Source organism: Pangasianodon hypophthalmus, chromosome 9 (genome assembly GCF_027358585.1).
Source record: "Pangasianodon hypophthalmus isolate fPanHyp1 chromosome 9, fPanHyp1.pri, whole genome shotgun sequence".
In the NCBI taxonomy this organism is placed as follows: Eukaryota; Metazoa; Chordata; class Actinopteri; order Siluriformes; family Pangasiidae; genus Pangasianodon; species Pangasianodon hypophthalmus.
In genome coordinates, this window is record NC_069718.1 from 29,741,588 (window position 1) to 29,803,840 (window position 62,253).

The window sequence follows — 62,253 nt, forward strand, 5'->3', positions numbered from 1 at the left end:
AATGTCCCAGAGGTGTTCTATTGGATTTAGGTCAGGCAAGCATGGGGGCCATTCAATGCTATCAATTCCTTGCTCACAGGAACTGCCTGCATACTCTCACCACATGAGGCCGGGCATTGTCGTGCACCTGGAGGAACCCAGGACCCACTGCACCAGCATAGGGTCTGACAATGGGTCCAAGGATTTCGTCCCGATACGTAATGGCAGTCAGGGTGCCATTGTCTAGCCTGTAGAGGTCTGTGCGTCCCTCCATGGATATGCCTCCCCAGACCATCACTGACCCACCTAAAATGATGTTACAGGCAACATAACGTTCTCCACGGCTTCTCCAGACCCTTTCGCGTGCTCAGGGTGAATCTGCTCTCATCTGTGAAAAGCACAGGGTGCCAGTGGTTGACCTGCCAATTCTGGTGTTCAATGGCAAATGCCAATCGAGCTCCACAGTGCCGGGCAGTGAGCACAGGGCCCACTAGAGGACGTGGGGCCCTCAGGCCACCTTCATCAAGTCTGTTTCTGATTGTTTGGTCAGAGACATTCACACCAGTGGCCTGCTGGAGGTCATTTTGTAGGGCTCTGGCAGTGCTCATCCTGTTCCTCCTTGCACAGTGCAGATACCGGTCCTGCTGATGGGTTAAGGACCTTCTACGGCCCTGTCCAGCTCTCCTAGAGTAACTGCCTGTCTCTGGAATCTCCTCCATGCTCTTGAGACTGTGCTGGGAGACACAGCAAACCTTCTGGCAATGGTACGTATTGATGTGCCATCCTGGAGGAGTTGGACTGCCTGTGCAACCTCTGTAGGGTCCAGGTATCGCCTCATGCTACTGGTAGTGACACTGACCCTAGCCAAATGCAACACTAGTGAAAAACAGTCAGAAAAGATGAGTAGAGAAAAAATGTCAGTGGCCTCCATCTGTAAAACCATTCCTGTTTTGGGGGTCATCTCATTGTTGCCCATCTAGTGCACCTGTTGTTAATTTCATTAACACCAAAGCAGCTGAAACTGATTAACGACCCCCTCTGCTACTTAACTGACCTGATCAATATCCCAGGAGTTTAATTGACTTGATGCATTAAAAAATGTTCCTTTACTTTTTTTGAGCAGTATATATATATAGTCAGGTCAAGAAGTATTTGGACAATGACAGAGTTTTTGTGATTTTGCCTTTATACATCCACCACAATGGATTTGAAATAAAACAATCAAGATGTGATCGAAGTGTAGACCGTCAGCTTTATTTTAAGAGGTTACGCAAAAATATGGCATTTACCATTTTGGAATTACAGCAATTTTCCAAAAAAAAGTACCTCCATTTTCAGGGGCTCAAAGGTATTTGGACAAAGTGACATAATTGTAAATATATAAATATAATTTTAATACTTGGATGAAAATCCTTTGCAGTCATTGACTGCCTGAAGTCTGGAGCCCATGTTCTCAAAACTTAAATTCTGAGTTTCCTCCCTGGAGATGCTTTGCCAGGCCTTCACTACAGCCACCTTCAGTTGCTGCTTGTTTGTGGGTCTTTCTGCCTTCAGTCTTGTCTTCAGTAAGTGAAAAGCAGCTCCATTGGGTTGAGATCAGGTGACTGACTTTGCCATTGAAGAATATTCCATTTCTTTGCCTTCAAAAAGTCTTGAGTTGCTTTCACAGTATGTTTAGGGTAATTATCCACCTGCACTGTGAAGCGGCATCGTATCAGTTTTGTAGCACTTGGCTGAATGTGAGCAGAGAGTATAGCCTGTTCCACTGGCAGCCCATGCCCATACATGCCCATGCCATAACACTACCTCCACCATGTTTGACACATGATATACTTTATATGCATGAGCTCACAGACGCCCATGATCAGTTAGTATCACTGTGATTGATAGGGGAGAGAAAGTATGCCACCCCTCCCTCCCTGAGATCATGGACTGTCTTGCTCACTTAGACTCCTGGACATTGATGGCTGTGGCACCATCAGGATTTGAACTCAAGATCCCTGGAAAAGAGAATGAACACTTTTCTGTTGTAACACTCAGGAGCCTATTTTCTTGTCACAGCACACTGCTAGTAGCTCCTAGCACCGTCCTTAGTGACATAAATCAGCTGCTGAAAAGTGCCTTTTGCGACACTGGTGATACAGACGATACTGGAAAATATCTATCAATAGACATTATTCAAATTTCTCGTTTTTATATATCAGCATATCACACAGGCCTGTCTGCACTGAAGGACAAGTGAGAGAGAGAATAAGGACGCTTTCACACCTACCTTGTTTGGTTTGAACAGATCAAACTTTCTCTTTAGTTTGGATTTGTTAGGATTTTGGTGAACTCTCCACCTGTACTCGGGTCCACACCAAACACCTGATCCAGTGTGTGTGTAAAATCCGAGGTCTCGAGCTGACAGATCTGTAACTGTACGAGCACAGAGAACAACACACACCGACTGTTTACCATCTCTGTGAAATTCAACATATAACTCACTGTAAAGTACGACTAGTATTGGCATGTTATTAACTGGTAGTGTACAGTTGTATAATTCTTTATTTTCTGTAATAAAATGCACTATATCTGCAGTGTTGGTTGTAGAAACTTGAACACAGATCAGAGTGTATTGTTTGTAGGCTGCTCACTCTCACATGTGTGTGTTATGTACATGAACTAATGATCTTATAATAAATTGTAGCTGAGAGATTGTGGAGTGCAGAAAGACGTCCCTGCTCCTGTAAATGTGCTGATGTGGTGTCCTGTCCTCTGATTTCTGTGTGTGAGAGAAACACACTGACATTTCTGTTACATGTTAAACTTTAGCTGTATTATGGCTGTGTTTGTGTGTTTGAGATCAGTGTTCTGATATTTCATCATTTCTCTTCCAGGCTGCGTGGGTGTAAACTGACAGAGGAAAGCTGTAGAGTTCTGTCCTCAGTTCTCAGCTCAAACTCCTCCAGTCTGAGAGAACTGGACCTGAGTATCAATAAACTGCAGGATTCAGGAGTGAAGCTGCTCTCTGCTGGACTGGAGAATCCACACTGTACACTGGAGATACTGAGGTATACACACACACACACATTTCTACTACTACTACTACAAATAATAATAATAATAATAATTTCTTACATAATGATTCATAATGAAAAATATATAATGAAATGATAGTAATAACACAACATAAAAATAAAAATTAAATATTAAAACCTAAAAAGTCATTAAAAAATAAAATATTGAGTAGATCATTAAGAGATAAAAAAGCAGTTTTAAGCATAGAGAATTAATTAAAAGGCAATGTAAATAAATTACCTAAAAATAAAATATTAAACCTAAAAAGTCATTAAGAAATAAATATATGTAATCAAACAAAAAGTGAAATATTAAAAAGACCATTAAGAGATCAAAAGGCAGTTTTAAGAATACAATCAAGAGGACTAATTAAAAGGCAAGGTAAATAAACATGTTTAAGCTGCTTTTTAAATATATTTAGTGCAGGTGTCTGATGGATATACACTGGGAGTGAGTTCCACATCCTGGGAGCAGCGACACTAAAAGCAGTTTCACCGAGCTTCTTCTTATTAAAATTCACCTTAAGGAAGCCAGCATTTGTTGATGTTAAAAATGATTTGGGGTGAAATCCATCAGGCATTCTGCTAAATACACAGGTGCAATGCCATTAAGAGTTTTAAAACTAATAAAAGCACTTTAAACTCGATTCTGGATGTCACAGGTAACCAGTGCAGTTCCTGCACAATAGGAGTAATATGGTCTCTCTTTAGTTTGTGTTAGAAGCTGAGTAGCTGCATTTTGTACTAACTGTAATGGACAAAGAGTTTTTTTGGGAAGTCCATAAAAGAGAGTATTACAGTAAACCTAATCTACTTGGGGTGTTACGTGATTTGTATCTGTGTGTGACGTTATTAGTTTAAGGTCCAGCAAAAATATTCCAGAAAATGTTTGTGATGGAAAGTAAATGTGTGCACAATGTACACTGATCTACACACTGAACACACTGTAATGAAGCAGTAAAGGACAGTGTGTAAATGTGTAAATGTTCTCCAGCAGAACTTTCCCCAGAGCTGCTGAACACACTGTATGAAAAACTCTCTGCTAGAAATAAAGAGACATGTTTGTTCAGAGTGGCCTCTCTGTTATTATCTTGTTTCAGAACGTTAAATACATCGTCTCTTATGAGCTGAGACACATGGATCTGTCCAAGAGCAGTCCAAGTTTATACACAGGCTGTTCATTTTATATTTTTATCCTGACATTAGAACCTTGTGTTCAGGTAGACAGTTTATTTCCCAACTGATGGAAAAACCTCATTTCACAATCAGATAAATAAATCTAATATTTCATCATTTCTTTTCCAGGCTGTGTGGGTGTAATCTGACAGAGGAAAGCTGTAGAGTTCTGTCCTCAGTTCTCAGCTCAAACTGCTCCAGTCTGAGAGAACTGGACCTGAGTTACAATAAACTGCAGGATTCAGGAGTGAAGCTGCTCTTTGCTGGACTGGAGAATCCACACTGTACCCTGGAGATACTGAGGTATACACACACACACAGAGTACAGAGTTTTAATAAATGCAGAACCATCCAGTTTACATCTGTGGTAACTGTAATTGTAGTGATCTGATATATTTTCATTGTTGTGTCTGTGAGATGGACAGTAAATGTACTGCATATAAAGATTGGCTAGCACTGACAAACATACAGTGAGTTAAACAGATAGATAAATGTTCTTTATTGATCCCCATGGGGATATTTAGGAAAAATAAAATGAAACACCACACAGTCACCTGAGCTCAGGATCAAACCCAGGACTTTGGAACTGTGAGGCAGCAGCTCTACCACTGTGCCAGTTGTTTCCTCTTATCAGTTGCTGATTAAAAAAAAACAGATGCACTTATCCATGCTGTACAGCACATATGCCTAATCATGCCTTTCAGCATCGTGAGAAAAATAAGTTGTGATCTGGAGAAAACAGAAATGGTTCTGTACATTGTAGCTAGGTCTACACTGTCTGCATTTAAATCTCCTCTTTGCCAGAGCATATGTTTGTAAAGACTGATTTTAAATCAGCCCAAAATCCCACCAGCAGACCTGTTTTTCACATCTCAACTTTGTTTCAAATCACGCACAGTATGGTGTAAATCTGGCAACCCTACTAGTGCTGTGTTTCCCCATGACTCACACTCTGAGAGGACGGGGCAGTTAGCATATGAACAAAACATTTCAGTTCTATGATTAAATTTACAGTGAAAATGAACGATATCTGCAGTGTTGGTTGTAGAAGCTTGAACACAGATCAGAGTGTATTGTTTGTAGGCTGCTCGCTCTCACATGTGTGTTATGTACATGACCTAATGGTCTTATAATAAATTGTAGCTGAGAGATTGTGGAGAGCAGAAAGACGTCCCTGCTCCTGCAAATGTGCTGATGTGGTGTTCTGTCCTCTGATTTGTGTGTGTGAGAGAAACACACTGACATTTCTGTTACATGTTAAACTTTAGCTGTATTATAGCTGTGTTTGTGTGTTTGAGATCAGTGCTGTGATATTTCGTCATTTCTCTCCCAGCCTGCGTGGGTGTAATCTGACAGAGGAAAGCTGTAGAGTTCTGTCCTCAGTTCTCAGCTCAAACTCCTCCAGTCTGAGAGAACTGGACCTGAGTGACAATAAACTGCAGGATTCAGGAGTGAAGCTGCTCTCTGCTGGACTGGAGAATCTCCACTGTACACTGGAGACACTGAGGTACACACACACACACACACACACATACATACATACATACATACACATATACCTACCTGAGTTTTAATAAATGCAGCAACATCCAGTGTTCATCTGTGGTAACTGTAATTGTAGTGACCTGATATATTTTCATTGTTGTGTGTGTGAGATGGAGAGTAAATGTACTGTATATAAAGATTTTGTGTAGTTCATGTTTTCAATGCTAAAACTGAGTGTGTTAAGTGTGAGAAGGTTTTCTTTCTTGCAGGATGTGGCGCTGCAGTATTAAATATGAAGGTTGTGCTGCTCTGGCTTCAGCTCTGAGGTCAAACTCCTCATCACACCTGAGAGAACTGGATCTGAAATATAATAATCGAGGAGAATCAGGAGTGAAGCTGCTCTCTGATCTACTGAAGGATCCACACTGTAAACTGGAGACACTACAGTGAGTTACTGACTTACTGCCTCTTTACTGTACTGTTACTGTATGATACTGAAAAATATTCACTGTGTAATATATAATATTTTCTGTGTGTGTGTTGGTGTTTATACTGATGATGTTTGTTTACACTGATGCTCTTCTCTGTCTTTCAGCATTAAGAATCATAAACTCACCAGGACTGGCGTATGACAGGAGTCTCAGCTCAAACCTCTTTTCCAGGATAAAGCAGTTTTGGTGAAGCGTTAGAACCCGTCCCACATTTCCAGCAGTTTGGGAGCTGAATCATTCATATCCAGACGTAGGAGTTCCATAACAATAACCGTGACTGATCACATCCTTTTATCCACTCAGCTACAAGTTACTTCAGGCTTTAATAACATATTTTACAATCCAAAGTCAAATCCTTCAGCGTCTACACACAACACAGAGATATCATCACATCATCACACTGATTACACAAATACACATCCATGTGTTGTAGCTGTTTATAGCTCATTTTTAGCTCATTATTTTTACCTAACAGTTGTTTGATTCTTTCAGTTTGTTGTAACATGACTGTGAAACAGTTGCTTCTCAACAGATGATTGATTCACAGTTGTAATATTGATTTAATCCTTTTTTTTTTAAAAATAAAAATAAATAAATAAATGTTCCTTGTTTGCTAATTTGTTTTAATGGTGGATTCACTTAAAGATATTTAGATTTTTTTAACTAAGAAACTGTAACTGAAAACCTTTAACTACATGCACTGTATGTATTCCTGTCATTTAATACAGTTTCGTAGATATATGTTGTATGTCATTTACACTATGTATTGTACAAAATAAACAGTGACTGTGACTGAAACACAACAGTTCAGGTGTTTGAGGATTGTACTGTAACTACACTTAGCATGGACCACTACCAGGACTAACCCGTGTTCCACCACACTGAGAAACTTCAATGTAGTGTCACGACTCGTGAACTCTGAGCTGGACTTTGACTGTTCATGAGGAATCGTTCCGTAACCATGGTGACAGTGAGAGTCTCAGTTGTTCAGAGTGAACACACCCCCCCATATGTCTCACAGTGGTTTGATCCACTGCCTATGTTAATTGTGACTATAGAGCAGTGTGTGATGCTGTGAGTGTGCTGGTGATGGCTGATGTCCAGTAAATAATGTGGTAATGTTAGCTTCAAACAAAGCATGTGTCAGTCAGACATGCATTTACTTTTACCCATCAATAAAACACGTTTCTGATCATAACCAGACTGCATTCTGTTCATTCTAGTGATTTATTTCCCAGCCAAATGAACCTAGCTAGCTAGTTTTGTATGTGTGTGTGTGTGTGTGTGTGTGTGTGTGTGTGTGTGTGTGCACGCACACAACACTATTAGTAACAAAGTGAACATGAATATAGAGCCCCATAAGAGCTTTTTCCCCTGTTACCTGACCTGTGATCAGTCCCTGACTACCAGCATTAAGGCAATTGGCCTGGGTCAGTTCATGAATATAATTATATTGTCCAAACTCCAAAGGCCTAATGTAATCAGATACTTAAGAAATGTTCATGCTGGGAGCAAAGTGGCCCATTTTTATATGAAAAGGAAATATTTTTAGCAGAAAAAATGCTTTTAGTACTTTATTTAAAACTTTAAAAATTTCAGTACAATTTTTTTATCCAACAATAGTCACATGACAATTTTTAGAATATTGTTTATATAGAGAAACACAACTGAAGTACATCTTTAACAATTTATCAAAAAAGATAACAACAAAATGTTTTTTTTTATATTCTGTTAAAATTTAGCAATATATGAATGTGTAAATAAAATATGTTGTAATAAACCTACAACAGAATTACACAGTTAAGCCAGAAAAATGCTGAAGAACCTAAAATGGAGGCCAGAAATAACAGAATATTAAAGTGTAAAGACTAGCAGACTCAAAAGACTAGCGGTCGAATATGTTCTAGCTATTTCTATAAAACATTTATAATTCCATATGAGATCTTCTGGTTATCAGAGTCTACTAAAAACATTTTCCTGTTAGCTAAACAAGACTGGGAGCTAACTAGCTAAATCAGCTTGCTAGTATCTGGCTGGGTTTAAGTAGACTAGCTTAGGTTTTGTTACACTTGAACTGAAAAGACAGGAATTAGCTGTCTGAACTAATTACCAGCTAAATTATATCAGGTTCGTGTTAAAAAAAAAAACTGTTTAAAACAGTTTTACAAAGTGTGTATTAGTGAAGGAGCAGATTTACTAGCAGCTCTCTATATAATGAAGTTCTACAAACAGGTGCTTTAAATAAATCCACGATGCTAAAGTTCTTCTACAAGAAATGAGAAGTTGAGATAAAGGTCAGTGGTGATTAGAGAGCTGAGTTTGAAGAACACAGAGGAGGGAAAGTGCAGCTGCAGCTCTTTACGTGATTGCAATCAGTCCTCTTCTACACAACATTCAACCCCATTCAAGAGAACAAGGAGGACGAACCTCCACACACAAAGAAATAAACACATCTGCTTATGCGGACCACAGAACTGTTTTTATAAAGAACCAAAAGGAACTGGATGGAATAAGTGAACATTTTAAACATGATGAAAAAATGTCTGGGGCCAAATGAGAGCTGAATGAAACAGAGGCAGTGTGGATGGACTGCAGCGCTGCTCCGCCTTTACACACAGAAAGTAAAGATGAAATCAAAATATTACACTAAATATAACACACTACAAGTGTCCTGAACACAACTGGCAAATAAAGAAACAAGAAATTACATCTGAAACTGAAACATAGAAAACCAGAACACAAATAATAAAGAGCTTTATATTGTCCAAGCTTTTATTTTCAGCCGCGGTTTGAAAATACACGGTGAAGCAGCACTATAAGCTGCGGCTTTAAACAGCAGTGGCTCTGGGAACGTGCACTTCCTAAACCTGGCCACACGATGGCAGTCAAGATCCATCCACAACATCACACAGCGCTGCACTCAACACCCTTTAGATTGTTATTATTATTATTATTATTATTATTATCTCCACGGAGGACGTGGACACAGGTATGGAGCACAGTGAAGAGATTGTTTACAGACAAGTTTCAGAGAATGAAATAAGAGATTCAGAAAGTATGAAGTACCCACCACAGAACCTGCCTTTTTTATCAGCTTACTGAGTTTGTTCTTCTCCTTCTCCAACAATCCCCCTCCCAGCAGGTAACAGCATACAAGATCACAGATGATACCACAGAATCATAAAAGGTCTTCAACAGTACCTGACATACACCAAAGGATCTCAGTTGCCTTAATAAATGAATGCGACTCTGACCCTTCTTATAAACCTGTATCATATTATCAGACCAATCAAACCAGGTATATTATATGACGTGACCATCTCAAAAACCATTCCTTGAGGAACACCAGTGCTACACGTAACTACTGGAGTCACGCAGTTATGCATCCTTACATACTGTGGTCTATTTGAGAGGTAGTCCATTAACCAACTGACCACACTCTGGTGTAATCCAGCATTTTCTAACTTATTCTTGAGTAATGCAGGCTGGATAGTGTTGAATGCACTAGAAAAATCAAAAAATGTGATTCTAACTATGTTACCTGAAGTATCTAAATGACTTAGAGATTTGTATAAAAGATAGATAATTGCATCATCAACCCCAACACCAGTTTTGTAAGCGAACTGCAGTTTAGCCTCAGCAGCACACAATAGCTGCTTAATATAATTTAAGACCAACCTCTCAAAAACCTTCATCAACTGAGCCATTAAAGCTATTGGTCTATAATGTGAGAACTCAGTGGGATTAATCTTCTTAGGGACTGGTACTACACATGATGTCTTCCATAAAACAGGTACCCTTTCCAAGCACAAGCTTAAATTAAAAATGTAATGAAACCCAACAGATTTGATCAGCACAGGCTTTAAGAACTCCAGCACTAATACCGTCAGGGCCTGCACATTTCTTCTTTTTAATTCTCCTTAACCCACTTCTTACTTGTTCCACTGATACAGCAAACTTAGGAACAGACTCACAAGTGGGAAAATAAGATGATCTTCAAACTGAGGAGGAAGTGGTGAACAACCATAGGCATTTCTCACATGTGCATATAACAAGTCCAAAGTTTTATAGTCTCTCGTGTCACAGTCCACATACTGAGTAAACGTGGGGAGAGTATTAGTGATGTGTCCTGGGCAGCACCAGCGTTCATTAACAGTGCCAGTCCACCTCCTTTCCTCTTCCCAGTCTCCACAGCGCACCTGTCCGGCGTTCTCTCATTCCACCAAGTCTCAGTAAAACACATCAAACTGCAGTCCTCAAACACTGATAAAAAGAATTTAAAAAGTACAACAAATACAACAATGTAAAAACATTCAGAGCTGCTGCGACAGGCTGCCACATGCACGGCGCCATCTTTGATATATATCCCAACCTGGTTGTATATATGTACTTACTTACCTGTGGCCATGTCAAGTATGTGTTCTTGTTATAAAAACATGTTTATCTTGATTTTCTCGATGGGAAAAGTCAGGTGTTAGATGGTGAACTTGTGCATTTTCCTGTAGATGGCAGTAAAGACTCTGAAATCTAATTCAGTGCTTTTCAAACCTCATCTCAAACGATATTACCAAAGTCCTTATAGCAACCGTTACATCTGTGGAAAAAAAGTGGAAAAAACAAAGAAGAAAAGAAAAAGAAAAAGTAAAAGTAAAAGGGGAAGGGACATGCCAAGCTGGGACTATTCGCAGGGCATGGGTGCTTGGTAAGGCGTGGCACTTGCCCATTTCAGGAGAGACCACTTTGCGCTGCCTTAATCAAACACCGAGAGATAAAAGAAAACAGAAGCTATTTATGGAGCAGATAATCACTACACTTCTCGATCATGGTATATTTAAAAAAAAAAACCTAAATAAATAAATAAATCCTCCTCTAAACAATTGTACATGCTAAAAAAGTGTAGTAATGAATATTTCACTATAATATCTAATTATTATTTCATATTTATTACAATATCTTAAAAATCACAATTAGAAATCATGTTTTTAAATGTTTTGTTATTGTTTTTGTTTGTTGCCGAGGTGCATTATGGGAGAATTCCAAAGTTCCATTGCATCCTGTACGTGTCTCTTAGTTCAATACTTTGTTCTTTACGTGTTTTTCACAAGCTGAAGAGCAGAAAATTAGGATGAAATAAAAATTTTAATAAAAATAGAAACCACAAAAGAAGCAAAGCCAGCGTGTTAAGGTTATAAATGCCAATCCCAGTGTAGACTCTGGAGATGTGCCGTTCATGAAGGAGGAGTCGATTCTTCCAAACGACTCTTTTAGGTGAAGTGGCATATAGGAGCGTTTTGGAGTCTTTTCTTTTTCTTTTCTTTTCAGGCATGTAGACAATGCTGTTAGTCGTGCAGTGGAAGTGAGTGGAAATGGTTTGGTGTAAAGCTTTTTCCAGCATCTGAGCTGTTGGTGAACGGTGAGTTTACTTGTGTAAAAACTTTCCACAAGGCAGAGGCCGCTAATGAAAATAAAGGTGTGTGTTGTAAAGGACAGTGTTTTAGTAAAAGGTTAGTGTTTGCAGACTTTAACAGTGGGAGCACACATTCAGCACAGTGGAAGATCTCAGGCAGTGAGATCTTTAAAAAAAAAAATAAAAGCTGTAATAATGTAATGTAAAGTAATCCTCTAATGCATTTATCTACATCAGTAGGCTACTATATAAAACTAGCACTTTAGCTTCCTGGTCCCTCTTGAGTTTTAGATAATAACTCAGTCTAAAATCCACTATGCCCAAAGCAGGAATAAAAGATGGAGGGAATGGGACAAAAACTAACATCCCCTTTTCATTTCAGATTTATAAATACCAGTTGTTGTTGTTTTTTAATATTTTATTTCAGCATGCTAGTTTAAAACCATGTTACATATCAGTCTATGTAAAGTGAATATTGTTGTTAGAGGAGCTGAGGTAAGCTCAGGCTGGAACAATCAGTTCTATAATGTACAGGGTTTTAAAAGGAGTCATTTAGCCCCAAACAGAACATAAAGTGGTAATGCGGCCTCCTCCCCAGCCCTGCAACAATACACAGAGGCACACAGGCTTTCTCATTCTCTCTTTCACCCACACTGATAGACCAACACAATCTCATGTACTGAAGTGGGCGGATCATGACAGTGAAATAACCAATGAGCGCGATGCCTTTTTATTAAATCCTTACATACATGTACATAATAACACACTTTAAACAGGGAACTCCACCATCCAGACAACAATCCTGGCAGCCAGGAGCCGAGGACCCGATGATACACAGTACACAGATTCACTCACACACACACACACACACACACACACACACACAGATTCACACACACACACTCAATAACACAGATTTACACACACAGACTATAACATCGCTTATTCTATAGTATATGGGAAATGAACCTCTAAAATCCATGGATTGTTATTCAGTTATTCATTTTAAAACATATCATTCAGTAACTAATTTGAATTATTCAGTAATTATGGTTAAACTAAACTTTTTACAGAATTAAGGAACATTTTACCCAAATAATAAGGACTTTAAGAAATTTCTAAATATTTCTATAATTACACAGCAGTGCAGTATCAGACTTTATAACATAAAGGCCTTGTGTATGTAAACGGCAGATTAATTATAAATAGTGCAGCAGTGAAATATTAAATGAAGTGAGGAGGCAGAAAAAATGACAAAAAACGTCAGCATTTGCTACATGACTTCTATAACTACATGGCCACAGATCAGTGTGTTATTTACACCTTTCAGCCTTTTGAAATAGTTTTAAATATCGATGAAACAATGTTCATTACAAATACTATTCATTATACTCTGAGAGGTGAAAAAGTTGTTTAAAGTTATTTCCAGGTGTAAAAACAAATAATTAAGACTGAATACAATCTACCAACATGCCTATAGAAATGACAATATAACCTCACGAACTTTAAAGAATCATATAGTTTTTTTTGTTTGTGTTTAGATAAATCGCTCCGAGGGGGTTGACCAAACTGTTAAACGAGGTTATTTACAAATCATCCAAGCCCCTATGCAAGCTATATAAGCTATGCTTTGTTTCTCTCTCTCTCTGTCTCCCTGCAGAAGCAGTATCACCACCTGACGCTGTTCATTAGAGCTCTGCTGTGATTGGGGGATGGCAGAGGAGAGAGAGGATTTACACTCCAGCTGCCCACAGAGCAGTGGTGCTGGTGGCTAGATGGTGTGCAGCAGCTGAGGTCTCCTCTTCACCTCCAGACCTGTTGTTGTGAAACTTTAGTTTGGTGATTTGGTGCATCTTTATCTCAGTTGTGTTGAGACCAGTGAAGTAGAACTTCTGCCCTTTTGTCTCATTGTTTACATCTATGATTGAGACTTCCTAGAGAGAAGTGAGTGTTAATTTAAGTAGCCTAATGCAAATATTGAACTTTATTATTTAATGTCTTTTGGTTGGGTTTAGTAGGAAGGTGGGTGCCGTTTTGTTTTGTATTGCTGCTTTTCTCCTGTTTGTGTTAGTTTAGGGAGTTAGTTTAGCTTGCTGTATTTTGTTTTCTTTTCTTTGTAGCTTAGCTAGTTGATTATAAAAGAGTTAGTTTTGTTATGTTTGCTATTTTGGCCTTGCCCCCTTCTGAAATTGATAGTCTTTTGTTATTGCTTTTTGTTTTCTGAATGATGTGAATAAAAACTTGTCTTGTGCTGCATTTTGACCGTGGTTGTTTGGGTTATTGTAACCATTCTGGGCTTGGAGACGGGGTTCTCTCTGCCGTTGCACAGTCACTACCACCAACCATTTATTTCTGTTAGGATCTTTTCCCTAGACTAACTCAGACCGTATCAATGAAAACATGGCTAGTGTGTTAGAGACAGGACACTGATTGCCAATCATTTTTGTAATTGAGTATACAGCAAGTTTTGTGGTTGATATATGTATATACTGTGTTGTTTAATTGTTTTAAATCTAATGTGTTGATATTTTATTCATAAAATATTAATAATTTATATTAAAGATTATAAAAATGCAGATAAATCTCGTTGAATGCCATCATGCATACTCCACCATTATAACAGACTTTTTTTTTTTTTTTTTGGTGGAGCAGTGTTTCTTGTTCAAAATGACAAAATGCATATTTCTCATTAATTTAAATCTTGTTTGTAGTTATTTTCCACCTTTGAAATAAATGGGTAAACAAGCATGGGATTCTTCTTTATACTTCTATCTTCATACATTTAATATTTTTCATATTTCAAATGATGTCTTTCTTTAATATTTATTTACGACTATCTATCGCAGTTATGACATCATAAAACAGAAAAGAGTCGGGTCCCCACCTAGCGAGGACCCCTGATGTGTAATACCAACAAAATGCTCCTTAATAACTGTTATAGTACTATTTTAGGAATTTTTGTACTAATTACCTGCATATTCCATCCATATGTGGCCAAATAAATGTGTTCAGTTATTAAAATATGTAATCGATGCGTACAAGTGCATGATGGGGCAAAGAACGTGAGAAAAGAGGCTTAATCGTGTCTCCACCTGAAGTGGATACCTTCACCTGTCAATAATCTTTATTTTTTATTGATTTATTTTTTATTTTCATTATTATCAACAATCATTGATAGTAATACCATAGTAATACCAAAGTATAAACAAAGTGCATAAGAAAACAAATTGGGAGAAAAACCTATCATAATGTAACTTTATCATTTGTCAAACTATTTCTTATAATAATAATAATAATAATAATAATAATAATAATAATGAACAAATATCTGAAGGTTACATTATAAATAAAATATTATGATTCATTTACGGTTTCATTTATGGCAAGTGCAAAATCCTAATATCTCAAAACATAACGCAAACACAAATACACCTCCTAAAGATAAAGATATTTTTTGTTCTGCATAAGTGTTAAGTATTTGAAGGTTAGCAAGTCCTTCTGCAAATGAGGGAGGATTGGAGAATTTTCTTTTTAAAATCTGCATTTATGTATAAAATTATTGGTAGTGTATATATAAGTGAACTAAAAACAAATTATGAGAACCTGTTAGCTGTGGTATCCCTTTTGAACATATAAAATAGTCAACTTTATGTGGTTGTAGTTTGTGAATTCTTTGGAATATAGGCATAATTTTGTTCTAGTGTGAAAAGAAGAATTATCAGTCAAGAATTTGATGTTATATAAAAACAAAAATTCATGAAATAATGGAAATGTCATGGAATAAAACTTGTTTGAAACGTTTATATAAAGGTTTTTTTTTATTCAATAAGCAAATATATAGGTTCATCATCCACCATAGAAATGATATCAAAACAAAACAATAAACAAGTTCCAAAATGTGAGGTTTATGTACAACTAAGAATTAAATCCCAGTGACATTTCTGATCAGGCGTTATACCAGGAAAGGCCAGCGGGTGACGCCCATCCTCCATTATAACTGTATATTGCATTTTGTAGCCAGTATAACCAGTTAAGGTTGCTTTGTCACTTCTGCTAGTCAGCAAATACTTATCAAATATGGAAACTTAAGTCTTTGATCTTTCAAATGATACATGATTTGTCAATAGTAAAGTTGGATTTCATTATAAAATGCTGTTCTAACAAACATACAGTCATACAGTCAACTGTCCAGCTAATAAAGTAAAAAAAAATAATTAAAGAAAGGTTCCATTGTAAAGTTTGAATGGAAAATAGATTGAGTTTAAGATATATAACATGATTAGTTAAGTGACTATTTAACTGTAATTGTAACAACATAAACATAAATCATAACATCATCATTGATTTAGCAGCAACTGTGATCAGGATCACATTTGGCAGTAAAGAAGATGATTACATACGTACATAATCTCTACTAATCAAACCTTTTCCTTTCTTCTGTTTGGAAAAAGTGTTTTTAAATGTGTTTTCCATGTTTCTTGCAGATGCCATGATGCCCATCACACCAAGTCCAGCTAAAAGCAGGACGTGATGCTGTATATCACAAAAGTAGAGAGGCTCAAATTATCACAGTATCAGTTCCTAAACAAAACAATGCATTTCTCTTTACCACAGAAGCTCTGTCCTGCAGCTCAGATCCTCAAGTTACACTGACAGTGATGATGCCCCAGTCTTCCACAGCGGACCTGACAGAGAATGAACTGGTTCTGCTTTCAGCAAAACAGCAATGGACTGCACCTCAACACCCTTTACCCTTCTTACCACTGCCTGTATCATCTGGACTACAGAGAAAACAATCTTAGTGACTGTATATACAGCACAGTTAAACTTTAATCTTACAGCTGAATCAATATAGTAACACAACTAAATGTTATTGACCCTGTTCCATATGTTCACACCGAATATCCAGAGGAGAACTGGTCCCTCAGTGTAGACAGGTTTCTCACAAGGTTCCTCCTCCAGTATCTCCATCTCATGGAGTTTTTGTATCTTTACCTGTTGTACTAAGTTATGTAAAAATAATCTAATTTCAATTTCAATAATTGTAATTATAACCTCTTTTATGACTAAACTTGTATGATGGTTATTACATTAAGTGCACAAAAAAAAAATTCACTTAAGAAACTGTTCTTAAATAATACAATAGTAAAGATCTAAACATAATTGAAGATAAGGATTGTTGCAACATAATATATAATATGTTCTGTAAAAGAAATGTAATATTAATTTTACACAATGATAGTAATGTGGTACGGTATATAATACTACAGTACATTTTTAATAAATTAATTCTCATGTCTGCTACTCATCAATCTCAGCCTTACAAAATAAAAGCAGCAAATGAATAAAAATAACTCAGTATTGGAAGTGTCAAGTGTCATGCTGCATCTCAATTCACCTGCTTATACTATAACCTAAAAGTATGTCCTCTTGTTGTGAGGAAAAAGTACATATTTTAGACAGACTACATCCTTGTAATTGCCTCTTTAACAGATGCTCTGTCGTTTAGTTACATGCACCCTGTTACCGCATAAACTGCACAGTCAATCATCTTGTCACAGTTAAAATCCTCCACATTTAATTTCATAGAATTGTGGAAGCATGTTGATCAGTCAGTCACGGGTCTTTCATGTGAAAACTTCCCTCATGCATTTGCATAATTATACATTTAAAAGTTAATGACAATCCTATCTTTATTATTAAGTTCTCAGTGTTGTTGCAGATTAAAAATATTTATTATTATTAGAATTTATTACTGATTGAAACCCCCTCTCTACTTAACCATCGATCTCGCACATCGGTCATGTTTTTAGTTTTTTAACTCATTTTATCCATGTATGGGTTCTATTCGATTCCTCATCCAGCAAGCAAAAAAAAGTGAGTGAAGTTATGTTCCTGAGTGTGTATTTTATTCAGTTCACCCAATTTAGGTTCATTCACCTTAGATTAGTGAACACATTCACTATTAACTAGCTGTTTATTAGCATGCATATTACTAGGGACTACAACTAGGGAATACACAGGTCTTTATATATTTATATATAAGGATATACAGACATCTAGTGGCTACATCATGGCATTACATAGAATTTTTTCTTCATTTATCCCACCAGATTGTACCGATCTGCCTCCATTAATTGGATTTTAAATGCGTTTGCTCTATTTGTAGCAAAATTAACTAGGAATAAGACCACAATAGAAACACGCACACAATCATTATATAGCAGCGATGACTTCATGAATTTTTTCAATGGTAAAATTGAAAATATCAGGCAAGAAATTCAGACTATTAATTTAAAACCAGACAGTTTTATAACTAACCCTGTAGATGATAATATAATAATATCAGATCAACAATTACAATGTTTTACTCCCCTTGAAGAGACTGAACTAATTTCACTAATTTCATCATCAAAATCATCAACCTGTATACTAGATCCTTTACCTACTCTTTTGATACCATTGATCATGCTATTCTCCTCGATAGACTGGAAAATGTAGTAGGCATTAAGGGAACAGCCCTTTCCTGGCTCAGGTCTTATTTGACTGATCATTATCAGTTTGTAAACGTAAATGGTGACTTCTCTTCTCATACTAAGGTAAAGTTTGGTGTCCCGCAAGGCTCTGTTTGAGGCCCACTGCTCTTTTCTTTATATATGCTACTTCTGGGCAAAATTATCTGTAAGCATGGTATTAGCTTCCACTGTTACGCTGATGACACACAGTTGTATGTTTCAGCAAAGCCAGATGACAGACACCAGCTTAATAAAGTTGAGGAATGTGTAAAAGACATTAGAAACTGGATGTTTATTAACTTTCTCTTACTTAATTCTGACAAGACAGAAGTACTTGTACTAGGACCACATGCAGCTAGAAGTAAGCTTTCTGATTACATAATAACTCTGGATGACCTTTCTGTTTCATCATGTGCAGCAGTAAAAGACCTTGGTGTGATTATCGACTCTAGTCTTTCATTTGAAGCTCATGTAGATAATATAACTAGGATCGCTTTCTTTCATCTCAGAAATATTGCTAAAATAAGAAATATATTGTCACTACACAATGCAGAAAAATTAGTTCTTGCTTTTGTTTCGCTACTCCTCCTTCAAAATTGATCCAATTCTTCCCAAAATTGTTTCAGATGATCTTTGGACTGAGCTGCACAGAAATGACTGAACAGATTTTTTTTATTCATCTTTGTTCAAAAGTTATGATGTCGCAAACTTAATGAGGTTGACCCAAAATTGGTTCAGAGGCCGTATCTCGGCCAAACTTTGATCAGTCGAAACGAAACTTGGTACGCTTCATCTACACCATGATCTGAGGGTCCATGCCAAAGTTGGGCACAGCACCACCTACAGGTCATGAGATACCAAAAATGAACTTTTTTGCTTGTAAGTTTTGAACAGTTAGAAAATCATGATCTTGGTGTCTATGGATTCCTTGGGTCATGCCGAATCTGCTGATGTCGATGGCACATGGTTTGCCAGGATCGGCTGAACCATGTGTCTGCCATTTTGAAATTTGTCATAAATTGCAGTATCTTTTGAACCATTTGACATATCTGCACAAACACTGGTAGGGATCATTGACGGCATGTCCCGGAGGTACCTGAGAAGATTGAATCCACCTAGTGTTCAAGAGATATAAAGATTTTTGCAAATATGCTTATAACTTTTGAAAACATTGTCCATTGTTATTTTTATATCATTTCATTCCCTGGGTTATGCAAATTCTGACGATATGTCATTTGACATTTTTCATCAGTGTGCCTGTTCGCCATATTGTATTAAGTGAAAAACAGTTTTTTCGCTACTCCTCCTACAAATTTTGTCCAATTTTGTCCAAAATCTAATCAGATGATCTTTGAACCGAGCCGCATAGAAATGACTGAACAGATTTTTGATATTCCGTTCCCGAGAAATACCCCTCGGAAGTTGACCGTGCCTGTGTATGTTGTCTTATGCTATTAAGCTTAGCATGCTAATAAGTTAGAGGCTATCCAAATACCATACTGTTTAATGAGACTCTTCAGCTATCAAGTTAACCATAAGCTGCATTGCCATTAGCTTAACTTTGCATGTTACTCTGGTTAAAATTAAAACACTGATTAAAGTTAAAACACTCCGCTAAGCCACTGGCCCGAACCTTTCAGGTCGTGGGTTCGAACCCAGTGTGGTACAGTCCCAGACCCCCATAGGTACAATAGAAAGAAATGATGTTGAAGTTGCTTCTTTTCCAGATGTTGTGCTTTTGTAAGTACGATCTTATCTGAGCTTATTAAAAACTACATTTGGTGCATTTATATACAAAATCTTAATTTTGAGTTGATTCAATGTGTAGTAAGTGTTTAACTGTGGGAATTGTGCGATGATTGAAAGTGACCAAATAAAATCCAACGTCCAAATATGCCAAAAACGGCCATAATGGGTTTGGCCCCGTAATTGCTGCTAGCAGCTATATTTGTAAGTTTTTTTTTTTTTAATTTCATTAATTACATATTAATAATAATATAATATGTGTACTTGCATTATTTTACATAGAAATTATGAAAAGCAAGTATAGTACTGTCGTATGCGGAAGCCGTTCCGGCGGATGACGTAGGACGTATGCGCCTGTGAGATATGCTAGTCTCACGAGTTTTCCATACAGGACCGTACCCATATCCTGCGGGTTTTTCCTCTTTTTATGGTTTTTTTTTCTGCACAAATTGCGCTGCAAATAAGTAGCCCTAACTTTGTGCTGACATCCACGTTTGTTTTCGTACAAGACCCCGTGCAGTTGAGTTATTGTGAGATGTGTGGATTCGACAGAATTTGTCCAGTTGTTGTTCGCCAGTCATTAAGGTTTGTGCTCCTCTCTGATTAAACCATCAGTTCAGTGTGTTGTATAGCGTACCCTATAAATTTGTATTGAAATGGTAGAATAAAGACTAATACTTGATGAATAAAAACAATAAAAATTAATGTTGCATATAAAGCAGAGGTGTAAAAGTTTTTCTTAACAACTGTTGAACAAAAACACCAGCCTACAATCTAATGCTTGGAAGAGCAAGGAAAATTTTTTAATATAACTCCGATTGGATTCATCTGAAAGAAGAAAGTCATATACACCTAGGATGCTTTGAGGGTGAGTAAATTATGGGCTAATTTTCATTTTTGGGTGAAATAACCCTTTAACACGCAAAATAAATTGGCAGTGATTGACATTTCAAATAGAATAATGACCCACATACATATTAATAAATCTTATTATTTGTTAATTGCATCTTTCTTCAAACCCAAAAACAAATACATAAATAGGAGTAGATGCAAATTAGCAATAGTAATAATAAATTATAATAATATATTATGATATTTTTGTTTTTTAATGTTTGATCTTATCTTTATTACAGTAATTGGAGTTTGGAACAGTTCACTATCAAGCATCAATCTTGATGCAATATAATTGAAGCTGGCACGGGTATTGCAGAATTAACTAATAATCTATTCTAGGCAACTTGGAGCTGGAACTGGATGATAGAGAGCTAATACTGTTAAACTGGTAACTTACTTAAGGTTAAACTCTGCAAAATTGACATTTACATTCAAACACACACACACGCACACAAGCACACACAAATATTTAGGACAGCCTACAGCCTTGACGGGGCTATTATGGAGAATATTATTCAGTTGCATTTCTTAATCTCATTGGCTGCTAGACAATACACAACCTTCATGCTCCTAGTTTTGCTTATGGGCATTCAAATTATTTTCACTGTTTTTTTTTTTTTTTACTATTTTTTATAAACCATCACTTGAGGCGTCTTCAACACTAATTGGTTCATAACACCACAGAGCCTAATTGGCATAGCATATGAGCTACATAATACAGTACTTCAAATGTACTTTCACTGCATTTCCTTGCATCTCCAAATAATTCTTATAGTTTATTACAAAATGCCTTTAATTTTCTGATTAATACTAAATGTTGTAAATTTGTGAATACTAAATGTAGTAAATTCATTTAGACAAGAGTTATATTTATATTGCATTACAGTTAAAAATAATTCCACAATTCCTACTGCATTTTCGTTTTCTTTTGTGTTCTAGAGAAGGTATCAACACATATTTTGTCTCTGCTAGTAACATGATTTATGGATGGAAGCAGAAGTGTAATGATCCCTGATGTATTGTACACTGAAGCATTAGAAATGGCTTTTTTAAGGATTTGGCTACAATGAAATGTTTCATGTCTTTTTTCTTTATTGTGTGACATCGACATTAATCATGTGACCAGACCACAAGATCTGTATATAGCATAATAAAAATGCAAAGCAATTTTGAAAGAGATAGCCATAAATTGATCCAAATAATATTCCTAACATCAGCTTATTCAAGAACATGTATATGTGGAACTGTAATTGAACATGTTCAAGAGCAGTTGTAAAGATTACAAAGCATTACGAAAAATGACAAGAGAAGCTGTATGCATTGATTTGTGTAAGGAGCATTCAGGAAGCATCAGATCTGGGTGTCACTCAGTGACAGACGGCTCTGGATTGATTTTCTTCAGCTTCTCTGTTATAGACAAATACTCCTTTTTCCTCTCCTCCTCAGAGAGCGAAGACGGATTGATCTCCAGGAATTTATACGCATCTCTAGCCTGAACACTGAAGACACCCTGAGCTCTCTGACAGCAAATACCAAATCTCTTCCAGTACTGAAAGATAAAAGGCATGTCAGCATTAATCACATTTACTAAAATATATTTTATAAAATATATGGACATAATTGAACTAGTTTCAACTTCAATAATGAGCTGCACTGATGAATAATTAAAAAAAACACTGTAATGATACATGGAAAAAAAAATCTAAAAACCAAAAAATCCTGCATTTTTTCATGATGATTTTAAAGGGTTAGTTCAATGTAAACTCAGCCTATGCAACTACAACTTTCAAAGCCAAGAATGGTTGTAAAGACATCATTAAAGTCATCCATGTGTCTCCAAAGATTTAACCTCAATTTTATGAAGCAATGCCTTTTTCTAAGGAAAATAACCCCTCCTGTTGGTATTTGTTTATTCAGTTGGCGCACAGGAGCCTGATGTCCCAGCTGATAGATTGAGAATTAGGCTGGAAATTCATCTATGGTTTCTATTACTAAATAACTCAAAAGCAGTAGAAATGTCTATGGCGGTGCCTCCAAAATGTACAGTTAGCCTGTAAAACCTTAATAAATCCCAGAATGTTTATCTTAGAGTAATAAAAATTATTTATTACATGCAATCAATGTAGAGAAAGATAAGGCAATCACAATAAAATAAAGGAAACCTTTTAACTATACTTCACATTATGAAATAAAAAGAATTCCCAAATGAATTTGTTGTATTGAGTCTCTTTTAAACCCAAATGACCCTTGTTTGCATGTATAAACAACAATGAGGAACCCTGATTGGTCGATCACAGTCTGTCTCTCAAACAGGGAGAATGTCCTCATTGGCTAAATATGAGACAAAAATAATGTAATACTTGAATCAATTCTAAATGTATTAAATGTGATGATATCTAGATTCAACACACAACAGGTGACTGCAGTTACTGCACAGAATCCATCTACTGGGCATTATTGTCACGTTTTTGAAGTCATGTTATTTTTTTTCTCATCATATTTCAGCAATCTGTCCCAATACAATTTTTTAAACTGATAAATGTGTAGATGCTTACTGTAGTTTTTATGTAGCAGAATCTTTGTATAAGACCGTGGGATAATGGGCCTTAGGCATAAAGTGGCATTACTGCAGAAAATGATTTGCAGAATAAAACTATTCAGTTACTAGGCTACTAGTCAAAATAAAGCGTAAAGTCTAAATGAATATTCAAGTGCATAACTTGTGATAAAATGTAGATGTAACACAAAAGAGGTGCCTAAAAAGGACATTATAGCCATATACTGGGCATTACTGCCACAACATGACTTGATCTGACTTGATAGTTATGTTGTGTTTTGTCACCAGATGGTTTTAATCTGACCCAATACATGACAATTTCCTACAGTTTGTCTTGTATGTAATTTACAGAAGTGTAGATTTTCACAGTCTTGAGGTTATATAAATATGCCCATTTGAATATGCAAATGAATGGAAAAGAAGTTAAACAAACATGTAAATAAAATAAAATCATAAAAGGGGATAATGTTACAACACTACTGTACTGTTTGTTTCCTCGGTGACTTCTGACCTGAACCAGCTGGTACTTTAAGGGCTCCTTGTTAAAAAACTTTGTTTTCTGATTTGTCTAGAATAACAAACATGCTACGCACAACTGTGCATTTATTTATTTATTTTTATCTTTTTTCTCCTGTCACACAGACTTTAAAGTCACACGGCATCCACATCTGATTCTAGTTAAGATGGTAATAACTTTCAATGATTAGACACTAGCGTCTTGCTTGAGATTACAAAACTCTTTGCTTTGGATTCTGGAAAATATAGCATCAGGTGTACACTATTAATCAGAGTATATTATGGATAAACAAAAAACAACATAGGAAATGAAAGTGAGAACTCAGAGAATTCATGAAAGGCATAATCAAATCACATCAGGAACATTTGCTCAGTGTCTAACTTACCTTTCCTGCATCCTCAATGGAGCTCAGAAACTCATCCTTCATGTCCTCCATGTCAACGAGTTCCTCCCCAACAAAGGTTTTATCTTTCAGCGTGTGCAGAATAACATCCACCTTCTCCCAAAACTTTTTAAGATCAACCAGAATTTGTTGGATTTGAGAAAGACACCGCTGGACTTCCTTCAGGTGGTCAGGGTCAGGAATCTCACCTGGAATGATTTATGAGAGATCATTGTGAAGAACATGTCAAGAGCATAACATGCATGCAGATGCATTTACTGTATGTTTGTAACAATAAAATCATAGACAGACTCTCACCCATTCGTATTTTACAGTTGGCCAGCTGCAGCTGAAGATCAGTCTGCTTGATTTTGATGCTCCACATTTCATTTCGCAGACTGCTGTTCTCAGAGTCGAGTTGTTTCAGTTTTACATCCAAAGCAATGGCACTAGGATCCTTCATAGCATCTGGATAGCCTCTAAAAAAGTCAAGGAACTTCACAATCCAGTGGGTGTGTTTTTCCTTAAATCTTCTGAGGAAGTCTTCCAGCTCATGATTTGTTTTTTGAATTTGTTTCTCATTTATTTCCATTTTGTTGACTATTTTTTTCAGATCCACTTCGAGCTTGGCCAGAGCATCCTCCAGACCCTTTATCTCATCAGATTTTTTCTCTTTTTTTTCTTCGGTCTCTTTTTGTTCTTGATACACGTCACTGGTGCATGTTTTCACACTTTGGTTGTGTTGATCATACCTGAATAATATAGTGCATTTCAAATAAATAATTGAATACAGCGATGTGGTCTGGATTTCATTTTCATTTTCAAGACAATGAACAATTTTCTTAAAGAGGATGCACAAATGTGATTCTATACAACAGCTCAGGAGGAACCTTTTCATAGTTCCTAGAACTATTGGTGGAAGTTCCTAGTTTTTGGCGTGTTCGCACCACAGGAACTAGGAACAGTTTTAGTTCTAGGAACTCCGTTTGGGGGAACTAATTTAGCTCCTACTTCAGAGCAGGGTCTAAAACAGTTCTACAGGAACTACCAGTGACGTATGTGTACGCTGATTGGCCAAACGCACACGAAACACTGGTTACCCGGGATTTTTAAAAAAACATGTAAAATTATTTACTCCACGAACATGGAAAACAGCGATAACGGCATTTACCTGTTGTCTGCAGCGTTGTGTTCATTTCTCAGCCTCTATGATATGTAACACTGCAAGTTTTCATAGGAGATTTAGTCAGATTTTCTTGCTATCTCAATCGCGTAAACTATGCGTTTACATAACATCTCCATTATCACGTAACAAAAACAGCTCCAATCCCTGCGTCCTCCATTCACCGGTTGTTGACGTTTGTAAATGCCGTGAATAAAAACGTCACTGTCGGCCGCTTCAGAGTTCCTGCTGCCAGTGCGAATGCAACCAGGAAAACGGTCCGAGGGAGAAATTGGTTCTCTAGGAACCACCCTGCTGGCTAGGCCTTAGAACTGAGTTCCTAGAACTACATGGTGCAAAAGTGCCTAATAAATCCTATTATCAATAAAGATAGAGCAGAACTGTTGTGCATTTCTGATCAGTACAGCTATGTTTGGTTTCTAAATGAATAAAAAAGAAGGGTGCTTACTAATGTAGAGAAGACCTCCCTTCTGTTCTTTTTTCATGCTCAAACAGTAACTTTACACATATAATTTCTATATGATCTACACCTATATACCTATATACATTGGCACTTTTTACAAAAAATATATTATTGTTATGACCGGAAACATCTTGTGATCCATGACCCTGAGTAACAAATTATTTGAATACTTTAAAGTAATCACCATCTGAACAAACAAGATAAAAAAAAAAAGACGACTTTGGACATCAAATTTACCTGCAATAATAAAATCACCCATGTGTTTCCCCTTTGAATTAAGTTGGCACATATTGTTCCTATAAGATATTACTAATATTTTCACCTCTTCACTATGCCATCCACTTGTGTTATGATGTCAGCGATCCACTCTTTGGCTTTCATCAGGTACCTCACTGCCAAACCGGGTTTGTTCTTCTCGACAGCTTTTTTCAATATTGGAAACAGGGAGTTGACCAGGTTGGAACTCGTGCTGACACACTACGAGAAAACATCAATCACCAAGTTAGTCATGTGATAGACTAGTAAGTCATGACAATTCACAGTGACTACGTAACAGTAAACAGTTAAAAACATCACCTGTCAGTACAGCGAATCATAACAGTATAGTAAATTCTGAAGTTATGTGATGCCGTCATGACTAATTGTGGTAATTTCTTATTTTCTAGTTTTCTCTTCCTGTTCTAGCTCCTTGTAACATTTTTGAGTCCAAATATTGTCCAGTGTACCTGTACTCCTTAGTTCCCCTTCAGGAACTAGAGCTGCGTCGAACAACGCTTTGGGAACGCCTCTGCATGACCACGCTCTGAATCTCATGTGTAATCCGTCCAACGGAATTGCGAGACATCACCGGCGGGATGACGTAGCGACCAGGAAGTATAAAAGCACATGCAGTAAAGACAGCGCCAGCTTCTGTCATTTAGTAAGCGCTCTATGTGTTCGTCTTATTTACTGTTGTACGTCTGTGGTATCAAAGTACTTTAGTAAAATATGGCAAGCAAGGACAAGCAATCATTTAGACTGTGTGTTTCTCCCTGCCCACATTTCATTACGGGTGGGGATACACACAGTTTGTGTGTAGCTTGTTTGGGAGAGGAGCCTGCTCGATCAGCTCTTGACGTACGCCCCACTTCCGGAGAGCGCTCTTTGAGGAGGGCGCTCTCTCCAGCATTCCTCACGGTTTGGGTCCCGCTTCTACCGAGGCAGAGCAGCAACTCAGATCGTGGGTTTCCTAGAGGGAATGGAGACGGGCAGAGCCCTTTCTTCTTCCTCACCTGCCAGATCCAGTGCTCACTCTCAGGGAACGGAAGCACGTTCTGAAACGGTTTCTTCCCTCCCGGGAGAGGGCTCGACGCTTCACTTATCTTCCTCTGAGGAGGGAGGCGAGGGGAGCGAAGAAGAGGACGAGTCTGTGGACTTGCCACCACAGTCCGTCCAGTTTGAGGAGTTATTGGAGGTGGTGACTCGAGCTGTGTCTAAATTAAATATTGACTGGCCTGCTGAAAAGCAGGAAGAACGTCCACGCAGCAAGTTAGATAAGCGTTTCCTGCTATCTAAGTCAATGCCTCCACGCCAGGGCCTGCCTTTCTTTCCCAATCTGCACACTGAGGTGTCCAGATCATGGAATAATCCATGCTCGGCCCGCCTCTTCAGTCCCAATGTCTCTCACTACTGTAATGTGGTGAGACTGAAAGAGTGCGATTATGGGGCTATTCCCCGGGTTGAAGAGACACTTGCGGGCTATCTCTCTCCTGGTGGTGCATCGTCCCTTAAGGCCCCGGTATTGCCCTCCAAGCCGCTTCCTCGGCTTTGGTGGGCAAAGCGTACACGGCGGCGGGTCAGGCCGGTGCTTGCTTGCACACCATGTGTTGGACGCATAGCAGGCTGACCTGCTTAAAGAGTTGGACGAGGGAGAAGAAATAAAGAATGACGACATTGCAGAACTGCGTCGTGCCACAGACTTGTCACTCTGGGCCACTAAGGAGACCGCCAGAGCAATTGGGTGGTCTATGGCAGCCCTGGTGGCCACGGAGAGACATTTGTGGCTGATCCTGTCTAATTTAAAATAAAAAGACAGGGTCTTTCTCCTGGACGCCCCGAAAGTGCTGACTGGCCTGTTCGGCGACGCTGTAAATACAGTCGTCGACAGGTTCCAGGAGGCCAAGAAACAATCGGCGGCGTTCCAGTGATTTGTCCCTCACCACTCTCACGTGTACCAGCTCCTCACACCGTGAAGTCCAGAAACGGAGCGTCGCCACTTGCTCTCCCCCTGAAAAAAGGGAGTCAGGGTGGAGCTCCATGTCGAAGCCAAGGGAGATGACAGATCTGTGGACTGTCATCTTCAATTCAATTCAATTCATTTTTATTTGTATAGCGCTTTTTACAAAGGTCATTGTCTCAAAGCAGCTTTACACAAACAAAAGTAAAGTGAAGTGTGTGTGTGCCGTCTCTGATGAGCAAGCAGGGCGACGGTGCCAAGGAAAAACTCCCTGAGATGGTGATAGGAAGAAACCTTGAGAGGAACCAGGCTCAACAGAGAACCCATCCTCATATGGGTTTACACTGTAGTGTGCGTGTGTGTGAGCACACTGTGCGTTGGTGTAGTCTATGGAAAACAGCTGAAGCGTTTTCGTGGCAGTATGAAGCATTGCCGGTGGACAGGTCCAGAGTGAAGGGGGGGGAGGTCTGGATTACCAGCAGCTCAGGAGTGATGCTCATCTGGTCCAGAGTGAAGGGGGGGAGGTCTGGATCACCGGCAGCTCAGGAGTGTAGCTCGGCAGAAGGAGAAGGAAAGTGGTTAGGTAATCTTCAATAAGAGAGCTTCGACAAAAAGGTCCTGACAAGTCAGGACCTCTGAGGGCAGGCCCATCTAGGGAAGAGCGGTGTACACCTCATCATACGGTGCCCGTCTCTCCTCAGTGCCCTCAGGAGATCGTCTTGACAACCCTGCCATCCCTGGTGCTTCAGGGCACAGCGGTCTCCAGCAAGCGCTTCTCTCAGCTTCCGCCCGGAAACGTAGCGGTTCTGGGTTGGCTCGCTACCTCCAAGGAGGTCTCTAGAACAGCCCCAAGTACACCAGAGATCAGTCTCGAGAGACTGATTCCCTTTGAAGACTATCTAGCAGCATGGAAGCTTCTGCCAAATGTGTCTCAATGGGTCCTGCATACCGTAGAAAAAGGCTACAAGATTCAGTTCGGGTCTCGTCCTCCTCTATTCAACGGGGTATTTCCCACTCTGGTGGGCCCCGAGCAGGCTCTGGTCATAGAACGAGAAGTAGATACTAGAGCAGGTGACAAGGAGGCCCTAAGAACAGCGAGGGCCAAACTGTCCCAGGCCATCAGAGAGGCAAAGCGCTCACACGCTCAGAGAATCCACAGCCACTTCAAGGCCAGAAGAGACATGTGCCGCATGTGGCAGGGCATCCAGACTATCACCAACTACAGGACAACATCACCTGCCTGTGACAGTGATGCCTCCCTCCCAGATGCGCTGAACGACTTCTACGCTCAGTTTGAGGCACCTCCTCCCAATGACCAGGTGCTGTGTCTAACCACGGCCGATGTGAGGAATACTCTATGCAGAGTTAATCCGCGGAAGGCTGCTGGACTAGACAACATTCCTGGTAGAGTGCTCAGAGGATGTGCAGACCAGCTGGCAGATGTTTTCACTGACATCTTCAACACCTCCCTGAGCAGCACCGTTGTTCCGATGTGCTTCAAGGCCACCACCATCGTCCCCGTGCCAAAGAAGTCTCCAGTGACCTTCCCGTTGCACTTACACCCATCATCATGAAGTGCTACGAGAGGCTCGTCATGAGGCGCATTAAGACCCTGCTGCCCCCTCACTGGACCCCCTGCAATTTGCTTACCGTCCCAACCGTTCAACAGATGACGCCATCACCACAACCCTCCATCTGGCCCTCACCCACCTGGACAATAAAGACACTTATGTTCGAATGCTGTTCATAAACTTCAGTTCAGCATTCAACACAATCATTCCTCAGCACTTGATCGGAAAGCTGAACCTGCTAGGCCTGAACACCTCCCTCTGCAACTGGATCCTGGACTTCCTGACTGGGAGACCTCAGTCAGTCCGGATCGGGAACAGCATCTCCAACACCACCACACTGAGCACTGGGGCCCCACAGGGCTGTGTGCTCAGCCCACTGCTGTTCACTCTGCTGACTCACGACTGTGTAGCAATGCACAGCTCGAATCATATCATCAAGTTCGCCGATGACATGACCGTGGTAGGTCTCATCAGCAAGAACGACGAGTCAGCATACAGAGAGGAGGTGCAGCGGCTAACGGACTGGTGCAGAGCCAACAACTTGTCGCTAAATGTGGACAAAACTAAAGAGATGGTTGTGGACTTCAGAAGAGCACAGAGTGACCACTCTCCGCTGAACATCGGCGGCTCCTCCGTGGAGATCGTCAAGAGCACCAAGTTTCTTGGTGTTCACCTGGCGGAGAACCTCACCTGGTCGCTCAACACCAGTTCCATAATGAAGAAAGCCCAGCACCATCTCTACTTTCTACGAAGGCTGAGGAAAGCGCATCTCCCTCCCCCCATCCTCACCATGTTCTACAGAGGGACTATCGAGAGCATCCTGAGCAGCTGCATCACTGCCTGGTTTGGGAATTGCACCATCTCGGATCGCAAGACCCTTCAGCAAATAGTGAGGACACCTGAGAAAATCATCGGGGTCTCTCTTCCCTCCATCACGGACATTTACGCCTCACGCTGCATCCGCAAAGCCACCAGCATTGTGGACGACCCCACACACCCCTCACACACACTCTTTATGTTTACACTATTTCAGTTACTTGTATTGTACTCTTGTACTATTTGCATTATTGTCACTAGGTTCACTTTAAACAGAACTGTGTACTGGTCGGCACTGCACTGGGACTTACTATGCTCACTGTCTGTCCCAGTGGTCATTGTACTGTCTTGTACTGTTTTGTACTGTCTTGTGCTTTGCAACAAGAAGCTTTGGGCTACCTGAAACTAAGGGAAGTACTAGAGATGTATTTCATCATTTTATTATAAATGATAAATTTAATTTAAAATAAATGATTATAAATTTATTATAAATTAATATGTTTTTTAAGCTATGTTAATACTATGCTACTCTTAAGGCAGAGCGCTGTGGTAATCATTTCAGTAATGTTTCTGCTGGGGGGGCCAAGATGGCGGCATGAGAGGTGGACACGTTTACTGATGCTCCTGCCTCACACAATATTAAACTCATCATTTGATCAGTTGAGTACGTAATTTAGTTAGTTTTGGTGATGCAGCTTGGAATATTATGTCATTAGAAACTTTCTGGCCTGATTCTTTTGTGAAAATGCTGAAAACAGCGAAGAAACTCGAGAAAAAGGATCCGCCTGCGGATGCGGTTAGCGAAGACCCTCACATGGGTGACAATATTGGACAGCTCGATCCAGCGTTATCCAAAGCGCTGCAGGAGACGACTGAGAAAATCACGAAGGTGATTGATGATAAGCTGGGGTCGCTTGCGCAGACCATTCAAGCCCATTCACAACAACTTGAACAAACGACGGGCAGACTTAACAAAGCCGAGAACAGAATTACTGATGTCGAATCATCAGTCGATACAGCAAATGTGCGGCTCCAAACTCTCACGCGCCAAGGTTCTTCACTTACCGATCACTTGGATGATTTAGAAAATTGAGGTCGGAGGAAAAATCTACGCATCATCGGTCTGCCTGAAAATGCTGAAGGTACTAACCTGACCGCGTTTCTTCAGACTTGGTTGCCAGAGTTCCTTGGCATTGAAACCAGGTCGGGGATGCTCAAATTGGAACGAGCTCACCGCATCTCTCTGCCGAACGCTGATGCCAGGGGTAGGCCTCGTCCGCTCATTGTTAGGTTCCACAACTTTCAAGTTAAGCAGCGGGTTGTGGACGCCAGCAGACACGCGGCACGAAAAGGAGATCTGATGTACAACGACAGTAAAATATCTTTCTATCAGGATTTCTCTGCAGCTGTTCAACGCAAACGAAAGGAGTTCTACGCGGTGCGGCAAAAGCTACAGCAGATGGGAGCCCAGTATGTCATGCTCTACCCAGCTAAACTGCGAGTTACCATCGGTAAAGTTGATAAAGTTTGCGAGTCCCCCGAGGAGGTCCAGGCATTTATGGACTCGACTAACTGAACATTGAAGGGAACACATTCTGTTGAATGGAACTGAACTATACCAGATGATATTAGTTAGGCCAAAATCATTAATTGGAGCTTCTTGTTTCCTGCCTACCTTATGTGTCATGTTGCCAAAATAATATTTGTCCTGTAAGTTTTATTTCGTACTCTAATTCGTTAATGAGTGAGGCAGGTTGGGTTAAAGTGGTTACAGGTTGTTCAGTGTCTGTTGTAGCCATAACGTTACTCTCGCAGAGATGCAGCAAAAGCCTATTGTTACGCTGAACAGCGCTTTGTTATTGCACATCGTTCCCCTTGTTATGGGGGAAATACCCTCTTTAAATGTTTTGAGTTTGTTTCTTTTTGTACAATAGTTGCTATAATGTTTACTGTTGAAGCTCAGGCAGGCTATTTTTCTTTCGTGTATGGCAGCAGGTGTTATTTACATCTAATATATCTAAAGGAAGAAGCAGATCCGTATCTCTGTATTTCTCTATACTTTAATGCTGGGTAATAAATTAAGAATATGTACTTGGAATGTTAGGGGATTGCATGGGCCACTGAAATTAAGGAGGGTTATGTCTATTCTTATTAAGGAAAGGGTAGACATTGCTCTACTGCAAGAGACACATCTGGACGATGATGTGTATTAAAGTTAAAGCACAACTGGATTGGTTAAATCTTTTTTTCATCATTCACAACTAGCAGTAGAGGGGGTTGCTATACTTATTAGTAAGAACATCCCTTTTAATGCTTTAAAGACTGAAAAAGACAGATTTGGCAGATATCTTCATCTTAGTGGGGTCCTTTATGGGGAAGAGATTTCACTACTAAATGAATATTTTCCTCCTAATTTCTCCCCCGAATTTCTCACATCAACCCTTTCTAAATTTTCTGTATATTCCTCAGAAACACTTAGAATTGGGGGGATTTTAACTGTCTGATGGACCCTTTGATGGACAAATGGCCTATTAGAAATCCCACTCATACAAAGCAGTCAAAGGCACTAATAGCCATCTGTGAGGAATTGGATTATTTGGATGCTTGGCGAACTTTAAACCCCACACAAAGGGACTTTACCTTTTATTCTGGCCCACACAAATGTCACACAAGAATTGACTATTTTCTAATTAATAAGTTGCTTTTGCAATCAGTGTCTTGTTGCACATTGGGCAACATCTTGGTGTCAGATCATGCCGCTGTATATTTAGATATAATAATTCAGGAAGCCCCACAACAAACAAAGAGGTGGCGATTTAACACTAGCTTACTTAAGGATGTAGCTTTTCTTTCCTTTTTTCATACAGAACTTAAAATATTTCTTTCAATCAACTCTACTGGAACAGTTAACCCTTCTTTAGTACGGGAAACCTGCAAAGCATATATAATAGGGCTGACTATTACGTACTCATCTAGTAGGAGACAGAGACAATTGGTAAGGCAGAAACTTCTTGAAACTGAACTGGATAACGCTAAAAAGGAATTTAGTGTAACCTCAGATTCTACAATACTTGAAAGAATATACAATATAAGGACTTCTTTGGATTTGTTGCTAACACAAAAAGCCAATCGTAGTCTGTGAGGATCAGACTGGTTTTATTAAAGGAAGGAGTTCTAGTCATAATGTCAGGAGACTCTTAAATGTTATAAATATCTCACAGAAACAAAAACTTCACACTTTAGTTATTTCTTTAGATGCCGAAAAGGCATTTGATCGTGTCGATTGGCCCTATTTATTTTATACTTTACAGAAATTTGGGTTTGGGGACAAGTTTTTGAGGTGGGTGCAGCTGCTCTACAATAAACTGTCTTCTGCCGTCACCACTGATGGCCTCAGATCTAAAAATGTTCTTCTGGGTAGGGGCACAAGGCAGGGTTGCCCACTTTCGCCACTGTTGTTTTCCCTTGCCATTGAGCCCTTGGCAGAAATGATAAGATGTGATTCAATGATTAGAGGGGTCACAATAAATGGCAGACAACACAAGATCTCACTCTACGCAGATGACATTCTACTTTTTTTTGCAAATACATCAGTTCCACGGCTGGTAGACGTTATAAACTCCTTTGGGCAATTTTCTGGTTATAAGATAAATTTTACAAAATCTGTTGCTTTACCATTGGGTAGTCTCACCTCAGAAATACAAATGCTCTCCTCTTTCCCTTTTAAATATTCCATATCAGGTTTTACCTATCTAGGGCTTCATATAACCCCTTCCTTCCAACTTTTATTTAAAAACAACTTTGCTCCTCTTTTGGAGAAAATTCATAGTGATCTACAGAGATGGAATTCTCTTCCCGTATCATGGTTGGGGAGAATAGCTATAATCAAAATGAACGTTTTGCCTCGTTTATTGTATCCTTTGATGATGCTGCCTATTTTACTTTCTAGCAAAGTTATTAAGGAGCTTAATGGCTGGCTATCTTGTTTTATATGGAGTAAAAGGAAACCTTCCTATTTGTAAGGGTGGTTTAGATGTCCCCAATATTAGATGGTATCAGCTGGCGTGTCAGCTTCGTTTTGTGGCCGACTGGTTAAAGAATGATCCATGTTCAATTTGGCTTGATCTTGAAGCCTCACAATCTTTGTGCCCTCTTCAGAATCTCTTGTTTGTTAGCAATCCTAAAAAGTTAAAAGCTCTATATGACAGCCCGATCATACAGAACACTCTTAAGGTCTGGGTGCAGTCTCGCAAGCTAGAGGGTAGGTTTCATCTTACTTCAGCTCTTACACCAATTCAAAATAATCCTGATTTTCCTCCTGGTTCTGACGATTCTGGGTTTAATCTCTTGAGCTCTTTAGGTATTGTAAGACTGAAAGACATATTTGAGGGCTCTACACTTCTGTCTTTTGAACAGTTATCGGCAAAATGTAACCTTTCAAGACATAATTTCAGCTAACGGATTTTATTGGCAAAAAGACCACATTGTATAATGATAATTGTATATCTAAAGTTGAGGAAATATTGTAAGAGGATGCAAGGCAAAAAAAAAAAAAATCTCGTATTTATGTTACGTTGAGTTTGACCCCCCCAGGAGACACAGAGAATCTTTGACAGTTATGGGAAAGCGACTTTACAATGAATATCTCTAGCGAAGATTGGGATTCAGTTTGGGATTATGCTAAGAGAATATCAGTGTGTAACAGAGCACGTGCTATTCAATTCAAAATAATACGGCAACGACATATCACCCCTTATATCAGAAATAAGATGAATCCAAAATTTTCCCCTTACTGCTCTAAATGCAAAACATCAGTTGGTAATTATAGTCATTGTATCTGGTCTTGTCACAAAATTCAGTTATACTGGAAGAAAATTGCAGATCACATTGGCAATATCTTGGGAATGCATATAGATGTTGGTCCCTGTTCATTTATAAAAAATGGCATAATCTTGTAAAAGAATTCATTCCAATGAAATTTTTGACATGTTTATTGCATTCGTCCACTGAAGTATTTCATTGGATATGGACACCCTATTTGGACTGTTTCTCTCACCTTGGACGATTGCTTACATTTTCTTTGAAAATTGTTGTGCTGGTTTAAAACAAGAAGCCTATGCCTGTGAAACTCTGTATATTTTTCCTCTGTATCTCTTTCTTTCATTTTATTATTTTATGGATTCTTTTACTCTTCCTCTGTATTGGGTACACCTTATGTGGAGAAATTTTCATGTTAGGTCTGCCCGAGCTGCCTTTTTTTTGTTTTGTTTTGTTTTGTTTTTCTATTTCCTGTTTGTTCTGTTGGAATGTTTATCAAAAAACCTCAATTAAAAAAAAGTAATGTTTCTGCTGTTCAGACTGTTCAGTTTAAAATGCAAAACATCTGTTTAAGGACCACAATGGGAGTGGCCCAAATCAGAACTGAAGAGATCAGATTGCATCTACATTACATTTAGTCATTTAGCAGACGCTTTTATCCAAAGCGACTTACAAATGAGGACAATGGAAGCAATCAAAATCAACAAAAGAGCAATGATATGCAAGTGCTATGACAAGTCTCAGTTAGCCTAACTAATAACGCATATATGTTAGCCATCCATAGCAGTGGGTGTGTAGATTGAAGTGTTAAAGGGGGAAAGACTCTTTTTGAATAAACATTTAAATCAGAGGGCCAACCGGACAGCTCTTATAGCTGGCATTGATGGTTATGAAGAATTTAGGCCTCATACCTTCAGCAGAACAGCTTCAGAGGATCCGAACAGCAGTTGTGTTTCAATAGCTTGATCTCTGATCAGACGCTCCAGCTTTGGGAATCCTCCCAGACTCAGGAAAGTCAGGCGATAAAGGAGAGCCGTTCGCTCCGCAGATGGAAGAAGCTGCTGAATGAAATCGGCTCTCACTATAGAGTTGTCATCGACAATCTCTGAAATATTTCAAACATTTGTGATGGTTAACAACCTTTGGCATTCAATAGCTAATGGATGAAAAAGGATACTGTACACATAAAAGGCTGTTTTGGTTTGAACTTGTTTTAATTAAATCAATACACTCTGAAAAATGCTGAGTTGTTTTCAATCCATGGCTGGGTAACAGCAACCCAGCATAGGTTACATTTATAATCCGATGTGTGTTTTGTCCAATATTTACCCAGCCATGGGTTGAACACAACCCAGAATGTTTGTTTTTTTTTTATTGTAAGGAGATAAAATATGCACTACTAGGGGTCCCTGCAGAACTGGCACAAGAACCACTGTTATAACATTTTAAAGGGAACTCACCCTATTTCCAAGGCCCTGTTTACACTGTTATTAAGATGCATTTTGGTCAATCGGATCACAAGTGGACGAAGGAGACACATACATGTTTACACCTGGTGTTTTAATCCGTCTCTTTTGTCCACTTTCAACCACTTCTGTCCTGATTTCTTGGAGGGGAGGATTTATGGGTAAGCAAATGAATGGGCGCATGCAATTTACATATAAACGTGACCGGAGACAGCAGAAAAACATAGTGACAGCAGCGGTTTTCATTTCTGCAATGTGTGTTAGAAATCCAGAATGGTGAGAGAACATTGCGCCTGATACGTTTATCCTTTCCAAAACAAACTTTTATCTCTTAGTTGAAAATGTTGAAATCCTGTCTGGCTTGCGCGCTTTCCATAATGTTTACGCATTATATCTGTAGGCGGAGAGCAGGCGGTCTTTTGTGGCTGTTTGAACGCATTCGACCACATGAGCATCTACACCACGAACACAATCCGGTCGAATGCGTTTTCGACTACCTCTGGAAGTGGTCGAAAGTGGACAAGCTCAAAACGTTTCACATCTCGTGTACAGAGATGGGCACAAATACATCAAAATGTATTTAAAATAAAAATACAAAATACTGTGTGGGAAAATGTCTTTAAATACAAATACAAAATACTGTGTGGAAAATGTATTTAAATACAAATACAAAATACTGTGTGGGAAAATGTATTTAAATACAAATACAGTATTTTGTATTTTGAAAATACAGAAAATACATGTGAAATTGGCCATCCAGTGAAGTAACACTATTAAGGCCTGTTTACACTAATAACGATAATTATAAAGATAACTATATTAGTGTATTCTAAGTGTACAATGCAGTTGTGTCATTTGTCACTTTAAATGCTCAAGCTCTTTAAAGCAGAAATAATTCCGATTGGCTGTCAATGTTTTGATCGTTCATCATTTGTTGTGCTGTTATGGTTATAGTTGTGGTGTGCTATCTGCTATTCACTTAGATTTAGGATGTACTCACACTAGGGGATCTGATCTGTGCTTGAGCGCAATTGACCCCTAAAGTCCAGTTCATTTCACAAGAGAGACTGCTCTGTACCGTGCCCAGTGTGGCTCATTTAACTATGCCCTGGCCCGCTTGAGGAGGTGGCTCGGGTGCAGTACGGATGCATGGAGCCGGAGCATGGAACAGTTAGTTTACTATTTTTGTATGCGCTATTGTTATCATTATGACAGCAAAAATCTTTATCACTACTTGGATATCACACTTTTCAATTAATTTAATTCGAGTACATTTAGATTTATAATGGGTCTGGTTCTCATCTTATTGATGAACAGGTATTGTAGTTTGCGAGTAAAGCTGCAAATTCCACCATTAACCTCAGCTGCCTCTGTAATAATCCTCTGATATATGTCTGTTAGCCAAAGGACAATCGCGCTTAGGCTTTAGTACAAGGCAACTGTGCCTAGTGTGAGTATGCCCTAGGCCTAGAACAATTTTTTGAACTTTATATCTTTATTATTAGCATTATAGTTATCTTTGTCTTGGGGTACACACACAGAAAGCTGCTTATTTCTCATTTATCCATGTCTCTTTATCGCTCTGAAGTGTCAATAACTCCTGCCCACTAAAAGCTCCACAGATATATTTGCATACCACGACGATATATAAATGATATAGAAAAAGTTCAATCGATTTACACTTTATATCATCGCCAGCATATATTGTCGTATTGGCATAGCAAGCAGTAATGCTTAAAGGTTAATGAACACATCTGACTAGCTAGTTCACTAGCTAAACCAAAATCTTACCAAAAAAAAAAAAAAAACTATCAAGACTGACTAGTGCTAATGCTATGTTCCTCTTGCTAGTGCTCTTTTTTTCCTTCATGCTTTTTTCATGCCTTTTTTCCTTCATGCTATCTTATGCTGCCTTCACAGGCTATCAAATTATTTATTTATTTATTTATTTATTTACTTATTTATTTATTTATTTATTTATTGTAAATATGAGTTTTCTAGTTGGAAATTGGACATGAATGCCTTTGTCATATTTCCTACTGGGAAACCCTGAGATAATGTTTATAGCCAAGTTTCTGAGCTGTGCAGGCCATAAACTTTAAACATGGCGGAGGGGAAAACAGTTGCTGCTGGGACAGGTATGCTTTTTTTCCCCACAAAACAACATCACCTTGTTTTAATGTTAAAGTCATGCACATAGTAGTGCAATAACCATTCTAAGCATTTTGTATGTTTTATACACAGCAAAACAGCATGTATTTGACTGAAAATCCAGAATCGTCAACAAGCTAACTATAAAGATAGCTCTGTGAATGTTTACATGGTTGTCAACGAATGGGATGCTACATTTTATTCAAAATTAAATATTTTATATAGCTACGATTTTGGCTTTAATACGATTTTCCCAGGAAACCTGGCGTCCTCCACGAGTCCTATTCTTTCCAACAGCAAAGCACTTGAATGCGACAAGCTTGTAATCAGGACTTATGAAATTGGAAGTAGGAAATTTTGATAGCACATGAAGGCAGTATTATTCCTTATTTCCTTACAGGATTCCAGAAAATTCGCTTACCCAATTCTAGATGGAGTCATACAGCTGCAGCTCACACGCGTGAAAGTGGCAGGTCTGAACTAGTTGATACAGGAAATCAGCAGTCTAATAAAGAGGCTGATTGGCAAAAAGTATTTTATGTATTTTGAAAATACAAAAATACTAAGAATAAATGTATTTAAATACAAAATACATTTGATTTTTTTTCAAAGGTATTTAAATACAAAGTTACAAATAGTATTTTGTATTTGAAATACATGTATTTGAAATACTGCCCAACCCTGCCCGTGTACACCTGTGTTTAGCGTCGTCCACTTGTGATCTGATTGACCAGGTGTAAACAGCGCTTCAAAAACCTGGAAATATTCCAAAATACTTCCTCTGTCAACTGTCGCCATTGGATTGACCATTCGCTTTTAATGAACTCTTCTTTTCATACAACTGCTCTGAAATGCATTATGATTTGTAAGATAAAGTTTAAAACATGCCAACTAATGTTAAATTCATGTTTATATTGGGAACACAAACCTTTAAGAAACATATTAGATGCTGTCATTAAACCTCATGTTGTTGAAAAGGACACGTATCACATACTCAGGTTTATTACCTAGGGCAGTCTTCTGTAAAAATACTGAAAGAATCCTATAATGGGAGGAGTCACTATCATTTTAGAATTATAAGATGACTTGGTAACACTTTATAATAACTTTCATTAATAAATCATTAACAAACATTATGTAATGCTTAAAAGATCATTAGTTAATATATATTCACAAATCTAGAAACGTGAAATAATGTGTTGGGGGTCAGGCTAATATTGAATATTGTGTTGGGTTTTGCTCAGTATGATGTTAAGTGGCAGATCAGTGGGCTTGCTGCGGTTGAATATGTAAATAAGAGACGTCCTCAGTCCCAGCCGAAACCTAAACTACTATGTGGAGAATGCAGAATCATTGAAGAATTAGAATATGAGCGCATGGTGAACCTATGAACCGAACTCCTATTTAAACCCGCTCTCTATGCTATGGACACATGCTGTGTACACATCTCTATCCTCACAAGTACAATTGTGCCTGGATTATTTGTGTCCCCTTCAAAAATTGCTCTTGAGAAATTTTATGTTTATTCTTGCCCCCTACTGTTAGATGAAATTTACGCCCTTGGTATTCAGTAATGATTAGTTAGACATTATGTATTGTTTGTTACTGATTTATTAATGAAAGTTATTATAAAGTGTTACCGATGACTTTTGGGATTGTGTTTGCTTTGTTTCAGAATAAACATACCTAACTCAGCCTTCATCAGCTCTCCAGAGGATTCTGCAATAAGAAGAGAAAATACAGAGTGGCATCAAACACTTTCAAAGGGCACAGATACATATTCAGTGAAATGAACAGCTATAGCTACAAATAGCACATATTCAGGTGCTAACATAACTACCAAAAAAGAGACTACCATCAGGGTTTCTAAATGAGCAGCATGCACTGCAGCATTGTCTTCTTATATCTGTTTATCAGCCCAACGCAGCACAATGCTGTAAGGTCTGTGCCAAGGTTTCCACACCAAAACACCACATTTTACATACACAAACAATCTATATTTTCATGTTTCATGGCATTTGATGCGATTGGTAAAATGATCTCATCTCCTCTACAGTAGAGCAGATCATCATAAAGTTTTGAGAGTTTAAGGATATTCTGTTGATTTTGAGGGTGTGTCCTTCCTGGGGTCTTTCATCTAAACACCCACTTGGGACCTGATCAGGTACAGGGTCCCTTTTCATGTTAATCATGTCTTCATGTAGAGCAAGGGGTATTTAAGGGAAGTTTGCAAAAGATTCAGGGGGATTCTGTACAGGCACGTGAACCCCATAGTGCTGTGTGTTCTTCATAAAACACCATATTTCTCTATTTTCAATGGGAATCTGTAGTCAGATCTCCCACACCATTGCTGTGTCTCATCTCTTGTCAGGTATGCAATGTTTCTTATTTCTATATTCTGTGACTGGAGGTAGAAAAACAGGGGTTTGTTTTGAAATGGCAGGAGTTAACAGATGTTCTGCCCAAGCCATCAAACTGACATCATCAGAGAAGGATCACCATGAAAAAGTGCATTTTCCGGTTTGGATTAAAGATTATGGGGCACTTATATTAAAAATAATAATAATGACCCACACAGATAAATGATTTATAATAAACACTGCAATATTCTGCGATTAGGTTAGTAACAGACTAAAATCTTGTTTAGGTGGCACACTGGGGCACGCCAACTGAGCTTTTACAGCAACAAAGTTTTGTTTGACTAATCTAAATAAGGGAAGCCTCAAGCCAACCCCTTCAAATCTAACCAAAGCTACTAAATATTAACAAGATGCGCCACTGTCATTACAATTAATGGTTGAGGGAATGCAACACTCAATATGGCCGCTCTAGCAAAGGAAGTCTCACTTTCCAGTAAAAACCACCAATCGTCCATCGATGAAGACTGACGGTTCTTTGGGGCGGGGTTCTCGTGAGGTGCTTGTCAGTCTGTGCGCATGCGCAGTAACTGAAGCGACCTCGAAAAAGGTGATTTTAAGCTCAATCTAAGCTTCAGAAACAAATGTTAAGGTACAGTCGATGTCAGTTTTAAATGTTGTTCATAAATATGTTGTTTGAAGGGATTTTAGCTGGTGATTGTAGAAATAGCAGTCTTCCCCATTCACGTCTTGCTAGTATGACGTCAATAACTGGCCAGAGACGTTGCAAACATGGCCACCGAGTGGCACGACTTCCGTGAACGGACTTTGATCCAACCCCGTTAAATGTAAGGAAGTACTAGAGTTTTGATGTACTCAAGTATTAAAGGTATAAAAATAACATGTATTTATGAAATGTAGTGGAGCAAAAGGAATTATAGGTTTTATCTAAATTTTATGTAGTAAAATGTTTCCAAAGTAGAAACTACAGATATTTGAAAATGTGTTTTTATTGAGTAAAAAGACTTGAACACTGTCCACCTCTGCACAGAACTGTTATTTCAGGCTAAATGAAGGAGTTTCAAATGGAAAGTGTCTTACCTGTGCTATTAGCCATGTTTTTAATGAACATTCACTGGCCAAGTATCCAACTGTAAGGACTCTAGAAAAATGAGAAAAGATGTGATGTAAGTAGAATCACAGAATATTAGCCTAAAAAAGTTTTGTAACCGAAGGTGTGAATTTACAATCACCTCCTTTTGTATTATATTTTCAGTAATCAGATAACGTTTCTTAGTACACTGAAATAAATCTGTTGGATTAACATAAAAAATATGTACATTGGTTATGTTTACTCAGCATAATTTATCTATGTTCAAGTTGCCCAATTTGTTTGTTAAATAAACATGATTTTTATATGTAAAAGTTTCATATTTTGATTTAAGTTCTCAACTTATATTTTTGGTTAATCTGACATAAAACTTTCATTTAACTTTTACACAGAATTGTTATATTAACAGACCTCAACAGAAATTCAAGTTTAAAAAAGCAGCCGAGTAATCGCACACAACTGAAGCAAAGGCACTACTTTTCTGCAGAGGAAAGGGGAATTTCATGACCATTCTAAAGGCCCATGTACTTCTGGGGGCGTTGTCCGAGATCTCTGCATTCCACGCTGGGATCGAACCCGAAACACGGACAGGTGAACCTCACAACGCAATCGCGGACAAACCGAAGAGTACTCTCCAAAACGCAATCACAGATCAGTCTAAATTTGGACAGGGGGCCCAGAATACCTAGCGGAGCCCCTGCTTCTGACCAATGGTAAAAACAAAACTCAAAAATATACCAAACTCTTCTAAATCTCAAAGTGTACATTAAACACTATCAAGTCTTTCTCTTTCCTGAAAGATACATGAAACAACACTTAATTGAGAAAATTACTCTCCAAATGCAGTCTTATGCAATGCATGCTGGGAAATCCTCTGCCCAGTTTTAAGAATTCTATGTTAACACAACAAAAATTATTCATGTAATCCCAACTTGAATGGATTAAGTTACATACATCACAAAATATGCAAGAAATGCTACTGGGGTATAAAGTCCATAAATCAGTGCTCTTTGGATACAGGATTTTTTTAATTCATCAGTAATGAAGAACGCCATGGCACTCGAAAATATAATGAAAAATAAAAAGCCTTTATGTCAGTTGACGTGCTAATGAAGGCTTGATAGCCACAAAGCGTCGGTGTACTTGTGAATTGTTTTTAATGTTTATTTTTCATTATATTTTCGAGTGCCTTGGCGTCATGAGTTTTTTGACAGATTAAGTTACATGGGTGAACATAAAAACATCATGTTGTGACAAATGTTTTTAAAAATTGTGTTGAAATAACTTGTTTAAATTAAGTAAATTGGACAAGTAACAAAATTCTTTTTTCAGAGCAGGGGAGGGCGGGACACAACCTAACACTTTGACGTTCTCAGTTTGTGTAAATCCACGTGGGGTTCAGAGTATAATTGTTTATCCGCATTAATTTCACACTTGTCTAGTACAAATATGTCGCTTTGTTTCATAATTACACTGTATACGTTTTTCTTTATTTAACTCAAAAGAATGGAAGTGAGATGGGACAACATGCCCCGCAGTGGGGTTCATTGTACCATCTGAGGGGCACGTTGTAGCATGACCATATGACAGCTTAAAATGTTATCTGATCTTATGAAAAAAATATACAAGACAAACGAAAATATTTTGTCAATAAAACAAAATGATTCACTTTTTCAAAGAAAATAATGGCGTTTTTTTAAGAATTAAAAATAATCTAATTTTGGAGTTTGACAGCGAACACATTGCAACCATGCTTGAGACGGCCCTGATCACAAGACACAGCTATACAGTAGAGCCTAGTTCCAAACAATGTGGGCAAATATATGAAGAAACACATTCAGACATTCAGAAAAACACGGATGCACTCCCCTCCCTCCACACACAGCTCTCATAGAACAGGAGCCACACAAACGAGCCAAGATGCTTTACATTTCTTGAAATAATCATTTCTGAACATTAAACATCGATTGTCAGTCTATTCACCTGTTTCTCGTGGTTTCTCATTAAAACTCATAAAAGTAAATAGTGTAAATTATATCGCTAATGTCATAGAATAGCATAGTTTCCTAATAGCGGGGCACATTGTAACGCAGTGTTACAGCGTTCCCCATCTGCGCAACTGGAATTTACATCTGGTTAGTGTCTTCTGCTAGTTAGCCAAGCATTAAATAACTATCTAAACTGATAAATAACAGATTGGAGATTAAACTAATAGCAGATTGGTCTCATTTTAAATTAACACTCAAATTTGAGTTGAAAAATTTACTTCAGCCAGAAATTTACTTTTACTATGGTAAAATAAATATTCAGCGATCTCTTCAAAAGCTTTTTGAATTTTGGCACACTTTTTTTCTCTATATAATGTTGATATGGTAACTAATAGTGTACTAATAGTGTTCTACTCACATATCCTGTTTTCAGTTTCCTTTTCCAGCTGTCCTCCAGCAAACTACACCAGCCTAATATACAGTAGTGGCGCTATAGGGCAGGGCCTGCTGGGGCTATAGCCCCGCCTTACATTTGCATAGCACCGGAAGTCCTCCCAAGAACTTTCTAATACTTTTCCTGTTTTTCACATTCCTCAGTGTGACTTTCATTAAATAAAAAAAGTCATTTAAAATCTTAAAAAATAAAGTTTTAATGAATATGATGTGTTTTATAATTATACAAACTTATATTTCCTACTGACACACTACAGCAAAAGTTATAAATAACTGGCTTAAAACCTACATGCCTGTGAGACTTCTGCACAGTACTGTATATAGCATATATATATATTTTTCTATTGTGTTCAAATGTAATTTGTATTTCCAAAGCTGGAGTGTCTGGTTAGAGAACGATCTCCTGAAACGAAACTGCTGTTTCAATCCTCAAGACTATTTTGTTGAAGGTGTGGCCTACTGTAATTCACTAAGAATGTCATTAATCTATAGGCTAAAGCCTTAGGGGACATGATGATGAAAAATGTCAAGCAATGTAGAAGTTTTGCAATATAGGTTTTTCCTCATTCTGAAAATTAAAATTGTGGCTGTGCCCACCATTGGAATGCAATCAGGACACTCGGAAAGCAATCGTGAATGGACGGATGCCTACTGTTGTTTTTCTATATACCGAGGTTTCGGACATACTATTCATGACTATTCATACAGATTCTCGCTCACTATATAGTATGGAAGTGGACATTTTCAGATTCAGTGGGAGACCCACCACATTCTTGCAGTGAATTGGCAGATAATTTTATTTGATATGTGAATATAGAGATTTTTAGACTGATCAAGACAGATCATCAATTATGTGCACACTTGACTCAAATTCATCCAGCAGTGGTTATAATGAAAGACATATTCAAAGACTGTCTCTAAAACATAAAGCATTATATGGGTTCTGAAGACTTGGATGTACTGTAGAGCATAAATTATAGAATACTAATACTGTATGATGCTTTCATGGTGCTTTTGTTTATTTTGAAACTGGAAAAGCATGAGAATTCTTCAGAAACTCTTATGTTCTGTAATGTGACCAAGTCTTTTTTTGTGATTTCAAGTTTTCTACGTAAAATCGTCCTACATAATGTAAAGAAATCAAACTCTGATGCTCACTATCTTTCCATTTAACTATTTAACTATTTTCCATTTAAACAGTAATATACCATAGAAAACAGCCCATTCAGTTGTTTTTGAGAAAGTATAGCCTGTGCACCAATAACATCTGACCAACTGTTATTTAATAAACATTCTCTTCATACACAGGTTGAGACACAGCTAGAGTATCTACGATACTGCCAACAGGGAAAACCAGTTCATGTAGGCTAATGGAAATGGAACTAATGTAGGTGTAAGCTAATATGATGCTTATCAAAGGACTCAACATTCAACTTAAAGGAATGTTCAGGTAATTTAGCGCAGAAATCACGCAAGCTAAAATTTAGTGCTTGCTAGTGTTTTTGGGGTTTTTTAAATACATGGTTTGTATGATCCCAGTTGTGTAAGCGTTCTGCAGAAAATGAGTTGGAAACTGTAAAAATGAACACAAGAGTTCTCCCTTCTCTATCAATTCTTGCTTAATTGGATGTTCACACATAGACTAATATGTAGATGGTTTAGACATTTTTAATGTTGAGTATGAACTATACTTTTTTCTAGTACATGTTAAAGAGATAAAAAATTAAAAATAAGATCACACTGTAATATACTGTAGCCACCAGGAGACTGGATAGCCCTTTGTATACAATTTACAGGGCTTTGTGTTTACGCTCTAAAAAAAGTTGGATTGAAATGAACCCAGTTTGAGTTGTTTTCCAATTCCAATTTATTTAGGACATAAGACAAAATAAATTGACCACAGTGCTCTACAGGAAGTTCATACAATGGGGACAAAAATAATACCAGATACCTAACCACTAATTAAAACATTTGTTTACATCATTTGTGTAAACATTAAAGAGGTGTGTGAACTTGCAAATACGATGTCAGACGTTGTAATATGCTCTGGTCCCCTCCCTGCTTACCGGGGTGACGAGATACATAGCAGACGGTCGTCACTCAATGGCTGGGTGTCTAAGTGGTGCCCGCAGAATAACATAGGTTTCATAGACAATTGGACGAGTTTTTGGGGCAGACCTGACCTGTTGAAAAGAGATGGTCTTCATCCCTCCAGGGGTGGTGCCGCTCCTCTCTCTAGAAATATGGCAGATAGTCTTAGAGTTTGTACTTGACTAACTGGGGCCCAGGGCCTGTATTCATGAAAAATTTTAGTGCAAAGAGTTGCTCCTAGTGACACAGTTCTAAGAAAATTCTTAGAAATGTGGGTGTTTCCTCTTAAAATTAAAGAAAAGATCCTAGTAAAGAAATAAATAATTCAGTAAGCATCTTAACCCTTAAAAGAGGTCTTAAGGTCCAAAATTGTTAGGCGTACTGATGAGGAATTTTAAGAGGCTTAAAAGTTTCTTTAGCAGTGGAGAAAATTGACAAAACATGAAGAGGGAGAAGAAATGAGTTGCACACAATACATGACAATGAGTTAATAAGACACTACACATTAGATTGTGCAGGGATCATGTTTGTGACCAATGTTATTAGAGACATGCTAACATCTCTGACATAGTGCGGAAATACCATAGCGCCAGAAATGGAAGTAATCACCATATTAACTACATTAACATATTTGGCAACTGGAAAAATGCAAATGTGCAGCAGTGATGATTTGGGTATGTCACAAACTTCTATAAGCAAAGGGATCACACAAACAATTACAGCACTTTCAGAACCTTATTGTGTCGCTGTTCATTTCCTATCAAATACGTTAAGTACAACATTAACAGCACGGTAAATAAAAAATAAAGAACAGCCTATAAATAAATAAATATATATAATGTGTGTGTGTGTGTGTGTGTGTGTGTGTGTTTGGTAAAACAGGAAAAATTACTCCTATAATTTCAAAGTGAAGGCTTATAATAGACCCTACAATTAAAAGTGCTCTTTTATTTCCTTCTTGGACAACCAACCAATCAGAGTCTTCAAAAGATTGTGTCATACCTAGCAATGGGGTCAGGCCCGCCTCCTCACTAAGATAATAGTAGGGCTGTAACAGTGGCAGATTTTTACCACCGCGGTGGTAATGGACCAACTACCGTCGGCGGTGCGGTGTTGTTTTATACATATATATATATGTATTGACAAACACGTAGCTTGACAGATTGACAAATAATAAATAAATGAGACTCGATCATCTTCTCTGTTCTTTTTGTATTCTGTCTATTTGTTTTCTTTTTATTTATTATACAATTAACAAAAAGCAAAAAAAGGCCTCTAACACTAGCTTGCTCTATTCTTTTTCTATTCTAGCTGTTTTCTTTTTATTTATTTTATATTAAAAAAACCCTTGCTACGTGTACTGCATTAGGCTAACTGAGACTTGTCATAGCACTTGCATGTCATTGCTCTTTTGTTGATTTTGATTGCTTCCATTGTCCTCATTTGTAAGTCGCTTTGGATAAAAGCATCTGCTAAATCACTAAATGTAAAATGTAAATGTAAATTAATCACGCAACATGAGCTTTATGTTCTATGCATTTTAAAAATATATTTTCAAAATATATTTCAAAAATTTAACAGTGTTTCACATATATGTGAATATATTACCGTTCTGTATGGGTAACATTAGCGTGGATGCCATTCTTCTTACGATGTAACAAGTACATCGGGTGTTATGGAAAGTGTTTCCGGTTCCAGTTGACCTAATTACTGCAGCCTAACAATCCTGTAACAGATTTGAATATTAGAAATGTGTTAGTGTGTTATGTGTAAGCCAGGTTAAAGAGATGGGTCTTTAATCTAGATTTAAACTGATAGAGTGTGTCTGCCTCCCGAACAGCGTTAGATAGATTATTACAGAGCTGGGAGCTAAATAGGAAAAGGATCTGCCGCCCACAGTTGATTTTGATATTCTAGGTATTATCAAATGGCCAGAGTTTTGAGATTGTAGCGGATGTGAAGGACTATAATGCAATAAGAGCTCGCTCAAGTACTGAGGTGCTAAACCATTCAGGGCTTTACAGGTAATTAGCAAGATTTTAAAATGTATACGATGCTTAATAGGGAGCCAGTGCAGTGCTGACAGAACCGGGCTAATATGGTGATACTTCCTGGTTCTAGTAAGAAATCTAGCTGCTGCATTTTGGACCAGCTGGAGTTTGTTTATTAAGCACGCAGAGGAACCACCCAATAAAGCATTACAGTAATCTAACCTTGAGGTCATGAACGCATGAATTAACATTTCTGCATTTGCCATTGAGAGCATAGGTCATAATTTAGATATATTTTTGAGATGGAAAAATGTGTTTTTACAAATGCTAGAAACGTGGCTTTTGAAGGAAAGATTGCTACCAAATAGCACACCTAGGTTCCTAACTGACGATGAAGAATTGACAGAGGAGCCATCAAGTATTAGACAGTGTTCTAGGTTATTACATGCAGAGGTTTTTGGTCCTATAATTAACACTTCTGTTTTTTCAGAATTTAACAGTAAGAAATTACTCGTCATCCAGTTTTTAAAATCGACTATGCATTCCGTTAGTTTTTCAAATTGGTATTTTTCGCCAGGCCACGAAGAAATATAGAGCTGAGTATCATCAGCATAACAGTGAAAGCTAACACCATGTTTCCTGATGATATCTCCCAAGGGTAACATGTAGAGCGTGAAAAGTAACGGCCCTAGTACTGAGCCTTGAGGTACTCCATACTGCACTTGTGATCGATATGATACCTCTTCATTCACGGCTACGAATTGATGGCGGTCAGATAATTATGATTTGAACCATGCCAATGCACTTCCTCTAATGCCAACAAAATTTTCTAGTCTGTTCAAAAGAATGTTGTGGTCAATAGTGTCAAATGCGGCACGAAGATCCAGTAGCACTAATAGAGAGACCACGATCAGATGATAAGAGCAGGTCATTTGTAACTCTAATGAGAGCAGTCTCAGTACTATGATACTGTCTAAATCCTGACTGGAAATCCTCACAGATACTACCTTTTCTAATATCTTTGACAGAAAAGGGAGATTCGAGATAGGTCTGTAATTAACTAGTTCTTTGGGGTCAAGTTGTGTTTTTTTAATGCGAGGCTTAATAAGAGCCAGTTTGAAGGTTTTAGGGACATATCCTAATGACAATGACGAATTAATAATATTCAGAAGAGGATCTATGACTTCTGGAAGCACCTCTTTTAGTAGCTTAGATGGAATAGGGTCTAACATACATGTTGTTGGTTTAGATGATTTAACAAGTTTATACAATTTTTCCTTTCCTATAGAAGAAAATGAGTGGAATTGTTCCTCGGGGAACTACAGTGCACTATCTGATGCGATACCGTAGCTGACGGCTGCATGGTTACAACTTTATCTCTACTAGTATCGATCTTGGAAGTAAAGTAGTTCATAAAGTCATTACTGCTGTGCTGTTGGGAAATGTCAACGCCTGTTGATGCTGTATTTTTCGTTAATTTAGCCACTGTATTGAATAAATACCTGAGATTATGTTTATTTTCTTCTAAAAGAGATGAAAAGTAATCAGATCTAGCAGTTTTTAATGCTTTTCTGTAGGATAGGGTACTTTCGCGCCATGCAATACCAAATACCTCTAGTTCCCCTTCAGGAACTCGAGCTGCGTCACGAAACGCTATGGGAACGCCCCCGCGTGACAGCGCTCTGAATCACGTGTCTAATCCGTCCAATGGATGGGCGAGACGTCACGGGCGGGGTGACGTAGCGACCCGGAAGCATAAAAGCCCGAGCGGCGAGCCCCGCGTTAGCTTCCTGTTTTCAGCAAGCGCTCTATGTTTATTGTCTGTCTTTTTTCCGTATTGTTTGTGCTTTATCTGCGGCATGCTTAAAGCCAAAGATAAGACAAAGGGCGAGAGCGGGCAGCGCTTCAGGCTGTGTGTTCCTCCCTGTCCGCGATATATTACGGGCGGGGATACACACAGTCTGTGCGTTGCCTGTTTGGGAGCGGAGCACGATCAGTCGGCTCTCGAGGGAGCCGGCTGCGCACATTGCGAGCGTTTACCGCTGCGCACTCTCTGCTCCCGCTGGGCTCTCTTTGAGGAGGGAGTCCTCACTAGCGTGCCTCGCGGTGCCGGCCCCGCCTCTGCCGAGGCAGAGCGGCGGTTGCGCTCGTGGGGCTCGCAGATGGACCTGGCAGAGGGAATGGAGACGGGCCCGTCCCTTTCTCCTTCCTCACCCTCCAGGTCCACTGTCCCCTCCCTGGGCTCGGAAGCACGCTCTGCGGTTTCTTCCCCCCTGGGAGCGGACTCGGCGCTCCACCTATAGTCCTCCAAGGAGGTCGATGTGGAGAGCGTCGACCCTGAGCCGCAGTCTCCTCAATACGGGGAGCTGCTCGAGGTGGTTACGCGGGCAGTTGCCAAGCTTAGCATTGACTGGCCCGCTGAGTCACGGCCTGAGCCTCAGGGCTCTAGACTGGATGAGCGTTTTCTACGCAGTAGGCTACCACCTCCGCCCCGGAGCCTGCCCTTTTTTCCGGACCTCCACACTGAGGTGTCGAGGTCCTGGAATAGGCCATTTTCAGCCCGGTTGTTCAGCCCCACGTCTTCCCATTACGCTAATGTGGCGGGGCTGGACTACTCCGGCTACAGGGCGATGCCCAGGGTTGAACAGACGCTAGCCAGCTATCTGTCCCCTGCTGCTGCATCGTCCCTGAAGGCTCCGGGTTTGCCTACCAAGCCGCTGCGGACCACCTCAGCGCTGGTAGGCAAGGCGTACACGGCAGCAGGTCAGGCTGGTGCGTGTCTGCACACCATGGCGGTGTTACAGGCATACCAGGCCGACCTGCTTAAAGAGCTGGATGAGCAGGGGGAGAGTACGTCTGAGCAGGTAGCTGAGCTCAGGCGGGCCGCTGATCTGTCCCTCCGCGCCACCAAGGAGACCGCCCGTGCTATCGGTCGGTCTATGGCAGTCCTGGTGGCGGCGGAGAGGCATCTCTGGCTGACCCTGTCCGATATGAAAGAGAAGGACAGGGTCGTGCTCATGGACGCCCCGCTTACTCCCTCGGGCCTGTTTGGCGACGCGGTAGACTCCGTCGTCGAGAGATACCAGCAGGCCCGTGCTCAGGCGGCGGCGTTCCAGCGGTTCCTCCCCCGTCGCTCTCTAGCTCGTGGGGCTGCTGGGCGGGGGCAGCCCCTTCCGTGTATGGCCCCCTCCTACAGGGAGGCCCAAAAACAGAGTGTCGCCTCCCGTGCTCCCCCGAGGCGGGAGCAGGAGTCGCGACAACGCTCTGGGCCCGGCCCTTTGGGCGCTAAGGCGGATCTGAGGACCGTCCTCATGTCCAGAAGGGCCGCGGCTAAAAAGCCCTGATGGTTTTGGCCCTCTGGGGTGACGCGGCGTTCAGTTCGGCTCGCCTCCACATCATTTTTCTGGGGTTCTTTCCACTGTGGTGGGTCCCGAGCAGGCTCTGGTATTGGAGCAGGAAGTACATACTCTCCTGAGGAAGGAGGCCATCGAGGTGGTCCCTCCTCACAACAGAGAGTCAGGGTTCTACAGCCGGTACTTCATTGTTCCCAAGAAGGGGGGAGGGCTGCGTCCCATTTTGGACTTGCGGCAATTGAACCTCTCAGTTGCTCGACTGAAGTTCAGGATGCTTACGGTCACTCAGGTCGTGTCTCAGATCAGGTCCGAGGACTGGTTCGTCACGATCGACCTAAAAGATGCGTATTTCCACATCTCCATCCTTCCCCTGCACAGGAAGTTCCTGAGGTTCGCTTTCGGGGGCGAAGCTTACCAGTATCGGGTTCTTCCCTTCGGCCTAGCACTCTCACCCCGCACCTTCACGAAGTGCGTGGATGCTGCCCTGGCTCCTATGCGACTACAGGGCATCCGCATACTGAGCTATATCGACGACTGGTTGATTTTAGCTCATTCAGAGCAGATGGCGGCTCGGCATCGAGATGCCGTTCTCGCCCATATGAAGGAACTAGGGTTAAGACTAAACGCCGAGAAAAGCGTGCTTTCTCCAGCTCAGAGAACCGCTTATCTAGGCGTTGTGTGGGATTCGACCACGATGCAGGCACGTTTGTCTCCTGCTCAGATCGAGTCGGTCCTCACAGCGGTCGCGAGAGTGAAAGTAGGCCGGTCACTCACTGTAAAGCAGTTTCAGAGACTGCTGGGCCTATTGGCAGCTGCGTCCAACGTGATACCGTTTGGCCTGCTGCACATGAGACCCCTACAGTGGTGGCTCAAGTCTAGGGGGTTTTTCCGAAACAGAGGAAACCCGCTCCGCATGATCAAGGTCACGCGGCGATGCCACCATGCCTTAGCTGTGTGGAGAGAACCTGGGTTCTTGTCTCAGGGCCCGGTCCTGGGAGCTCCTGGTCGCCGCGTAGTGCTGGCGACGGATGCGTCCCTCACCGGATGGGGAGCGGTCATGAGTGGCCGTCCTGCCCGTGGTCTGTGGAGCGGCCGCCATCTCACTTGGCACATCAACCGCCTGGAGATGCTGGCCGTGTTTCTAGCTCTGAAACACTTTCTCCCAGACCTAAGAGGCCGCCACGTGTTGGTGCGCACCGACAACACGACGGTGGTCTCTTACATCAATCGCCAGGGAGGTCTGCGTTCGCGCCCCCTTTACAGGCTGGCGCTCCAGATCCTTGTGTGGTCCCAAGGGAACCTCCTCTCATTGAGAGCGGCCTACATCCCTGGTCATCTCAACGTGGGAGCGGACGCCCTGTCGAGGCAGGGGCCGGTGGACGGATTAGACACGTGATTCAGAGCGCGGTCACGCGGGGGCGTTCCCATAGCGTTTCGTGACGCAGCGTCTCGTTCCCTCGGGGAACCATGGTTACATACGTAACCTGGAGACGTTTTGTTTTCCTCCAGCTGCTCTCCATTTTCCGGGCTTCTCTCTTTAGGGCGCCAGTGTTCTCATTATACCACTGTTTTCCTTAATCTTCCCTAAGCGTAAAGGAGCAACCATATCTAAAGTGCTAGAAAAGAGAGAGTCCATAGTTTCTGTTACATCATCAAGTTTTTCTGAGCTGTTAAGATAACTATTGAGATAAATCAGGAAGACTACTTACAAAGCAGTCTTTTGTGGTAGAAGTGATGGTTCTACTTGTAACAAGGAGTTGAATTTACAGTTTTAGCTATATGTGACTCGTGCTGGCAAAATGAGTCGGAATGCTCACGGTCTAATTTTGAGCTACAGGCAAAAGAAGTGAAAAATGTCAGTTTTGGTTGAATTTGAGGTTTTCACAAAAATGAGTTCATTAGGCCCTCTTCTGGCGATCCCAATGCTCCAAATAGTAATTAAACATCTAAAATGATCTTTATTTGTACTTTTTCTCAGAGGAGAACCCTTTTCTCTGCTCACTGGACGACTGCTGCAAGTTGTAGGTCTGTTGTTGCAAAGTGCAGCAATCCGCCCATGATGAAATCAAAACGATCGCGCTGACTGACATTTGCAAAGTGCGTGCACAAACGTGCATTTCCGCGAGCCTCTCCCTGTAAAGTACATTATTGCAAAATATGTCTTGGCGAGATTCACACGAACATAATCTGTTTTGTCTTGCATGAACATTTAGTTAATGGTTGGGGAAAAATCTGATGCACTCAAAAAAAATATTTAACCGCAAAAGTTAAAACTTATGTAATTCAATTAGATGTCAATTTTCCATCCAATTTAGTCACATAAATCCAACGCAAAAGTTAACATTTATTCAAGCTTCGCCCCATCATGTTTAGTTAACGTGAATGAATTAAATAAATTTTAGGATAACTGATGAACTGTGATTCAAGATTGTATATTAGATAAACTTTACTCATTTCCAATAACTTATTGTTACTTGCTTTATATAATCACCTTACATTTTCTTAATTCTATTAAATAAATGGTGAAAACATGTTACATTTTCAAACATTTATTGTGTTGTAATTGCTTCAGGAGTCAAAAGTAACCTCCAATCTGACCAAAAAAAAAGCATGAAAGCAAGACATAATGCAGTAGGCTACTTAACAAATAAAGGCAACTGTTTTCTGCATCCTTCTAAACTGAAGCTTCCAGTGGTTATGACTCATGTTTGACTTTTTAGTTTTAAACCTGTGTGCCTACAAGTAACAGGGATCAACAAGGAACCATACTTCAACATCAGAGATTAATTTCACATTTTCAAGGTAACACTGTCATATCATTGCATAGCACGGTAAACAATGTGCTTTCTCCTGATCTATAACACAAAACAGTTGATTGTCTCTCCTGATAGAGAGGTTGCCCTGGTTGATCTAGATCAGCTAACTGATGCTTATCCACTGTATGATTATATGGTAGGAGGAAGACGAATGGTGACCATGAAGAGGGACATCCTCATTTAAGGTAATGTATTTATGAAGTGTTTTATTTAAAATAAGTTACAGTGCAACTGATTTATGTCATTTTCTGCTTCATTCCCTCTTTTAGAAAAGAAGAGAAAAATGTCAAGTCCAGTCATTCTGAGGATTGTTTTTGGCGGGGATGACGATGCAAGAAAGCTTACACTTAAGACAGGAATCCCAAAGTCTGTGGATGACCTTGTCCTTGAAATAATGACTGTTTTTGGGGTGAAGCAAAGGTTCAGGCTCCAGTACAAAGATAAGGACTTTGGAAAAGAATACATGAATCTCATGTCAACCAGTCAAATTGAAGACAGGGATACCCTGAAAGTGATTTTTCTTTCAACTGATGACTGTAACTCCTGCATGCATGAGACTGCACCTGATGCACCTTCCTGCTCCAGCATTCTTGTTCTTTCACCCAGTTCAACCTGTAGCTCTGACACTCTTGACACAAGAGATGTTAGCCCTCGTGCTATTGGCTCAGTCCAGGAAGTCAACTTGTCTGGTCACTACTGTCATAGTTATGTCTCCGGAGACAAGAACCAGTTCTTGGCCTCAGGTTTTTGTAGTTCCTCGTTCTTCAAAGGTCTGACATTTTTGAAGGCATGGCTGAGGAGATCTTTAGGTATGCAGCATACCCCACTGCAGTGAGTAGGACATGTTTTGCTGGCCTAAATGTTGAAATGTGAAAACCTGTTATATGTATTAAAAAAGTGTTGAAAACTTGATATATGTGAAGTCAAATAATTGCTTTTCTTTTTTCCCTTTTTTTATTTATTTATTTATTTTATTTTATTTCATTTTTCTCCAAGGGTCCTGCTGGTTTAATTGTTTTAACAAATATTTAGGAAGGGACCATTTACAGTCAGGTCCATAAATATTGGGACATCGACACAATTCTAACATTTTTGGCTCTATACACCACCACAATGGATTTCAAATGAAACGAACAAGATGTGCTTTAACTGCAGACTCTCAGCTTTAATTTGAGGGTATTTACATCCAAATCAGGTGAACGGTGTAGGAATTACAACAGTTTGCATATGTGCCTCCCACTTGTTAAGGGACCAAAAGTAATGGGACAGAATAATAATCATAAATCAAACTTTCACTTTTTAATACTTGGTTGCAAATCCTTTGCAGTCAATTACAGCCCGAAGTCTGGAACGCATAGACATCACCAGACGCTGGGTTTCATCCCTGGTGACGCTCTGCCAGGCCGCTACTGCAACTGTCTTCAGTTCCTGCTTGTTCTTGGGGCATTTTCCCTTCAGTTTTGTCTTCATCAAGTGAAATGCTGCTCAATCGGATTCAGGTCAGGTGATTGACTTGGCCATTGCATAACAGTCCACTTCTTTCCCTTCAAAAACTCTTTGGTTGCTTTTGCAGTATGCTTTGGGTCATTGTCCATCTGCACTGTGAAGCACCGTCCAATGAGTTCTGAAGCATTTGGCTGAATATGTGCAGACAATATTGCCCGAAACACTTCAGAATTCATCCTGCTGCTTTTGTCAGCAGTCACATCATCAATAAATACAAGAGAACCAGTTCCATCGGCAGCCATACATGCCCACGCCATGACACTACCACCACCATGCTTCACTGATGAGGTGGTATGCTTAGGCTCATGAGCAGTTCCGTTCCTTCTCCATACTCTTCTCTTCCCATCACTCTGGTACAAGTTGATCTTGGTCTCATTCAATTCAATTCAATTAATTTTTATTTGTATAGCGCTTTTTACAAAGGTCATTGTCTCAAAGCAGCTTTACACAAACAAAAGTAAAGTGAAGTGTGTGTGTGTGTGCCGTCTCTGATGAGCAAGCAGGGCGACGGTGGCAAGGAAAAACTCCCTGAGATGGTGATAGGAAGAAACCTTGAGAGGAACCAGGCTCAACAGAGAACCCATCCTCATATGGGTTTACACTGTAGTGTGCGTGTGTGTGAGCACAATGTGTGTTGGTGTAGTCCATGGAAAACAGCTGAAGCGTTTTCGTGGCAGTGTGAAGCATTGCCGGTGGACAGGTCCAGAGTGAAGGGGGGGAGGTCTGGATTACCAGCAGCTCAGGAGTGATGCTCATCTGGTCCAGAGCGTAGGGGGGTCTGGATCACCGGCAGCTCAGGAGTGTAGCTCGGCAGAAGGAGAAGGAAAGTGGTTAGGTACACTCACAGTCACCGTGTGGAGATAAAACTCAACATCCACGAGTCCCCCAGATCTACTCCTTTGATAAAAACACTAGTCGCTAAATGCTAGGTTAAATAAATAAGTCTTCAACCTCGACTTAAACACTGAGACCGTGTCTGCTTCACGTACATTAACTGGGAGACTATTCCATAATTTTAGGGCTTGGTAAGAGAAAGCTCTGCCCCCTGCCGTGGTTTTGGCAATGCGTGGTACTGATAGACAGCCTGCATCCTTAGAGCGAAGTAGGCGCGGCGGAACGTAAGGTACTAACATATCGCTTAAATACTGCGGAGCGAGACCGTTTAATGCTTTATAGGTTAGGAGTAATATTTTAAAATCGATGCGGAATCTTACTGGGAGCCAGTGTAATGTAGATAAGACTGGCGTGATATGCTCATACTTCCTAGTCCTAGTAAGGACCCTCGCTGCTGCGTTCCGAACTATCTGAAGCTTATTTATGCATCTAGACGAACATCCAGATAGTAAAGCATTACAGTAATCTAATCTGGACGTGATAAATGCATGGACTAGTTTTTCAGCATCACTTAGCGAAAGTATATTTCTAATCTTAGCGATATTTCTGAGGTGGAAAAATGCTAATCTGCTTACATTATCTACATGCGCCTCAAATGAGAGATTAGAGTCTATAATCACACTGAGATCTTTTACTGTTAGACTACTTGAAACAGAGAGACCATCTAAAGTAACAGTGTGATCTCTAAACTTACTTCTAGCGGCTTGTGGTCCCAGTACCAGAACCTCTGTTTTTTCTGGGTTTAGCAGGAGAAAGTTGCTTAGCATCCAGTCTCTTATGTCTATCGCACATGCCTCAACTTTCTTTAACTGGCTATTCTCATCTGGCCTAGCTGAGACGTATAACTGTGTGTCATCAGCATAGCAATGGAAGCTAATATTATGTTTACGGATTATGTTACCTAAAGGGAGCATGTATAACGTGAAAAGCAGTGGGCCTAAGACTGAACCCTGCGGAACGCCATATTCTACTCGATAACGTGCTGAGTGGTCACCGTTTACATCTACAAACTGATAACGATTAGTTAAATAAGATCTAAACCAGTCGAGGGCTGAGCCCTTAATTCCTACGATCTTTTCTAGTCTGTGAAGGAGGATATTATGGTCGATAGTGTCGAACGCTGCGCTAAGGTAGAGTAAAATTAATAGACTAATGCAACCCTGATCAGAGGCTAATAGCAAGTCATTGACTACTTTGACTAATGCTGTCTCTGTGCTGTGGTGGGGCCTGAAACCTGACTGATAAAGTTCATAGATATTATTACTTTGTAGATATGAAATTAGCTGCTGCGCTACTACTTTCTCTAATATTTTAGATAGAAAGGGAAGGTTTGAAATCGGCCTATAGTTAGTTAAGTCGTTAGGGTCAAGGTCTGGTTTCTTCACTAGTGGTTTAATAACAGCTAATTTAAGTGATTTTGGAACGTACCCATTGCTCAGTGAGGAGTTAATTATTTTAAGCAGGGGTTCACTTACGGTTCCAACTATTTGCTTAAGAAGACGTGTTGGTACCGGATCTAATAGACAGGTTGATGATTTAGCAGAAGAGATGAGCGAGATTAAATCATTCTCTTCAAGAGGAGTAAAACTTTCTAAGCTCTGATCTATGGTTAGTCTATCCTCCCAGTCTATTGTATAATTTGGACTTTGGGCCTGTATCTTCTGCCTAATGTTTTTAATTTTGCTATCAAAGAATTTCATGAAATCGTTACTTTTATATGCTGTTATTGTGGAGATTTCTGTCGATGTCTTATTCCTAGTTAATTCTGCTATGGTGTTAAATAAGAATTTAGGATTACTTTTATTATTTTCTATAAGCGTTGATAAGTAAGTGGACCTAGCTTGCCTTAGAGCTTTTTTATAGGCTAAAATACAGTCTTTCCATGCTATTTTAAATGCTAGGAGTTTGGTCTGGTGCCATTTACGCTCTAGCTTTCGGGCGTTCTGTTTTAGAGAGCGGGTGTGGTCACTATACCACGGAGCGAGTTTCTTATCTTTAATTGTTTTTCTTCTAAGTGGGGCTACATTATCTAAGGTACAGCGGAATGTCGACTCTAAAAATTCTGTCGCCTGTTCGAGTTCTAAAGGGTCTGATGGTGACCCTATACTAGCGGATAATTCTGGTAGGTGATTAATAAAGCTCTGTGTGGTCACAGGTGTTATTGTACGGCTAAATCGGTAGCGCGGTTCTGTGTGTACAATGCTACTGTGACACACACAAAACGAAATCAGACTGTGATCTGATATTGCCTCAGACTGCGGGATTATCACTATATCGGTTATATTAACTCCAAAAGATAATATTAAGTCTAACGTATGACCTGCTTTATGTGTGGATCCTACAACACACTGATTGACTCCCAATGAGTCAAGTATGGATGTAAACGCTATCTTCAGCGGGTTGCCTATATTCTCAAAATGAATGTTAAAGTCTCCGGTAATTAACGCTCGGTCCACAGAAACAACTAGGTTTGATAGGAAATCTGTAAATTCACTAAGAAATTCAGAGTCCTGGGGGTCTGTAGATAATAACTAACGGAAGGGACTGTGATGACTTATCATTAGCGACTGCACTTATGTTACTATAAAGTGCTTCAAATGAATTAAAGTTTTGTCCTAGTTTCTGTATGATGGTCAGATTATCCTTATGAATAACTGCGACGCCTCCTCCTCTACCGGTTAAACGAGGCTGATGTATGTAGCTATAAGCGGGCGGACTAGCTTCATTTAATGCAACATATTTGTTCTGCCTAATCCACGTTTCTGTTAAACATAACACGTCATACTCCTGATCCGTGATCAGTTCATTAACTAAGAGCGTTTTAGACTCAAGAGATCTGATATTTATCAAACCTAGCTTTAGAGTAGAGGTGCAGGCTGCGCTCTCAGTATTATTATCTAATGTAGGTATGTTTATTAAATTGCTAAAACAGACTTTATTCTTTCTTAATTTTAATACAGCACGGGGAACAGACACAGTCTCAATGCTATGTACCCTAGGTGACGACTCTAGGCAGCTAGCAGACGGTTGGGTTAAGCCAATTGTATCAGTCTGGTGAGTTGAACAGTGGCCATTATAATTGCAATCTAAGGTATGGCTTACCAGTCAGATGGTGCATAGTGTCCTAGAGATGTTGTCCGAGAGGACCGCTGCTCCAGCTCTGCTTGGGTGCAGGCCGTCAGTGTGGTAGAGCCTAGGACGCTCCCAGAAAATATTCCAGTTATCAATAAAGGGTAATTTCTGGTCTTGACACCATGACTGTAACCATTCATTAAAAGCAAATAGCCTACTGAACCTCTCAATTCCTCGCTGGAACGTGGGAAGCGGTCCTGACACGATGATCCTCGTCGTGGGCGATGTGCTGCGTACCTTCTCAATCAGGCTTCTGAAGTCCTTCTTCAGGATCTCCGTCTGCCTCAGCCTGGTGTCGTTCGTGCCAGCATGGAGGACCACAGCTCCGATGTTCTTCCCATTCAGGATCGCTGGTACCGTCTGGTCATCTGTCCATAGGATGTTGTTCCAGAACTGTGAAGGCTTTTTTAGATGTCCTTTGGCAAACTCTAATCTGGCCTTCCTGTTTTTGAGGCTCACCAATGGTTTACATCTTGTGGTGAACCCTCTGTATTCACTATGGTGAAGTCTTCTCTTGATTGTTGACTTTGACACACATACACCTACCCCCTGGAGAGTGTTCTTGATCTGGCCAACTGTTGTGAAGGGTGTTTTCTTCACCAGGGAAAGAATTCTTCGGTCATCCACCACAGTGGTTTTCCGTGGTCTTCAGGGTCTTTTGGTGTTGCTGAGCTCACCAGTGCGTTCCTTCTTTTTAAGAATGTTCCAAACAGTTGTTTTGGCCACGCCTAATGTTTTTGTTATCTTTCTGATGGGTTTGTTTTGTTTTTTCAGCCTAATGATGGCTTGCTTCACTGATAGTGACAACTCTTTGGATCTCATCTTGAGAGTTGACAGCAACAGATTCCAAATGCAAATAGCACACTTGAAATGAACTCTGGACCTTTTATCTGCTCATAAATAATGAGGATAATGAGGGAATAACACACCTGGCCATGGAACAGCTGAGAAGCCAATTGTCCCATCACTTTTGGTCCCTTAACAAGTGGGAGGCACATATGCAAACTGTTGTAATTCCTACACCGTTCACCTGATTTGGATGTAAATACCCTCAAATTAAAGCTTACAGTCTGCAGTTAAAGCACATCTTGTTCGTTTCATTTGAAATCCATTGTGGTGGTGTATAGAGCCAAAAATGTTAGAATTGTGTCGATGTCCCAATATTTATGGACTGCATACTTGTATGTGTCATTATGTTAGATTTTGCATGAGATTTTTACCAAAATCAAGCTCAAATTAAGTTTTTGACCAGCTAATTTGTGCTTTTTCATCTTTAGAACAACTGCATCTGAAGCCGTAACCCACATAGCAATTGTCATCTAGCCCAGCTCTGGGCCAAACAACCAGTTATGCTCGGCCCACACGCAGCAAAGAATTACGGCCCTTGTTTGGCCCAGATCTGGACTACAGGCATGAGCCACACATGAGCCATAACTGGCCCAAATCTCAGCCAAACAATGTTTTAAATTGTTTTTAAATCAATTTTTAAATCATTTTAAAAGTTATTTCGTAATTATTTTTTTATGATTATTTTACTTCCTTTTATGTAAAGCACTTTTAATTACCATTGCGTATGAAATGTGCTATATAAATAAACTTGCCTTGCCTTGCCTTATAACCAGCCCTGAACTGGGCCAGAATAAGTTTTAATAGTGCTACCCAATCTCAGC

General features: G+C 39.7%; 2 protein-coding genes and 1 long non-coding RNA gene across 6 annotated transcripts in view; 2 read left to right on the forward strand and 1 right to left on the reverse strand.

Annotated features, from left to right (window-relative positions):
* Window positions 1-6,993, forward strand: part of LOC117597951 (NACHT, LRR and PYD domains-containing protein 12) — a 23,183-nt gene extending 16,190 nt beyond the window's left edge. For both annotated transcript variants that reach the window (XM_053237232.1, XM_053237231.1), the window contains exons 7-11: window positions 2,859-3,032; window positions 4,344-4,517; window positions 5,548-5,721; window positions 5,969-6,145; window positions 6,295-6,993. In XM_053237232.1, coding sequence (XP_053093207.1) covers window positions 2,859-3,032; window positions 4,344-4,517; window positions 5,548-5,721; window positions 5,969-6,145; window positions 6,295-6,331 — 736 coding nt within the window. In that variant the 3' untranslated portion in view covers window positions 6,332-6,993. The remainder of the gene's footprint in view (window positions 1-2,858; window positions 3,033-4,343; window positions 4,518-5,547; window positions 5,722-5,968; window positions 6,146-6,294) is intronic.
* A 4,307-nt stretch (window positions 6,994-11,300) lies between these two features.
* LOC128318923 (uncharacterized) lies at window positions 11,301-14,343 on the forward strand. The gene is made up of 2 exons (XR_008302349.1): window positions 11,301-11,603; window positions 13,258-14,343. It is a non-coding gene; the product is annotated as an uncharacterized LOC128318923 (long non-coding RNA).
* Window positions 14,344-21,821: 7,478 nt separating this feature from the next.
* Window positions 21,822-44,810, reverse strand: LOC117598012 (uncharacterized). Of its 3 annotated transcripts, none has more exons than XM_053237209.1 (8): window positions 44,766-44,810; window positions 42,350-42,410; window positions 40,578-40,610; window positions 36,186-36,379; window positions 26,177-26,331; window positions 24,527-24,960; window positions 24,212-24,417; window positions 21,822-22,301 (listed from the first exon to the last, which is right to left on the reverse strand). In XM_053237209.1, exons 2-8 carry the CDS (start codon window positions 42,378-42,380, stop codon window positions 22,116-22,118), a joined length of 1,239 nt encoding a protein of 412 aa, XP_053093184.1. In that variant the 5' UTR covers window positions 42,381-42,410; window positions 44,766-44,810; the 3' UTR covers window positions 21,822-22,115. The 3 variants fall into 3 exon arrangements, with proteins under 3 accessions (XP_053093184.1, XP_053093185.1, XP_034163212.2); XM_053237210.1 differs by lacking the exon at window positions 44,766-44,810 and adding an exon at window positions 42,771-42,813; XM_034307321.2 differs by lacking the exon at window positions 42,350-42,410 and having other exon boundaries at window positions 44,766-44,785.
* Between the last annotated feature and the right edge of the window lie 17,443 nt (window positions 44,811-62,253).

Bases quoted from the DNA above. Each gene is read 5' to 3' on its own strand.
- LOC117598012 (XM_053237209.1), bottom strand. From the start codon at position 42,380: ATGTTCATTAAAAACATGGCTAATAGCACAG. The intron at 40,611-42,349 runs GTAAGACACTTT...TTCTTATTGCAG, and splicing joins AAACATGGCTAATAGCACAG to AATCCTCTGGAGAGCTGATG. The intron at 24,961-26,176 runs GTGAAAATATTA...TATATTATTCAG, and splicing joins GTGGATGGCATAGTGAAGAG to GTATGATCAACACAACCAAA.